Source organism: Haliotis rubra, unplaced genomic scaffold, assembly GCF_003918875.1.
Source record: "Haliotis rubra isolate DU_JTF1 unplaced genomic scaffold, ASM391887v1 Scf510, whole genome shotgun sequence".
In the NCBI taxonomy this organism is placed as follows: domain Eukaryota; kingdom Metazoa; phylum Mollusca; class Gastropoda; order Lepetellida; family Haliotidae; genus Haliotis; species Haliotis rubra.
The window spans coordinates 522,414-594,502 of record NW_025767203.1 but is presented as its reverse complement, the minus strand read 5'-3'; the positions used below and the strand labels follow the sequence as shown (position 1 = coordinate 594,502).

Genomic DNA, 72,089 nt, shown 5'->3' with positions numbered 1-72,089 from the left:
CTGGAGGTGAGAAACACATAACGAATGGCCTAATGCGGCCGTAACTGTTTTCGCGTGTCAGTGGATCTTACAGCAGGTGCAGTAATCGTTGCCCTAAGAGATGTCAGCACTGACTCCACGCTAAGTCAAGGACTGAGAGGTCGGACGACCAGGACTCTGAGCTGTCCATATCACATTCATGCACTGGCACACATTCATACAGTGATTAACGCAGCACCAAGTTCTATACTCACATACCGACATTTCCGGGGCGGTGGGGTAGCTTAGTGGTTAAAGCGTCCGCTCGTCCCGCCGAGCCCCCGGGTTCGATTCCTCACATGGGTACAATATGTGAGGCCGAGTCAGTGACGTCGAGTCGCCTCGGTGTTAAAGGTATCTTTTTAGATGGTTCGAGCCTGACCTGATCTCTATCACATGTCCTAATACATCGCTTTGATTCGTAGAAAAGAAAATCTGACCAAGCACTCATGCGTGTCGTAATCGGAAAAATATCTGACATCACTCATCGGTGAATTACTACTCTTCTTGGTACTTTTAACGTCAGCTTAATATATTCTGTCTCTCATGAGGAATGTGTTCTGCTCTTACCATCTAATTAAATGACCGCCTCCGTGGTGTAGTGGTTAGAGTGTCCGCCCGGAGAGCGGAAGGTCGCGGGTTCGATCCCCGACCGCGTCATACCAAAAGATGTTAAAACATATTGTACTTGTTGGTCCCTGCCTGGTGCTCGGCATTAATGGGTTCAACAAGGACTGGTCGGCTCGGAGTCAGTATAATGTGTCTGAGTGGGGTATTCATGCTTCACTGCGGCATGGTATCTCAGGGGCTAGCACTATAAAACTAGCTTAAGTCTGGGCTTGTACAAGCAGCCGCACATACACATACGCACGCATGCACGTCGTCATATGAGCGAAATATTCTCAAGCACGACGTTAAACCCAATTTCACCTCACCTTCACCTGTAATTAAATGGCAATGATCACGGGAAAAAATTGGCGAATGCTCTATTGATTTCTCGCGACATTATTTCCACGACATTGAAGCAATCATGAGAATAACCGCAAATCTAAACAATGAATGTGTTGTAATTTTCTAATGTTTATGGATGCATTTCTACCTTATAACAATAATTGTACGACTTCGTCAGACGTTTGCCCTTTAACGAGTATAAAGGTGGGTCTCACAAATCGATATTGTGGGCTTTTATGTTTTGTAGACCCATAGATGAACAAGCGTTGATGGATTGTGTGATTTTTTGAAGGACAAAGCATCGTAGTGTTCTTACATTGTTTTGTCCAAATGGCGGGGTCGACTGTTCAGGCTCGCTGAATATCGTGATGAATTGGGTTAGAATTGGTCTTCAGCAACCCAAGCTTGTCCTAACAAGTGCCTAACGGGATCAGGTGGTCAGACTCGCTGACTTGGTTGACAGATGTCATCGTATCCCAACTAGGCAGATTCACCCTGTGCTGTTGATCACTAGATTATCTGGTCCGGACAATATGTAAAAAAATGTCATATCAAGTGGCCTTTACTGCGACCATGTCTGCGTCCATATCTTTAGCAAACCGGAAGCAAGCTCAATACATTGAAGATGGCAGCTCATCAATTAGACAGCCACTTACCGCCTTCTATTTTGCCAATACACTCATATGGCATTGCGACCCGTGAAGATGCTGGTTAGTATTGGTCTTCAGTAACCCATGCTTGTCGTAAGACAACGGGTTCAGGTGGTCAGGCTCGCTGACTTAGTCGACATTGGGTGGAACTATGCTCATGATCTTGATCACTTGATTGTCTGGCCCAGACTCAAGTATTTACGGATCGCCGCCATATAGCTGGTATATTGCTCAGCGAGACGTTTATCAACAAACAAGGAAATCCTTCTCAGTTTGACAAACGTCAGCGGTTGGTTTGGAACAGCGTGAACAGTGTGGGTTATGCTCTCGTAACTGATTCCATAAAGTATTTGCCCTAAGCGGCCGTGTGCCAAGGATGCTGAATGCTTCGCAGGTGAACAAGACTGAATACGTTGTTGATGTGACGTTCACGTCTGGAACATTTTCAGTTCCTGGTGGTGCCGACCTCAGACTGACTGTATGAACTGCAAAACGATGAAGAAGAAGACTACAACAACGTTTTGTGCAGCTCAGGACTCAAGCCTTCTAACTGTGCACAACCTAGTGTTAGGAATTGATTCAAATCTCACAACTGATGATTGGTACTTTACCAACGAGCAATCATCGAAAATAATTGGTTAGCGTCATTTTTCAGAATTTTCTGTTCCCAGATTCCTCAAAAAATATTCAGTCATGACATTTCAGTAAGTGATGTGAGTTTTCTAAGAATTAAACACGTTTTCAAGCCCTGACAACATCTAAGATATGTTCCATTGTCAAGTGTTTCAAACACTAAAACTGTAGTTCCAAAATCGTTTGTGTTCGATATAGAGAAAGTGATCGATTGCTTGGCCGTTCGGTCATTGCGACCAATCCTCCACTATTTCAAGTAATCGGAACACCACTAGCACAACCACTCATTTTCAGAGAGGCGAAAGCAACAAACAAAATATAACCCCAACATATCTAATAACGCTCATCTCAGGATTAGTCTGTGTCAGCGTGGCATGACTACGCAGGCCGAACCTTTTCTTGAAGTTAAGGCATTATTTTGATTTGACACCACACTGAGGCAGCACGATGTGTGGGAGGCAACTCGGCCTGGAGTTATAGCATTTCATTTTGGAAATGCTTTAGACGCTATTTCCGTTTCGGTGAAGGACAACTTCAAATGTATTTTGAAGTTACTTCTCTCAGACCATCCACACCAGAGAGACATTTGTAGCAGGCTATTGTTGTTGTTGTTGATGATGATGCAACTTGACCTGAATACGTTCTTTACTGGTCTTGTGCATTGGTTACAGTTATATTAAGATCTGGGGCGGTGGGGTAGCCTAGTGGTTCAAGCGTTCGCTCGTCACGCCAAAGGCCGGGTTCGATTTCCCACATGGGTACAATGTGTGAAGCTCATTTCTAGTGTCCGCTGCCGTGATATTTCTGGAATATTGCTAAAAGCGGCGTAAACTAAACTCACTCACACACTAGATTAAGACCTGCTAAATGACATTGGCATTGAACGCTGATATGTATTTCATTGGAGTAAATGTCCATAACCAAGATGATTCATGGCAGAATAAATCGAAAATCTCAAACACACTAGTCTGTGTTAATAGTCATGAGAGCAGATAAAAAACATTGCATCCGTTTATTGACGTTCAGGGCTAGAATTGGTCTCCAGTAACCGGTACTTGTAAGATGCAAGCAACTAAATAGTGTAGCCAAGCCTTTTGTTGATGTACAACATCGTATCCCAATGCGGCAGATCGATGTTCACGATGTCAATTACTGGATTGTCTGGACCAAAATCAATTATTTTCTAGAATATATATTGGAATATGTTTTTATGTTTATGTAAAGATTTGTTTTTCTTTGTTTATCCAATTTGTCCCATTAAGAATCTGGATATTTACCCAACTCTTCTAGAACGTATAAGTAACTTGTTCGCGTCGATGTATGACAAAGACATTCCTATTACGATGGAAAACATCAATCAATTATGTACATCAGTTCCAAAGAAAGCATCTAATGTAAAGGAATGTATTGACCGCCATTGTTCCCAGACATTGTAATCGCTACTAGCAGTACACTATACATGTCAATACATTTGAATCGAATGCACTTCTTGATTAATGTGTTGTGCACATGTCTGTTATTTCCGCTCACTGATACTTCAACGTACATTAAGTCATCGCTCTCCTTGGAGAAAGACAATTAACGATTCAACACTTATTTTTGAACGAATATTTCAATAGATGTTTTTTGCTGGAAGTTACATTTTCAAGCGTCTTGCACTTATAGAAGCATTAATATTTGCTCAGAACACAAACATTAGTCCAGAATGTTTTACTGACATCTCATGAGAGACTTTCCCCGCTATTATTTGTTCAATGCTCACACAATAGGAAGGAATTCCGTCATGGGAAGATATTTTGTTTTAAACTTTAACTTGAATACTATTGGTTGGATTGTTTGGGGGACCACCTTCTTTGTCTACAGGAGAGTTGCAAATTTTGATTATGATATATATTTTTTCAAGGATAACAGCAATTTAAAAACTTGGCGAGTGTGTTCAACCAATGACTGAATAAGTAACTGAAAACCATCTCGTCGTACAACCTTGTAAAGGGTTATGTGTCAATATGTACAAATCCAAATATGACAAAGTTCATGCGGTTTTACCGCTCTCCTTTATTTTGGCTAAATCACTGAATTTAAATTTGGTGGATATTAAACGATATCTGATCACCGATATACCCGAAGCCTAAGTTAATTTTGTCTTATGCTCATGATGTTGATCACTTGATTGTCTGGTCCAGATTCCATTATTTACAGAACGCCACCATATAGCTGGAATATTGCCGAGTGCGTCCTCAAACAACAAACTACCAACCAAACAACAAAATTTCGTTCTGTTTACTTTACTTTAAAATTGAAAAAAGAAAGATGAAATTCTTCGCACTTTGACGGTACACGAAGGACCGAGTCAATTCAACCCAAATAGATAATTAACGAGTTTGATATTTATGCCCCGCCTCTCTGAAAATTATCGGTTGTGCGCAGTTAGAATGTTTGAGATCTGAGCTCTTGGTAGTCGTCTTGTTGTTCATCGTTATACGACCCGTGAAGATCCGGGGTAGAATAGGTCTTCAGCAACCCATGTGCTTGCCATAACAAGGCGACTATCTTGTCGTAAGAGGCGACTAACGGGATCGGGTGGTCAGTTTCGCTGACTTGGTTGACAAATGTCATCGGTTCCCAATTGCGCAGATCGATGCTCATGCTGTTGATCACTGGATTGTCTGGTCCAGACTCGATTATTTACAGACCGCCGCCATATAGCTGGAATATTGCTGAGTGCGGCGTAAAACTAAACTCACTCACTCACTCATCGTTATACAGTTCATACAGTTATTCTGAGGTTGGCACCACAAGGAACTGAAAATGTTCCAGACGTGCATGTCTGTATTCAGTTACGAGAGCATTACCCACACTGTTTACGCTGACTTCAAAACCAATCGCTGACGTTGGCCACACTTCGACATTCTTTCTTTGTTTGTTATTGAACACCGCTCTCAGCAATGTGGCGACGGTTGGACCAGACAATCCAGTGATCAGCAACTTGAGGATCGATCTACGCATCTGGGATTTATCATCCATTTGTCATTCAAGTCAGCGAGCCTGACCACATGATCCTGCAGTCGCCTCTTACGACATGCTTTGGTCCAGATTATGAACGACATCCCACAAATTTAAACCTTCCTGAACCATCTTGTGTACTCAGCGAGGAAAGGTTGTCAGACATGACCCTGCTGATGCTGGTCATACTTAATAATGACTGAACTGACAAAACAACTGATACCACCTAGGGATTTACAGAGGACACGTTTTGACATTATCATGATGAAATTCTCATTTCATTGAAATCATAAAATGGTTGTTTCATTTTGCTTGCAGATTTTGTTTTTCCCATGATAGTCTGTGATGCACGAAACCTTTTTTTCCCTAGTATATATCCGGCAAATGATGAAATGGTGCCTTGGAGTCTTTTAAAATGTGAACCTTTTACTTCTTTACGCCAGACTTGTTTATCTTGTTTACATATTCACATCGAGAAAAATTGGGCCATTGTTTGAGCGTCAGTTGGTGCCGTTAAACAGGAAGAGCTCTCTTAGCGTCCACTATTGCCACAAGTGTTATAACTGAATTGAAAAGAGAGTTGAATGCGTAGATTTAATCAATTCTCTTCACCGTAAGTGTTCCAAACATTACTAGACTTCTTCCCTATACTGATACCGTGGTTCTGATGGTCTACATCAATATTGTTTGTTTAGTTGTTTGCATCGTTTCTGGCAAGCCTCACGCTTGGAGTGCTCTTGTAGGGAAATATTGACTACCAGTCGCCGTGTGTTTGAGAAGTAATGCTGCTTACATTTATCAACAAGTCCAAATATTTATTTAAAAACGATGTTGTGAAGAATCATGTGTCTCTGTATGAAAAAGCCTTGTAAATATTCGATGTTAAGTAAGTCGGCGGTGTTGCCGTGACTGCAACATTGAAAAGCAATATCATTTAAGTGAGTGAGTGAGCTAGAATTTATAGTCACACTGGCAATATTTCAGCCATATCGTGACTTCAAAAGCTGTAAATTCATAATAAAAATTACAAAAACCTGTCAACGAAGGACAATAGAAAACTAGATTATCACAGACAGAGAATTAAAACTAGTATGTAACTGTAAAATTAAGCAAACTTTTATGGACAATACAACATAAAACAACGGGCTGGAGATCACTAGCAACTGATATCATTTAAGAGATGCATGTATACGTCATACTTCCATCAAGACGTAGATTAAGTATACTGAGAGAAACAAATAAAGTATCACAGGAAAATTTAAACGCCCCTTTAATATTTTCTAGTTTTTATCACCAGCTTTGAGTAGCGCTGTGGTGATGAAAACTGGAAAATAATAAAAGGAACGCTTGAATTTTCCTTTCATCCTTTATTTGTTTCTCTCAGATTATTAATCGAAACGGGAAAATCGTAGATACAAAGCTTTTGGTTTTGAGTTTCATATAATTTTGCCTCTTCTCCAGACAGACAGCTATAATCTGAAGTTACATGTACACTTACAATTACAATATGACACACCGAATATTGAACACAAATATAATACTGATGGAAAAGAATAAGGAAACAATCCAAGTTAACCTTTATCTATCGACCGCCTCCGTGGTGTAGTGGTGAGAGCGTCCGCCCGGAGAGCGGAAGGTCGCGGGTTCGATCCCCGACCGCGTCATACCAAAAGACGTTAAAATATGGTACTTGTTGGACCCTGCCTTGCGCTCGGCAATAATGGGTACAACAAGGACTGGTCGGCTCGGAGTATAATGTGTCTGAGTAGGGTATTCATGCTTCACTGCTGCATGGTATCTCAGTGGGCTAGCACTATAAAACCAGCTTCAGTCTAGGCTAGTACAACCAGCCGCACTTACACTTACACTTCAATACATACACACGCATGCACGTCGTCATATGAGCACGACGTTAAACCCAATTTCGACTCACCTCACCTTTATCTATCCCATATCTTCTCCACAGTGCAATATAAACGCATGCAAGGGAAGCCTGGAAAATATTATAGGAATACTCGTACTTTTATGTTTTCTCTAATTTATTTCCATCAGTATTTAAATCTGAAAGGTCACGTAATTTAACTAAATTAATACCTTCAGTACCAACATGTTTCATAGAGGCCATGGGGTAGGTTAAATGTTAAAACGTTCGCTCGTCACGCTGAAGACCAGGGTTCGATTCCCCCACATGGGTACAACGTGTGAAGCCCATTTCTGGTGTCGATAAGGTGGTCAGGCTCGCTGACTGTGTTGACACATTTCATCGTATCCCAATTGGTTAGATCGATGTTCATGCTGTTGATCACTGGACTGTCTGGTCCAGACTCGATTATTTACAGACCGCCGCCATATAGCTGGAATATTGCTGAGTGCGGCGTAAAACTAAACTCACTCACTCATTCCTGGTGTCCCCCGCCGTGGTATTTCTGGAATATTGCAAAACGCGGCATAAAACAATACTCACTCACTATTTGTTTCATATGACTGCCGTGTTAGAGTTAATTGTCACACATCTGCGAGCATTCGTTGTAGTTGACAACACCCGTAGTCAATTAAGATACGCTACAGTCCTGTCTTGTCACGTTGGATTAGGGCAGTAACTGTAACTTGCAACTGTAACTCTGTAACCTGCTTTTGGCATGTCCTACGGGTATTTAAACATTCGTCACGGAATATCAAGTAGTACTTTTTTATTCCCGTGATTGCATATTTTTCAATGCTCTTCACCCAATGTGATGATACATCTATGACAGTGCAAAAATCTTAAGCAATGTTTTATTTGAAGACGGATGAACAATATTTGACGTCTATACTTCACCAACAACTCTTTCCTTTGTAATACTCCGACCATCGTAAATGAACCGGACGTTTATGAAAGGTTGCCTCTCTGACGTATTTGTTGTTCTCCGCTTTCGTAATACATGTAGTTCAATATTTTGAAAAGCAAATGTTTTGATTTAATGAAGATGTTCCAGCTATAAATATTTAGAGCGACGAAGAATTTATTGTCAGCATATTGAATTTTTTAATTACATATTTTTTAAAAAGATTAGAACCAGTGTCGTAAAATTTTACGTCATGTTTGTATTCTACAAGCCACAAGTGAGTGAGTGAGTGAGTTTAGCACTCTGCAATACTCCAGCTATATGGCGGCGGTCTGTAGATAATCAATGGACCAGACAATCCAGTGATCAACAGCACGAGGACCGATCTACACAATTGGGATACGATGACATGTGTCAATCAAGTCAGCGAGCCTGATCACCCGAACCAGTTATTCGTGATATTGCTGGAATATTGCTAGAAGCGGCGTAAAACTAAACTCACTCATGAGAATAATACCTCCGGCACAATTTACCATATTTCAGGTACTTACGGTTGTGAAATAAAAAACAATTGAAAAACGTTGCTCAGAAAGCTGGTGGCTTCCAAGACTGGTTGATAATACTTACATTGATTATGAGACAATTATAGTACTTGAAAGTCACTTAGGGCTGAAGTCGATCAGAATCGACTCTTTTGAATGGCGACGTCAGACGGAAGTGCGTTGAATTGTTCAGCCTCGTCTTTTTCCCGTGTTGAGTGGTATACAACCCGGGTGGTATAAATGCGATACATCATGGTCTCCTTTGGCGGTGTTTAGTGATATCGCGAACAGTATAAGCGAGTTGAAATTTTACAAGCATGTCTGTACTGTTGACGTATTCACCATTTGAGGGACAATCGATCATGATTTTTCTTCGAATATTTCAAAGAGCCTCCTACGATTCATTCTCAAAAGTTATTCAATCAAGGTTAGAACAGTCAACCTTTCAGAATGTATTGAATGTGGAGGTGTTGGCGACGTTTCTGAATTTGACAAATATGATGCACGAGCAATTTCCTGTTATAACGTTTATCATATTTGGTCAGTGAGTGAGTGAGTTTAGTTATACGCCGCACTCAGCAACATTCCTCCTATGCATTGCAGACTTTCCGTCTTTGTTGTATTCCAGCTATATGCGGGTGGTCTGATTATATACGAGTCTGAGCCCCGATCCACAAAGCGTTCGTAACGTTACGACCTGTCGTAACTCTATGGGTTCGTAGAGCTACGAACGTTTTGTGGATCAGGGCCCTGGACCAGACAATGCAGTGATCAACAAACAATTAAATATCCACAACAATTAAATAAGCCCGCTAAGTAAATAGTAAATGAGTTATGATTTTAAGTCACATCGGCAATATTTCAGCCATATCGTGACTACAGACATGTTATAATTTTACAATAAATAATGGTACAGTATACAACCCTGTCAGCGAAGGACAGTAAAACACCTAGTTTATCACATATTTCAATTTAAAACTAGTAATTAACACTGAAACATTTTAACTATAGATGACAATACAATGTAAAAACAGGCTATATATTGCCACGCTAAGTAAATAAAAGTAACAACAAACCCCTATCCATGATCATGAGAAACTTGCATTTCTGGGTATAACGAATGTAGTTCCACTTCACACTTTGCATGGCTGACAGGATATCAGAGTGAGTGTGTGAGTTAATCTAACACCCTTACAGGCTGTTGCTTACAGCAATGATATATGGTTGGTTAAATGGTTGGTTGGTTGTTTAGCACCGCACTCAGCAATATTCCAGCTATATGGCGACGAACTGTAAATAATCGAGTCTGGACCAGACAATCCAGTGATCAACAGCATGAGCATCGATCAACACAATTGGGATACGATGACATGTGTCAACCAAGTCAGCGTGCCTGACCGCGCCATCCCGTCTCTTACGTCAATATTTGCTCAGTGTTTCAAGGGTCTTTTACAACAGTGTACTCTACGACACAAAAACTTTATTGCACGAACTGCGAGGACATTTTGCACAATTTTGCCCAATGACAAGGTCACTAGGGATAACGACTGCTAGGGATACAGATGTGTGCTAATCTTATTGCAAATTGCATTGTGGTAGATGACAAGATATCACTTAGCGTTTTAACACGGTAAATGATTAAGTGGTGCATGATTTTCTCCTTACGTATTTCATCTGTACAACCACACCGCTCACACTGAATACTGCATGTCCTGCTTGACTGTGTTGAATTCTCCATCATAAGGGATAAATATTTCAATATCAAAACAGTAAAGCACCTTTTTAATAATGTTATTTATCATTTAATCATTGATTTTTTTAAAAGAGATAGATTTGTTAAATGAATTTTGATATATATTTTGTGATAAAGTTTTATAATTGGTAGTTCAGATTATCCACTTAGATTGTTAATGGCTGTATCCTCAAAGGGGGTTGAAGTAGCGTAAAATTATTGTCCTCCTGAGAGGGTACGTAAGTCCCAAAAACTTTCAAAGTAAAATTTTCAGGTACCAAGTTTTTAAACGTAGTATTTTTGTTCTTTTAAATTTCGGCTAAATTTTCCTACAATCGCCAGCGGCTGAAGGGATGGTGTAAATCCAGCTAGGCTCCATGCAGGTAGCGAAAGTAATGTAAGTCCCCATGATTCCTAGTATGGTGATCTACCTTCAGTTGTTGGCGATCTATAGCCCGTGTTTTATATTGTATTGTCTTCTTTAATTGGAATGTTTTAGCTTTGCTCGCTAGTTTTATATTATATCTGTGATTATCTAGTATTTTTGCTGTCCATCGTCGACAGGTTTTAATCTTCAAAATGTTTTCACTTTCTATTGTATAAATTGTTCTCGTCACGATATGGCTGAGATATTGTCGATGTGACGTTAAATATTAACTCGCTCACTCACACTGAATACTACGTATAACACTTTTAAAGAAGTTGAGTGAGTGAGTGAGTGAGTTAAGATTTAACGTCACATCGGCAATATTTCAGCCATATCGTGACGAGAACATATTTGACATTAAAATGAAACATATGTATATCATATAAACCTGTCGTCAAAGGACAGTAAAACAACTAGAATATCACAAGTAGAATTACAACTAGCGAGGAAAGTTAAAACTAATATCACTATTTGGACAATACAAGATAAAAACAGGCTATAGATCGCCAACAACAGAAGGTAGATCACCATACTAGGGACCATAGTTTAAGGACGTTGAGATTGCAAGTGAGTGAGCGAGTTAATATTTAACGTCACATCGGCAATATCTCAGCCATATCGTGACGAAAACAATTTATATAATACAAAAATGAAAACAGTGTGAAGAGTTAAACCTGTCGACGATGGACAGTAAAAATACTAGAGTATCACAGATATGAACATAAAACTAGCATGTAAAACTAAAACAGTCTAATTAAAGAAGACAATACAATATAAAACACGGGCTATAGATCGCCAACAACTGAAGGTAGATCACCATACTAGGAACCATGGGGACTTACATTACTTTCGCTACCTGCATGGAGCCTAGCTGGATTTACACCATCACTTCAGCCGCTGGCGATTGTAGGAAAATTTAGCCGAAATTTAAAAGAACAAAAATACTACGTTTAAAAACTTGGTACCTGAAAATTTACTTTGAAAGTTTTGGGACTTACGTACCCTCTCAGGAGGACAATAATTTTACGCTACTTCAACCCCCTTAAGGAAACAGCCATTAACAATCTAAGTGGATAATCTGAACTACCAATTATAAAACTTTATCTATTTACAAAACATATATCAAAAATTCATTTAACAAATCTATCTCTTTTAAAAAAATCAATGATTAAATGATAAATAACATTATTAAAAAGGTCCTTTACTGTTTTGATATTTGCCAGTGAGTGAGAGAGTGAGTGAGTGAGTGAATGTTACAAATAGCCTCATCTGCAATCTTGCAGCTATTCGCGGCTGGAAAAACAAACATTTTCCTATTGAAGAGAATATGCGATAAAGTGATGACGGAGATCTATATTTAAAATCTACACCTTATGATATAATTTAATTTCTTTCAATTATGCTAAAATCATATCATTAAAAACGGTATTAATAATAATTTGAACAGTATGAAATCATTGGCAAAATGACTAGATTGCAAGTACAGTAGTGTGAACAGGAAAAATGATTTACGTTTTAGAGTATTGACTTTCACTTTGTTTGGGTGCAATGGAGGATGAAACAACACTAAGACTGCAAGAACGTCCCTACAATGTTTGGTCTTCACCGTTATTTTTCCCTTCAAACTTGCAGCGTTGATACATATGTCACACTAGAGTCACTCGGGAAAGAGAAAGAAGTAACGGGTGTTGAAACCAATATATAAATATGTGTTGTTGTTTTTTTAAATTTAACCAATTTAATTGTAACGGGTGGTATATATTTAGAAAAATCTAATTCTATATTTTTCCTTTTGTTATTCAACTGTCTTCGAACATTTGAACATATTTAAGTCAGTGTTAGTGATAAACAAGTGACCTATGTACTATGGGACGTTAAGTGTTTTGCTATCTGAGACTTGCCAAAGAAGTGAAGGGTGTAGAAGTCATTATATAAATCTGTTTTTTGTTTAATTTAACCAGTTTAAGAAATCTAATTCCATATTATTTTCTTTTTGTTATTCAACTGTCTTCGAACATTTGAACATATTTAAGTCAGTGTTAGTGATAAACAAGTGACCTATGTACTATGGGACGTTAAGTGTTTTGCTATCTGAGACTTGCCAAAGAAGTGAAGGGTGTAGAAGTCATTATATAAATCTGTTTTTTGTTTAATTTAACCAGTTTAAGAAATCTAATTCCATATTATTTTCTTTTTGTTATTCAACTGTCTTCGAACATTTGAACATATTTAAGTCAGTGTTAGTGATAAACAAGTGACCTATGTACTATGGGACGTTAAGTGTTTTGCTATCTGAGACTTGCCAAAGAAGTGAAGGGTGTAGAAGTCATTATATAAATCTGTTTTTTGTTTAATTTAACCAGTTTAAGAAATCTAATTCCATATTATTTTCTTTTTGTTATTCAACTGTCTTCGAACATTTGAACATATTTAAGTCAGTGTTAGTGATAAACAAGTGACCTATGTACTATGGGACGTTAAGTGTTTTGCTATCTGAGACTTGCCAAAGAAGTGAAGGGTGTAGAAGTCATTATATAAATCTGTTTTTTGTTTAATTTAACCAGTTTAAGAAATCTAATTCTATATTTTTTCCTTTTGTTATTCAACTGTCTTCAACATTTAAGTCAATATTAGTGATAAACACTTAAACCAGGTACTACGGAACGTTAAGTGGTCTTTTAGCTATCAGAGACTTGCCATATAAACAGTTGCACCGATTGGAACATAGTCTTTTTGTTGACACAGGAATATATATGAGACGGTTCTATGTACATGTTAACAGTTCTACGTTCTGACGTAACTTATGTAAATATTCAACAACATCCAGCATGTGTTGCATTGTGTTACAAGTAAATATTGACCAATTCAGCAAATATAATCCGTATTGTTTAATCCATTGATTTATATCTCTTGGGACCGCTCCCTTCTGTGTTGCAAATCGATTGTTCTTCTTTATTTGTAAAGACATGGTCTCTGCGGTTGTACACAGAAAAAGTATTTGAGAATTAACTTCTTTTTTTTAAGGAAAATCAGTAAATGTGCTGAGATGTAACAAAATGTGTTGATCATCACTTAATTGTCTCTCATGTTAGGTGACATTTAGTCAATTTAAGTGTGCCAGGTTTTTAATCGTAGTATTTTTGTGTTTTTAATGTATGGCTAAATCTCAGTATAAACGCCAATGGCTGAAGGGATGGTGTAAATCCAGCTAGGGTCCATGCAGTTAGCAAAGGCACTGTAAGTCCCAATGGTCCCTAGTATGGTGATATACCTTCAGTTGTTGGCGATTACTGGCCCATTTTTACATTGTATTGTCCAAAAATAGGTTTCTACTTTTAAAGTTATATGCTAGCTAGTTTTAACTCATTTTGTGATAATCTAGTGGTTTTACTGTCCTTCGTTGACAGGGTTTTATATATTATCTGTATGTATTATAAATTTAGAACTAGTTTTAGTCACGATATGGCTGAAATATTGCCGATGTGACTTTAAATTTTAACTCACTCACTCACTCATGTTAAGTGAGTGAGTGAGTTAGCTTTATGCCGCACTCAGCAATATTCCAGCTGTATGGCGGCGGTCTGTAAATAATCTGGACCAGACAATCCAGTGATTGACATCATGAGCATCCATCTACACAATTGGGATACGATGACATGTGCCATCCAAGTCAGAGTGCCTGACCACCCGATCTCTTTCGCCGCCTCTTACGACAAGCATGGGCTGCTGGTGACCAATTATAACTCGAATCTGCAAGGGTTACGTACAAGTTAACTGACACTGCCACATAGAGATTACTAAACGAGTGTCTGTCAGATACCATCTGTCTTACAACGGACGGCCTCCGGGGTGAAGTGGTTAGAGCGTCCGCCCGGAGAACGGAAGGTCGCGGGTTCGATCCCCGACCGCGTCATACCAAAAGACGTTAAAATATGGTACTTGTTGGTCCCTGCCTGGCGCTCGGCATTAATGGGTACAACAAGGACTGGTCGGCTCGGAGTCAGTATAATGTGTCTGAGTGGGGTATTCATGCTTCACTGCTGCATGGTATCTCAGTGGGCTAGCACTATAAAAACCAGCTTAAGTCTGGGCTAGTACAAGCCGCCGCACATACACATACACACGCATGCACGTCGTCATATGAGCGAAATATTCTCAAGCACGACGTTAAACCCAATTTCACCTCACCTCACCTCACCTCATTCGGACGTAAAGTAATAACGGTTTTCTTATCTCAACTTTCTCACCATATGGAAATTTATGACCAAATCAGGTAAACAAAAAATACTCTTACCGGTGCTCTAGTAAAAAACATGTAATTTTATGTAAAACTCTCCGAAAAAAGCTGCACGATCTACATTATAAATTAACTGTAAAACAATTACCAAGTGATCTACATTTTAAGAAGTTAATAAAAATAAGCTACACAAATAGTGAAGAACCTGTTTTCTATTTTAGATAGTCGTATCTCTGGTATGTAGAGGTTGCAGATGAGAAACACAAAGCATACGGATGGATGACGAGTGAGTGAGTGAGTTAAGATTTTAAGTCACATCGGCAATATTTCAGCCATATCGTGACTACATCAAATTATAATTGAATGTAAATTTTAAAAACCTCTCAACGAAGGACAGTAAAACAACTTGATTATCACAGATATAACTTTATAACTAGTAATTAAATCTAACATATTTAACTATAAATGACAATACAATGTGAAAACAGGCTATTAATGCCAACAGCTGAAGGTAGATCGGCATACTAGGGACCATGGGCACTTACAGTGCATTTGCTTCCTGCATGGACCCTAGCTGGGTTTACACCATCCCTTCAGATGTTAGCAATTTTAGGCACTCTAGCCATAATGTAAATAACATATATGCTGCAGTTAAGAAAGTAGTACGTTTAAATTTACTATAATTGTTTTGGGACTTACGTACCGGATGGATGACGAATGATGATTAGTGAGTTTAATTTTACATCAGAAATGGGCTTCATACATGGTACCCATGGGGAAATCTAATCCGGGTCTTCGGCGTGACGAGCGAACTCATTAAGATCTAGGCCACCCTACCGTTTCGACTGATGATAAGACAAATTAAAACCATCAGATCAATATGCTGCTCTAGACATAGATGAAGTTGATCCGGATTTTTTATTCGTGGCGTTCAACAAGGCATTTTGATCGATTTTATGTCCATTGTTATTACACAGTGGTCTAAGTTACCGACTTCGCGACTTCGCATTTGTTTCTCCATCCAATGGAGTCTGATTCACTGTAAATTGACACAGGATTTCTGGCGTTGAACTTACATATTTCCAGGGATATATATGAAATTCAAAATGATATTTCCTCTTCTGTTAATTCATTTCGTGAAGTCGGCCATTTCTGCAAATCTGTGTTATAACATAGCTTTAACGGTTTCGTCGACGGAACACAAGCCGACGTCATATTTGTCAATCAAGACAGTGATATCTGACCACCTGGCCGATTGTGCGGCTACTTGTGGCGTTACCTGGACCTGTGCGTCTTTCTTCTACCATCCACAAAACAGAACTTGTTGCCTGTACAGTGGGAGAATTGCAGTGTTGAACTTGAGAGGAGAATCAGGCTGGACTGGATATGACTTTCAAGGTGAGTTTGTTCTGTACGCCAGTGAGAGTTCCTGTTAGCATGTAACTTCTTTGAGTGGAAGTTTAGAGTGAGTGAGTTACTATTTAACGTCACATCGGCAATATCTCAGCCATATCGTGACAAAAACAATTTATACAATAAAAATGAAAACATTTTGAAGAGTAAAAATACACAGATATGAATATAAAACTAGCATGTAAAACTAAAACATGTTGATTAAAGAAGACGATACAATTTATAAAAGTTGCTATAGATCGCCAACAACTTTAGGTAGATCACCATACTAGGAACCATGGGGACTTACATTACTTTTGCTACCTGCATGGAGCCTAGCTGGATTTACACCATCCCTTTAGCCACTGGCAATTGTAGGAAAAATTAGATATAATTTAAAATAACAAATATACTACGATTAAAAAGCATGGTTGAGCTAAATTGACTTTGAAAGTTTTGGACTTACGTACCCTCTCAGGAGGACAATAATTTTAAGATACTTTTAGACCCTTTGAGCGCGTGAGTTAAAGTGTAACGTCACATCGGCAATATTGCAGCCATATCGTGACGAGGATTTGAATAATAAATAAAGTTGTAATAACTAAGGTCAAATTATAAAACCTGTCAAAGAAGGACAGTAAAATAGCTAGAGGATCACAGATATAGATATAAAACTAGTATGAAAAGCTAAAAACTTTTAACTATAGAATACAATACAATATAAAAACAGGATATGTATTGCCAACAACTGAAGGTAGATCACTATACTAGTGACCATGGGGACTTACAGTACATTTGCTTCCTGCATGGACCCTAGTTGGATTAAGCCCCTTTGAGGATACAGCCACTAACAATTGCAGTTGCAAATTTATACTACCATGTTTAAAATAACATTTATCAATTTACAAAACATATTGTTCAAAATTTATCTAACAATTCTATATCTTAAAAATCAATTATTAAATGATAATTTATATGATAAGAAAGATCCTTAACTGTTTTGACATTGTAATATTTATCCCTTGGGATGGAAAAATCAATACAGTCATTCTTCAACATGAAAATTGTTGGCTTCCTCCCAAAATAAACCAATAGTCCATTATATATTGCAGTTCTATTCAGATCAAAATTAATATATTTCTGAAATACCTTTCACTCCGGCGGTAAGCACAGTCATGCACAGATATTCAATTTGGTGAGTGAGTGAGTAATTGAGGTTCTTGAAAGGCATATTGAAGTTGTTGTGAGTAATTATAGTTCACGCCGCTTAAAGTGAGTGAGTGAGTGAGTTAATATTCAACGTCACATCGGCAATATCTCAGCCATATCGTGACGAAAACAATTTACGCAAGAAAAAGTGAAAACATTTTGAAGATAGAATCTGTCGACGATGGTCAGTAAAAATACTAGAGAATCACAGATAGAAACATAAAACTAGCGAACAAAGCTAAAACATTCCAATTAAAAAAGACAATACAATATAAAACACGGGCTATAGATCGCCAACAACTGAAGGTGGATCACCATACTAGGTCACGCCGCTTAAAGCGATAATCCAGCAGAATATCTCCAGGCATAAGAAGTGTGGGAAATCGGACCTTTGTTCCAACAAGCGAACGCTTTAACCACTGGGCTACCCCATCTCCCTATGCATATTGGATTTAAGTGATATAATTAGTCACCAAATACAACGTAAATAACTGTGACTGCTATAGCCACACTGCATCGGAGTGCTGGGTTCAGGCGGAGTCGGAGCGGCCTGGACGAGGGTTCGATTCCCCATATGGGAGGCCAGAAGAATATTTCCGGGTTGTGATATTGCCGAATAACTGCTAAAAATGGCAAACAATCACTCATTCACTCTGTTTCCAAATATATTTAACATTATTTCCTGTTTTTCTTGATTTGCTTTCGCTGTTTAGGTCCAAAAGCAGCGGGAAAAGATACAACTAAGTGTGGTGAGAAGCAATTGATGAAAAGAGGCACGCCTGGAAAACATTTAAGCACTCTAATTGAAATTTCACTATACTTGCCCTTGGAAACAAAAGGTCTGCACATGTATCACACTATGAATCAATATGGCAATAATATTTGACCAACTTATTGATGCCTTCGTTATGTTCTAGGTCGACCAGTTCCGGAAGGTAAGATTCGTTTGTTTGTTGTTGGTGGTTTTGTTTGTTTTTTGATTTGTTCTTTTTGTTGTTGTTGTTGTTGTTTAACGCCCCACTCAGCAATATTCCAGCTGTATGGAGGCGGTCTCTAAATAATCGAGTCTGGACCAGACAATCCAGTGATCAACGACATCATTATCAGAGGCCGTGATCACACAATTCTACACAAAAATCAATTTAGTCTTTCCCAATTGAGCCGTGAAGATCCGGGTTAAAACTAATCTTCAGTTGAGACATGTCATTGGTTCCCAATTGTGTAGATCGATGCTCATGCTGTTGACCACCCGATAGTCTGGTCCAGATTTGATTATTTGCAGACCGCCGCCATTCAGCTGGAATAATGCTGAGTGCGGCGTAAAACTAAACTCACTCACTCACTTTCCCAACTGACACTCAGCGTAGACGAAGTGCGGTGTTTCTAGTTCTTGAGCGTTGATGTGTTTTCTGTTCTAAAAGTTGAATATTGATTCCACCTCAAATGCTAACAAACCGCAAATCCTGCAAGCCACGAATCCTTACTGAGCTGGTTGCACTGCATGCTCTTACGACAAGCATGGGTTGCTGGAGACCAATTCTAACCCGGATCCTCACGAGTTCCGAGGTGAGATCAAGGATCCAGATTTCTGGGACAAAAGTTTGATCTTGAAAAAGAAAAGAACTTTCTCGACACCACGGTTTCAAGTACACCCACAACTTGACCTACATTGTCGGCAACACGACGGCATCATACAGTTTGCAAATCGGGTTTTTCTTCATACCTGAATAAACCGAAAGAAGTCAATCCCACAAATACACCGTCGGGTTTGTTTTATACAGCGGTTCGATATAACTCCTTAAGAACTCCAAGGCCCTTGTAGTGAAACCAGCTGTTTGCTTTATCCTTATTTTCTCCTGAAAACTTCGATCGAACTCACACATTGTCACAGAATAGGATTAGCAAGTCTTTGTTCTAAGGGGCGGTGGGGTAGCCTAGTGCTTAAACCGTTGGCTCGTCACGCCGAAGACCCGGGTTAGAATCCCCACATGGGTACAATGTGTGAAGCCCATTTCTGGTGTCCCCCGCCGTGATGTTGCTGGAATATTGCTAAAAGCGGCGTAAAACCAAACTCAGTCAGTCAGTCTTTGTACTAAAACGTATTATTGGTTTTCCCTTCATTTCCTCCACTGAATCATATTATATTGTGTCCAATAATGTGCAGCCTTCAACGACAAACTACGATGTAGTTATACATTAGTATGAACCAAACACCTATCAGTGCTGGACAGACATGTATGTACAGCTTGTTGCGACTAAGACCGTAAACTATAATACCAGGCTACAGACCAACAGCCAAATCACCACACTAGGGACAATTGGGACGGTATATATCTTTCTCTTCTGTCTACATCTATGATGTTTGTATTGATTGATGTTTGTATCTACTGATGTTTGTATCTACTGATGTTCGTTTCTTCCGATGTTTGCAATCTGTTGATGTTTGTATGTACTGATGTTTGCAATCTGTTTGAGTGAGTGAGTGAGTGAGTTAAAATTTAAAGTCACATCGGCAGTATTTCAGCCGTATCGTGAAAGTTACGTATCAATAATAATTATAGGTAAATTATATAAAGCCTGTCAATGAAATACAGTAAAACAACTAGAATATCACAGATATAAATGTGAAACTAGTAATTAAATCTAAAACATTTAAACTATAGAGGACAACACAATATAAACATTGCCTATAGATCGCTAACAACTGTAGGGAGATCACTATACTAGGAACAATGGGGACTTAGATTACTTTTGCTACCTGCATGGAGCTTAGCTGGTTTACACAATCCCTTCAGATGTCAGCAAGTTTTGACAATCTAGCCATAACATATTAAAATAACACATATACTGCAGTTAAAAAACCATAGTAAGTTTAAATTAAATTGAATTGTTTTGGACTTACGTACGGAAGCGCTGAAGGGACCTGATGAAATAAAATTTATCTTGAGCGCACAAGTTAGTATATTGAGCGCACAAGTTAGTATCTTGGGCACACAAGTTAACATCTTGAGCGCACAAGTTAATATCTTGAGCGCACAAGTTAATTATCTTGAGCGCACACGTTAGTATGTTGAGCTCTCAACTTAGTATCTTGAGATACACTGCGCCATAAGCAGTTCATGTGGAAGCAAGGAGGAGCGGAATCGCGAGCTGATTCATGCATATTTCAGTCTTGGGTTCCAATACAAACACATAACACATCTTCTTGTCAAAAATCATGGTATAGTATAGTACGCCACTTGAAGCGTATTCTGAGGTGTATGTCCCTCTTTCTCACCAGATACCAGAATTGCTGATGTTACAGTGAGTGAGTTAGTACGGTTTACACCGCTTTTAGCAATATTCCAGCAATATCACAGCGGGGGACACCAGAAATAGGCTGCATACATTGTACCCATGTGGGGAATCAAACCCAGGTGTGACGAGCGGACGCTTTAACCACGAGGCTACCCCACCGCCACGATGATGTTACAGACTTTATTGCAGACAACTTCGACGATCTGGACAAAGACATGGTTATCGTTGGATGCATAAAAATGTATCCAATGTGGTTTAATCGTGAAACAGGATACTGTACGGTCGTTGCTTAGAGTGGTGGCCCCGGATGGTGTTGAATTTCGCTCAAGACACCGTCTTCATCGACGTGTTTATTCTTCATTTTCCTGTGTTGTTAAAACATGTTAAATAACTACATACGTATACTTAAGGGATTGAAACGGAGGAAGTAAAACGGGGAACGTGGTATTTTAGTAAGAAATAAAGTCGGTATATGTGCTATACGTGCACATACTAATGGATCAAATAAATCAGGCGGGTTTTATATGATATTGTACAGAGTTAAACTGCCATTGTACCCACGTTAGGAAACATTACTGATACATGCAAACCAAAACTACAGACTATAGTTCCATGAAAGAAGTCGACTTTACTTCCAATACATCAGACATCAGTTTTATAATTAAGATAATTAAGTATAACACTCAATGTTTACATTTTTCATGGTCATGTAATACTATATATATCCCTGCAATAAACTCCTACTCATGTTTATGTGTTAATTCTTATTATGACATTACACATACCTTGGCCTGCTTTATGTAATAAAACAAAAAGTGGTAAAATCAGATACAAAGAATAGTATTGACAAGCATAAAGACGATGAACGTTTACATGATAAACATTAACAATGATCATGATAAATTTGCATACTTTTACATAGTCTCATCATAACCACCTATTTAACTCCGACTTTGCATCGTTTGAAATCTTCCAAAAAGGATATAAGTTTGTACATTTTAGCCAGCAGTCAAGCAAATGTGCGCTCCATTAATGCCATTAGATGCTAAACACGAAGTTGGGCGCTCAAGATATTAACTTGTGCGCACAAGATACTAACTTGTTCGCTCCAGATATTAACTTGTGCGCTCAAGATGTTAACATGTGCGCTCAGCATACTAACTTGTGCGCTCAAGATATTAACTTGTGCACTCAAGATGTTAACTTGTGCGCTCAAGATAACTAACTTGAGCACTCAATATATTAAATTGTGCGTTCAAGAAAACTAAGTTGAGCGTTCAATATATACTGAGTCAAAAAAGAAACTTCACATTCTTTCTTCAGGGCACTATAAAAGAACAAGAGATGGTAAGATGGTTAAATTGTTATTATTTCATTCCTGAGATCTGTGTGATGTACTCGATACACTGACAGTGCCATAATCAGTTCCATTAGGCTACACCGCCGTTCCAAAACATGGGTATACACAATGTCAAGTCACAAGAATAAAAATGGGAAATTTCTCAGTTCAATATCGTGTATGGCCGCCCCGCGCATTCACCACTGCCAAACACCGTCTCCTCATCGACTGCCTGATGCTTGTGAACACGTGGTTGGGGATTCTGCGCCATTGCTCTTGCAAGGCAGCGCCAAGTTCCTGCAAATTCTGAGATTGGTTCCTAAGACCACGAAGCCTTCTCCCAAGTGCATCCCAAACGTGCTCTATTGGATTACGGTCAGGGGACCTCGATGGCCAGTCCATGACGTTCATTCCAGCGTTTTGAAGGAAATTTCGTGCCAACATCGCGGTATTCGGCCGAGCATTATCATGCTGGAACTGTAGACCTGGGCCATGAGCTGCCATGAAAGGAACGAGTTCAGGGGTGAGTACCTGGTCGCGGTAAGCAGCAGCTGTGAGGTTTCCACGGATGACCAGAAGTCGGGAACGGTTGTTCCCACAGAAAGCACCCCACACCGTGCAACTTCCGCCCCCGAATCTGTCGACTTCCTGTACACAACATTGGGCATACCGTTCACGACGTCGTCTCCAGACTCTATGCCTGCCGTCCGCGAATCTGAGGGTAAACCTGGATTCATCGCTAAAGACGACTCGATTCCAGTCTCTCTGGGTCCATCGGAGGTGACGTTGGGCCCACAGCAGACGTTGACGTTGATGAAACGGCGTCAATATTGGCCCACGATATGGACGTCGAGAATAGAGATTGGCAGCCCGCAACCGATTTCGAATGGTCTGTGAGGACAGTCGACCTCTAAACATCTCAGTCCTGGTTCGTGTAGCCGGCAGAAATCTGTCACGTAGGTGACGTAGGACGATTTGACGGTCTTCTGCTCGTGACGTCACACGTGGACGACCCGACCTTGGGCGATCAGAAGTGGTGCCAGTTTGTTGAAGACGACCTCGCAAGTCATACACAGTACGACGGCTGCATCCCATTGCTCTTGCGACGTCAATAACTGATCTTCCCGCTTGCAACATGCCAACGGCACGTTCACGTTGCACATTTGACAATCGTGGCATTTCAAGTACCCTTACAACTGTGGTTTAAAAGTGTTTTTAATTCTTGAGGCCAATGCAAACACGTGCATACGAAGAAAACTTCGATACGAAGATCACGTGATCGACTGCACGTGCAAAACCTGATTTGGCACTAACGTCATTTGCACGACGAATGGATGGGTTTGAGTGGGTTTTGCTAACGTTTTTCTAGAGTCGACAGATAGGGATCCCATTTCGGATACATAGATGTATCATCAGAGAAAAATTATTCATTATTTTTCAAATTACATTTTGTGAAGTTTCTTTTTTGACTCAGTATATTAACTTGTGCACTCAACATACTAACTCGTGCGCTCAAGATGTTAACTTGTTCGCTCAAGAACTAACTTGTACGCTTAATATATTAACTTGTGCACTCAACAAACTAACTCGTGCGCTCAAGATAAATTTTTATTTCATCAGTTCCCTTCAGCGCTTCCGTACTTACGTACCCTCGCAGGAGGACAATAATTTTACAGTACTTTAACCCCTGTTCAGGATACTACCATTAACGATATCAACTGTGTATTTAAACTACCTAGCATAAAGATGTATCTTATTACACAACTTGAATCAAAATGTATCTAAAATTCTATTTCTTTTAACAAATCGATAATAAAATGATAATTAACATTATTAAAAATATCCTTGACAGTTTTAACATCGAAATATCTATCCCTTGTGATGGTGCAATCTGTTGATGTTTGCATCTACTGATGTTTGTATCTACTGATGTTTGTGTCTATAGATTTTGTATCTATTGATGTTCGTTTCTTCCGATGTTTGGATCTATTGAGTTTTGTATCTTCTGATGTTTGCAATCTGTTGATGTTTGTATCTACTGATGTTTGCAATCTGTTGATGTTGCATCTACTGAATATTGTATCTACTGATGTTTGCGTCTACCGATGTTTGTATCTACTGGTGTTTGTGTCTTCTAATGTTTGTATCTCCTGATGTTTGCGTCTACTGATGTTTGCATCTACTAATGTTTGCATCTACTGATGATTGTATCTACTGATGTTTGTGTCTATAGATGTTTGCATCTACTGATTATTGTATCTACTGATGTTTGTATCTACTGATGTTTGCATCTACTGATGATTGTATCTACTGATGATTGTATCTACTGGTCTTTGTGTCTATAGATGTTTGCATCTACTGATGATTGTATCTTTGATGTTTGTGTCTATAGATGTTTGTATCTACTGATGTTTGCATTTACTGGTGTTTATATCTACTGATGTTTACATCTATTTATGTTTGAGTTTACTGATGTTTGTAGCTATTCCTCTGTATCTATGCCAGCATATGCCTCCTGTACCAACAACCCGGGATACGAGATTAACCAGGAGGCCCACCTCTGCTACAAGGTTCACACAGAACGGCAGAGAGGATGGGAAGCTGAACAAGCGTGCCAGGATGAAGGAGGCATACTGATCATGCTCAACACTGAGGCACGAAAAACGGTTGTTGAGGGCATCGTTGAAGCAGGTTAGCATTGTTTACAACAGCCAAAAATTTCAAATCAGTATTTTCAGTATTCATAAACATTTTATTCATGTCAGTGAATGAATGAAAGGTTTAAGTCACATAGGCAACATTTCATAGGTAGTGGGATAGAGTAATATATAATTATATTTCAGCATTTTATACAAAAGCACTTATATCTTCACTGTTTTCAGTATCTTTACACACGTGTTATTCGTGTGAGAGATGGGTGAGTCCGTCGGCAGTATTTTCATCCATACTGTGACTATAGGCAGAGTGGTCAATTTCCGAATGAAGCTTTTCGGTTCATATATTTAAATTTATGTTACCAAAGTGGTCATTATTCTTGTGTACGTTTGTTGTACATTTGTTAACTGTCTCACTTACTTACAGATACAGGTAATGATGAGTATTTCCTAGGCGCGGAAGAGACTGCTGATGGAGAGTGGAGATGGATGGCAGATAATTCGATAATTCCATGGGTTACCCTCACTGGCGATGGAGGGAATTGTTTAGAACTGGAGCCTGGCCGGGTATATGATGACACATCCTGTGACGATCAGGAGCAGAAGTTCGTCTGTGAAATATTTGTGTAAAAACGAGGTTAATTTGAGTGAGTGAGTATGGTTTAACGCCGCTTTTAGCAATATCACGGCGGGGAACACCAGAAATGGGCTTCACACATTGACCAATGTGGGGAATCGAACCCGAGTCTTCGGCGTGACAAGCGAATGCTTTAACCACTGTGCTAACCCACCGTCCCGAGGTTAATTTGAAGGTGATGCTGTTCGAGACAACAGTTGGACACATCAACGGCGTTGATACTGATTACTGTGATTTTGTCCTCACGATCGAATGTACAGAGATGTTTTCGAGTTTTTTTCCTTAAAACATAGGTACGCCTTCCAAACTGTAGCAGACAAATTGTCTGGAATGGTTCTCTGTCAGAAACACTTGGTGGAATTTGGACGGTGTTTATAGTTATGTATATGGTTGCGATGGACGCTATATGGGAACAATATGTGAAGCCAATTGTTCGCTTGCTACCGCTGTAACATTGCAGTCAAAACCACACTCACTCACAGGGTGACACAGATGAAGGCTATCAGGCAGGAACTGGATGTTTGAAGATTTCTGGATATGATCTTGTTTAAGAGAAAATGCAGCATGGCCTGAACCCTTGACTCAAATTGATCAAGAAATTTTCTAATCTCCCGTAAGTTGCTGATGAAATTCACGACCAAGTGATTGAGATGGGTTTTATGCCGCATTTTGTAATAATTGTATCCATTGAGGTGAAACAAGTTTAAAGTTTATTATTCTCTTAAAGCCACCAGTGTCACGCGAGAACGAATAATGGACATACATCTCTATATTATTCAATAAAAATATCATACATCTCTTTAAGACGATTATAGGTGTGGCAAACTTCTTTATTGTATAATAGGGGCGGTGGGGTAGCCTAGTGGTTAAAGCGTTGGCTCGTCACGCCGGAGACCCGGGTTCGAATCCCCACATGGGTACAATGTGTGAAGCCCATTTCTGGTGTCACCCGCTTTGATGTTGCTGGAATATTGCAAAAAGCGGCGTAAAAACCAAACTCAGTCAGTCAGTATTGTATAACATGACGTTTCCGGGCTACTTCTTGCCCCTTCTTTAGGTGACATCTAAATGCCTTCTTGCCCCTCAAGAATCTCCTCATACATCTCTATATTATTCAATAAAACTATCATACATGTGAGTTTGTCATGCATGAACAAAATATTATAACATATAGATATCAATATGGCGGGATGGTAGTCTCATGTGGCAGGATATAAATACATCGTGACTGCGTGAGTTAAAATTTATCGTCACATCGGCACTATTTCAGCCATTTCGTGACGAGAACAATTTATTTTATGCATAGTAATTAATGGTAAATTGTAAAACCTGTCAACGAAGGACAGTAAAATAACTAGATGATCACAGATTCGAATTTAAAACTAGTAATTAGATCTCAAACAGTTTAACTATAGATGACAACACAAGGTAACAACAGACTATATATTTGCCAACAACTGAAGATAGATCACCACACTAGGGACCATGGGGACTTACAGTACATTTGCTTCCTGCATAGACCTTAGGTGGATTTATACCATCCCTTCAGCCGTTAGCAATTTAGCAAATCTAGCCATACATTGAAAGAACACGTATTCTACGATTAAAAAAGTGGAACGGTTTAATTTACTTCGATTGTTTTGGGACTTACGTACCCTCTCAGGATGACAATCATTTTACAGTACTTTCACCCCCTTTGAGGATACAGCCACTAACATCAAATACATCGTGACAGTGCTTTCATGCTTATGGCGTTAAGGAGATTGACTTTCACTCTGATTTCATTGGTGTACGAACATTCATAGAGTAAATGTAAATATATATACAACATCTTTGGTTTGTTGTGTTTCGTTTTCATCATGCTACTAAGAGCTCTTTCAAAGTGTCATGCCTCCGTGATTAGTCCAACACTGTTGGTAATTAAGCTGATTGGATTAAGTGAGTGATTGAGTTTAGTTTTACGCCACACTCAACAATATTCCAGCTTTATGGCGGCGGTCTGTAAATAATCGAATCTGGACCAGACAATCCAGTGATGAACAACAGGAGTATCGATCTGCGCAATCATGTGTCAACCAAGTCAGCGAGTCTGACCACCCGATCCCGTTATTTTGCCTCTTACGGCAAGCATGGGTTACTGAAGTTCAATATTCTAACCCAGACCTTTACGGCCAGGATATTCTTGAGAGGGCATCCAATCAAACTATCTGGCTTATCCAAATTATGCTAAAACTTCCAAGTCCAAATGATCGGAAACAATGCTTCTGTATCTGTTCATGCAAGGGAATTTCCAAGGATCTCCCAACGAAGCAGCCCGTCTGTGTTCACATCATTTCAAGAGTCCATTCTCATAAAAAACATACACCCATGAACGTCAGATTCGCAGTCATGTTACCGGCCTCTGGTCATTAAACTGGCCGTATGTCGTGTATACGTCACATTACACAATTGTAAGAAATTGCGAATAATATAATTGTCGGGTATGTATTGTTTTCTCAAGGACGTAAAATGTTCATAATGAAAAAGATAGTTAACTTCGTCGTCTTTTGCCGGAGAGTTACATCACTGACAAGTTCTTCCGTGTTTTGCCAACTGGCAATTTGTGGGTACACGTCCTAAATTAAAGCAGAAATTACCAAATGGTTTGTTTAGTAAAGATATGCGCTTCTAAATGGCCATTCCTGAAGAGATTGGTCCCCTAAGATGACATCAACATGACAGACCAGAGAAGATCCGGGTTACATCTTGTTTTCAACAACCAATGCTTGCCGCAAGAGGTTACAAACGGTATCGAGAGGTCAGACTCGCAGACTTTGCTGACACATGTCATCGTAGATGGGTGCTTCACTGGTCTGCCCTATAGCTGGAATACCGTCAGAATGTGCACGGTTTCAGCATTCTTTACATCCGCTCAAAAGGTGAGGTCAGGTGAGGCGAAATTGGGTTTAACGTCGTGTTGAGAATATTTCGTTCATATGACGATGTGCATGCGTGTGTATGTGTATGTGCGGCTGCTTGTACTAGCCCAGACTGAAGCTGGTTTTATAGTGCTAACCCACTGAAATACCATGTCGCAGTGAAGAAATGAATACCCCACTCAGACACATTATAATGACTCCGAGCCGACCAGTCCTTGTTGTACCCATTAATGCCGAGCGCCAGACAGGGGCCAACAAGTACCATATTTTAACGTCTTCTGGTATGACGCGGTCGGGGATCGAACCCGCTACCTTCCGCTCTCCGGGCGGACGCTCTAACCACTATACCACGGACGCGGTTGCTCAAAAAGGTCGATACTGAGATTGATCTCAAAGTAGCTAAATCACTGAATTCATAAAATACGATTAGCATCTCAGAAAGGGAGATTATTATGGAGCAGAATCCATGAGGCGTGAAAACTGTAAAACGATCTACCAGAAAATTCCATGTCAGTAAATACTAGTGTATACCTTTCTCATTTGCTCGTTTCCAAATTCCGAAATAATTCCAAGCTGGCTATTTTAACATTGAAGGTGATGCATATTCACCAAATGCATTTCACTGCTTCAACTGTTAAGGGTTTCAAGATGATGGCAAGTCCTGTCATCACCGCCAGTAATGGCACCAATGGTTCGCTGCAGTAAAGCCATTGATGGCACCAATGGTTCGTTGCAGTAAAACCATTGATGGCACCAATGGTTCGTTGCAGTAAAAACCATTGATGGCATAAATGAATTGTTGCAGAAAAAGCCATCGGTGGCACCAATGGATCCTTGCAGTAGAAGCCAATGATGGCACATATGGTCCGATGCAATATAAAACATTGATGGTATCAATGTCTCGTTTTAGTAAAGACCACCGATGGCACCAATGGTATCAGGCGTGCCATCTGCAACGGTCAGCACTCCTCCCCTTTCAAGCAATTTCCCATCGTAAGACCTCAGGGTCCCTTGTAAAATGATCTATGTGTATTAGCCTGAATAGTATATTGTGTAAAAGGCTTATAGTCATACATCTCTAGTGTTCTCCATTATGTTTTTAATAAAATTATGTGACACGATGCTAATTGTTTTACTGCAGTATTATCTTGGTAGTTGTTTATCTCATATAAAAGTAATGATGAGGCTGAGATACTACCTATGTTACTATAAATATATGACTCATAATATGATACAAATTTAACACGTGTTCTCCTTTACATATTGGCAGTAACTTTACCGTAGATCGAAGCACAGGATTCGGTGTCAAAGCAAACCAAACTAAACTTCTGATGTCATTCAGTTGTTGCTGACACAACACACTGTTGTACATGTGTTAAATGTTGTCATGGCAACCATTGTCCGAAAAAATGATTGAAAGGTTAAGCTGCAATTATCCTGTAACCGTGTCTTCCATTTTGTATGTCTAGAACCATGGTATCGATCGGAGGACGATTAATTAAATTAATTGCCAGTGTATACACCAAGATACCTGTTGGCAAAAACCCTAGCTGCATTGTGATGTACATTCTAAAAAAATTTGCAAATAAACTTTTTAAATGTTTTAGGATTTCTGTCGAGAAAAGCGATTGATTAAAGACTTGTTTGGTTTAGAGATACTTAGTCACTGATCTTATCATTAAATGAATCTTTATTTGTTTATGGTACATTTGTATTATAAATAGAACAAAATGTATTAACTTTGCGATGGAAGTAATTCTTAACTGACTGACTGAGTTTTGGTTTGGCTCCGCTTTTAGCAATATTCCAGCAACATCACGGCGGGGGACACCAGAAATGGGCTTCATACTCTGTACCCATGTGGGGATTAGAACCCGGTCCTCGGCGTATTTCTTAACTGACAGTTGAAGAAAACTGCAATGTAAGTGACAACACAATTGCTTTTGGGCTGTTTATAAAGAGATGTTTACTCGTTCGGAATGACTTAAGTAGAATATATTGGTTGTCCGTTGCTTTATTGCATTGTTTTGGGTTGAGTTTGTGTTTATACCCTAATTTGTCTGCGTTAGAATATTACTTTCCCCGCGTTGAAACATGGGGAATCAGCCTTGAAGATATGGATTGCATAATATCTATGGTAACCTCATTCATGGACAAATACCCCATGAGATAATATTACCTATCCCACCGGGTACCCACTCACTGCTGGATGAACAGTGGCGGTTTTTAACAAACTCCCTTGCCTAAGACGACACCACAAAGTGCCACGTGTGCTTCGTTGTGGTCCGCTCTGAAGTCTCAGAAACTCTCAGGGGTTAAGCTGCCAAACACGGTCATCCATCCACGGACTGTCCTTAAAGGGACTGTGATCCAGCGCAATTCCCCATCACTTGCTGCCTTTGTTATTGTTTTTCTTCCGTATGTAACCGGATGATATCCGAGAATTCTTGCGCCACACGTGAACGCACGTATAATACGTCGTATCTTGTAATAGAGCAGCGCCACCTAGCGTGGGTAACACCCGGTTTAAAAACAAAGCCTGAAGCCCGCGCGCTAAATCTCCAAATTATCGGAAAAGCACGGGAATATTTCATTTGAAACCTCCGGCTGACGCCGTCGGTTCCAAATGAATTCCCGTGCTTCAAATACTCAATAACACCCGGAAATTGGCCAACACATGATGTTTTTTTTATCTCCTAAATGATACAGGTGATCATGAAGTGACTTGGTCAATATCACTTCCTTTTAGTATTTCAGTTTGTGGTCAGGTTGACACTCCCAGTACATAATTATCGATTTTATACGTTAACGTTGCTATAGTTTATTTATGTGTCTATTGTTATTTACCCGTGAAGATCCGGGTTAGAATTGATCTTCAGTAACCCATGCTTGTCGTTAGAGGCAACTAACGGGATCGGGTCAGGCTTGCTGACTTGGTTGACATATGTCATCGTATCCCAATTGCGTAAACCTATGGTCATGTTGTTGATCACTGGATTGTCTGGTCCAAACTCGATTATTTACTGACCGCCGCCATAAAGCTGGAATATTGCTGAGTACGGCAGAAAACTTAACTCACTCACTGTTGCTTTTTGTGTTAGGATGAAAGTGCCACATGCAACTACATGTATTTGGTATTTTGGTTACACAAAAGTTACCAACTGGGTATGTTTCTACAAATACGATTGATAGATACGCCTCCAAGCTTCCTAGTTATCAGGTTAAAGGGAATGATGTGGTACGTTGTCTTGAAATATCTGCTAAGCATATGACTATGATAGGTGAGTGAGTTCACTCAGAAATAATAATTATTGTTTCCAGTGTTGATCGATTTCATAAAATATGTTCACTCCGATAAGTATACACCGATAGGTGAGTACATTCACTCATACGTTTTAAGATCGGTGATTGTACTATATAATTCTATCAAAATGAGGTCAGTGCATCACTTTCGTTATGGCAAACGTACAGTTAGATTACAAATTTCATCCGACATCTCGAGGTGGTAGATACTTCTGCGTGAATGCTGTGCAAGAGAAGACGTAATACAACCTTGTGCAGTATGAGGCCAACCAGTGTCTTCCTCTTAAGAAGGCGAAATACTCCAACCTACAAGAAAGATACGAGGATACCAGGAACAGATTGAACCGAGAGGACATCAGCGCCATTGTGTTTGCCGACACCGTGTCTTATTTATCAAAATTGTAAAAACATTTGTTTCGTTTCCTTATATTTTCACAATTTAGTATTGCCCGAAGTCTTGTAATAACGAACTTTGTCTTTGTCTGGCGTTAATTAGCTCGGTAACCCATTCGCGCGAAGTGGACTCTTTATTCTTGACCCGTTGCACTGTCAGCAAACTGTCAAAGTGAATCGCCTTCCAGTGTTATTATATACTTACTGACGGTGTTTTCAGAAGTAACTGCCTTTTCGTGGTTTCAAAAAAATTTTGGTCTAACTTGAAAGGCAATGATGGCACTATTTTGAAAAGCAGATAATTTCATCATTGTCGACGAATCTGTCTGTTGTTATCTCTTATTCTATGTTGAATAGTTATTGTTAACATTGTTGCTTTTCTTAACTGCGTGGACTTCTTCCACGCCTTTCTAAGGGCATCAACTATGATTTATCGCATAATGGCAGTATGGGCGAAACGCCCGGGTCAAAGAAAGAGTGGACATAAAGGAGCGAAGACGATATCAGTAGAAACAACGGGGAACGAAGAGCAACATTTTACCGTAGTGGCCGTTGCCTGTCCGACAGACGGAACAAAACTCAAAACAAACATATGATTATTGTCAAGCGGAAGACAATGCCGAAAGACAAATTTCCAACAGGCGTGGCAGGAGCATCCTAAAGGGTGGATGTTCATTCATTTCTGAAATGTGGTATTTCCAATGCCATGGACAGTTGTCAAGACGGTGCTTTATAAGAGGACTTCTTTTCAACTGAATCGAGAAAGGAAGAAGAGTGAGTGAGTGAAGGAGGGAGGGAGCGAGTGAGTTAAAATTTCAAGTCACTTTGGCAATATTTCAGCCAATATCGTGACTAAAGCAAGTTATGGATTGATAATAAATTAAATTAAAGGTAAATTGTAAAAACCTGTCAACGAAGGACAGTAAAACAACTAGATCATCACAGATATGAATGTAAAACTAGTAATGAAATCTAAAACATCTTAACTATAGAGGACAACACAATATAAAAATAGGCTATAGACCGCCAACAACCGAAGGTAGATCACCATACTAGTGACCATGGGGACTTACAGTACCTTTGCTACCTGCATGGACCCCAGCAGGATTTACACCATCCCTTCAGTCGCTGACGATTGTAGGCAAATTTAGCCTAAATTTAAAATAACACAAATACTACGAATAAAAAGCATGGCTGAGCTAAATTGACATTGAAAGTTTTGGGACTTACGTACTCCCTCAGGAGAACAATAATTTTATAATACTTTAACCCCTTTGAGGGTACAGCCACTAACAATCGCAGTTGCTAATTTATACTACCATTTTAAAATACCATTTATCTATTTACAAAATATATTATTCAAAATGTATCTAATAATTCTATTTCCTTTAAAATTGAATTATTAAATGAGTGAGTGAGTGAGTTATTGTTTAACGTCACATCGGCAATATTGCAGCCATATCGTGACGAGAACATATTTGACATTGAAATGGAATATATGTATATCATAAAAACCTGTCGACGAAGGACAGTAAAACAACTAGAATATCACAATTAGAATTAAACCTAGCGTGGAACGTTAAAACTAATATCACTATTTGGACAATACAATATGAAAACAGGCTATAGATCACCAGCAACTGAAGGTAGATCACCATACTAGGGACCATGGGGACTTACAGTACCTTTGCTACCTGCATGGACGAATTATTAAATGACATTTAAAATTATAAAAAAAAATCCTTAACTGTTTTGACATTGAAATATTTATCCCTTGTAATGGAAAAATCAACACAGTCAAGCAGGACATGCGAAAAGAAGAAGATGCCCAAGGATGTGTAGATCTGAAGACTATTACGACCAAGGGACCCATCAAGGAGCCGGTGAAGACAGTGACACCGAGTTAGAAGGGTTCACTTGCAAGGACTTGTAAATAACATCGTCCAACTGTAATCAAAGTGTACTGTACTCATGTATATATACATGTTATTATTTATTGTTTACACCGAAAAAAGAATGTTTCGAATAAAAAAAATAATCTACAGTTTCTATTTACCGTGGGTACATTTTCTCATGGGTTCATATTTCTATATTCACCGATTTCACAAAATGACGTCTTGTTGTTGATACCAACAGTGATCGTATGATAAACAAGAAAACAAACACACCTTCCAACATTAGGTGTCAGTAAAATCTTTATTAGATACTATTCTCACCAAGCATACTTACGTTTTACATCCAAGATGGTAACTGCCAGGTGTCTTGTGGTCTGAGTTGGCTGCCATTAGGACCCCATCGTGGGGTCGGCTTATGTACGAAATATACCATTTTGATAATGATTTTAAGGGTCAAGTTAGGTTGAGTCCCATTTTGTCTACAGAAAACATGTAGGCGAATAGAGAATAGTGAGTGAGTGAGTGAGCTGCAATATTGCAGCCATATCGTGACGAGAACAATTTATTTTATATCAACATTAAAATCAATAAATTTAGAACGTAAAAACCTGTCATCGCAGGACAGTAAAAATACTAGACTATTACAGCTCTTAATTAAAAAAAACTAGTACGCTATCATAAAAAATAAATCAATAAAGACAACAATATAAAAACGGGCTATAGATCACCAACAACTGAAGGTTGATCACCATACTAGGGACCATGGGGACTGACAGTGCCTTTGGGAAATAGAAAATGCACCCCTATTGAGAGAATGGACTTGACTTAGTGGAATCAAGGAAGGTCAGTTTCACAATGTATGAGTAAAAAGATAAGTATATTATTGTCTTTCTTTAGGGAGTCAACCATTGGAGATCACATCTCACCCCTTACATCCCACTCTCATCCGCCAGTAGAGAATGGCAAGATCAGGCAAGATTCATCAGCCGCCTCCGACAACGAGTACGAGAGCAGATAGACCAAGTCCAGCATATCTACAATGATGAGATACAGTCTATCGAAGAAGGAGCTGCAGCAACTACATCAGTGTCAACAGTGTCAAGTCCGGACTTTACCGTCAGCGCTCCAAGGTTCTTCCTTCCATCCCGAGGACACTTGCTGAGGTTGGCCTGGCGGACAAATGGACAGACAGCAGATGGCAGGCAGTTCCTGATGGTGGATGACAGCATAGATGACAGACTTCTCCTGTTCACCACTACTGAGATGTTGGACATTATTGCTGAAGCTGAGACTTTGTATATGGATGGAACTTTCTCTGCTTGTCCCAGTCTATGGCACCAGGTTATGTCATCCACAGTATGGTAGAAGGCAAGATGTACCCCATGGCGATCTCCCTTCTGCCAAACACGACCAGAGTAACTTACACCAGGCTGTTCACACACCTGAAGGACTAAGTTGCTACTACAGTTGGAGTGAACTTGTCACCTAAGGTTATCCAGACTGACCTTGAAGTTGCTGCTATTGTTGCTGTTGAGACAGTGTTTTCCGATGCAGATGTCCGTGGATGTTTTTTCCGCTTCAAACAAGCTCTTTGGCGTCATGTATCTGAGAGGGGTCTAGCTCCTTCCTACAACACAATTCCATCAGTCCAGTCACATGTCCGTACAGCAGTAGCCCTTCCCTTCCTCCCCCTCGACCAAGTGCAAGATGTCTGGGTAGATGTACTGAACCAAAGTCCAGAAGCAGTTGGCAACACCCAGATCAACGACTACGTCACCAGCACCTTTGTTGACTTTGATGCAAGATTTCCACCACGTCTCTGGAATGAAACACAACAACACTGGTCCCAGAACAAACAATCACCTGGAAGGCTTCCATAATGGCCTGGAAAAGCACCATTCGAACATTCATGAATTCATAACAGCTACCAAGAAGACTGAATCCACCAACAAGATCACTCGCCTTCAGATTGACCATGGTGCAACATCTCGGCTACGCTCACGAGCTTACAGAGATCTTGACCAGCGTCTCAACCGACTGAGACAGCAGCTTGGAAGTGGAAGAAGATCGGCTTTTCAGTTCCTGGACGCAGCAGGTCACTTACTGAAGCTTCAATAAACTCAGAAATCCATGAACTAGTGCAGTGTACTAGTTAACCATTTTGATTATTGTATTATCATTTGCTATGAATAAAAATATGAAAGAAAAACTTTTTCTTATTTTAAGCCATTTCGTCTACATATGCTTCTAATCAAATTAAAGGAAACTTAGGGGAGTTTCCATTCGGGGATCGAACCCACGATCTTCCGCTCTCCGGGTGGACGCTCTAACCACTACACCACGGAGGCGGTCTCATGGATAAAGAGTGAGTGAGTGAGTTTAGTTTTACGCCGCACTCAGCAATATTCCAGCTATATGGCGGCGGTCGTAAATAATCGAGTCTGGACCAGACAATCCAGTGATCAACATTATGAACATCGATCTGCGTAATTGGGAACCGATCAAGGATAAAGAAATAAATCAACAACTAAAGAGAAATTCATCATATCAATATTTCAATTTCAGTTCTGTAAGGTCTTCAGGCCCACATAACACACAACACAAATGTACGAATACGAGAAATTTGCTTAAAGAAGACCAAGACGAGACTGATTGCAATTGAAATCTGATCATGCGCCACAATCTATGAGTCCACGTGCAGCCAGCAGGCGCACGCTATTTTTGAGGATCGTTGCGTTTGGGCGATGCTGTCCAGTACCGGGAACAACCATACAATACATAAAAACACACACCAACATACATACAACATATACAAAACATACAAAAAACAAAATTGACTAATTTACATTGCTTTGTAGCCTGTGTTGTTTCCTCTGGGATCTGTGAACTTCCTCCTTATGGCCATAACCACAAATGAAGGAACAGTACATCTGTTTCCTTGACCCAAACGTCCAAATCTTTGCAACGTAAATTGTATGTATGCTTGGTGGTTATATGCCGCATTACATTTTTTTATCATGGATGAAAAAGTCATTATAATGTGCACTTAAAAGAACCCACGAATCCGTTGGTAAATGACCAGATGGTGGCCACATGAATACGTGCAAATACCAAGTTGCAGGTACAGCAACGTGCAGTAAACTTGGACAAAGTACTGTGACTATGTGTCCCAGTCCACCCAGCTGTGAATGGGTACCCCGTATGGATGGAAACGGCCTCAGCACAGGGGTGATGTGTTCCTGACATTTTGTCCTGGATATGATGAAGCAACATATGCCTTGACATGGAGATATAGTACACAAGTCCATTCAACAGCAAACAACACTTATATGCAGGAAGTATCTTATGTATGTAATGCTCTGCTAGTAATAAGGTACCTTGACAGTCTGATGGTTGGTTGGTAGGTTTGTTGTTTAACGCCGCACTCAACAATATTCAGCTATATAGCGGCGCTCTGTAAATACTCGAGTCTGGACCGGACAATCCAGTGATCAACAGCATGAGTATCGATCTACGCAAATGGGATACGATGGCATGTGTCAACCAAGTCGGTGAGCATGAACACCCGATCCTGTTAGTCGTCTCTTACGACAAGCATGGGTTACTGAAGACCAATTCTAACCGGGACCTTCACGGTTATTGATGGTGTGTATAGATGGTATGTTGATGGATCTTTAGGTGAACTTGGACAGCAGGAGCTTGTGTTTCTTGTTGGTGTTGGTGAAGATACCGGCTCTTTATCGGTTCTGTCATTCTGTGAATATATGTGAAATAGAATTCCGTATCTATCCTCATTTGTGCAATACAAGGGGCGCTACATCACCATTGTTCACATGTTTTGGTTGAGATAAAAACTGTCCATAGTTAAACAGTAAATATTACTAATTAGCAAAGATGAATAAAATGAACATTCATTCCAAAATCATTACATTCGTCCGAACTTGGTCATTCATAAGCCTTCCATGCACCCGAGTACCACATATATGCACCCTTTCTCTTTCTGTTCCTCTTCTGTGTGCGGACATATGTCGTCCATGTTTGTGGTGTGGGTGGAGAAGGATGACATTTACAGACCGCCGCCATATAGTTGGAATATTGCTGAGTGCGGCGTAAAACTAAACTCAGTCACTCACTCCTTAAACATAACCTTATCTAAAAACGAAATAAAAATCCTATCAAAACAACAACAAAAACTTCCTACAGTGGCAAAGTAAATACCAAAATTCCAATTCTAAACTAAAACTAAAAAAAAATGCCATAAATCCAAAAATATTGACAGGACGATAATGAAATTACAAACAGGTCACATAAAATTTAAGTCAATCCCATAAAATATAAAAACACCAAACAAATGCACACACGTACTGCAAAGAAACAGAAACGCCCGAACACGTCAGGCTACTACATTACATGGTGCTCCAGAGTTCACTGAATACTAACGCAACCTAACAAAGCCAAACCTTCAAAGCCTTAGGGAAATTTCTTATCAAAACTGGCCTTTTCGGTCGCTTATAATCCCACATAACAAACTAGTGAAACATAAAAAAATAATACAAAACAAAACATAAAAACCAAGAAAACAAATACCAACCAAACCATCTCATATAGTTTTCTCTCACGCACGCACGCACACACATACACACCTCGATTACTTACAGACCGCCACCATATAGCTATAACATTGCTGAGTGTGGCGTTCAACTCAAACCAAGCAACCAATATTGCACAACCCGGTTTCTGACCGTCCACGGAATGATTGACGAATCTTCCCGAGATCTGGCGAGTGTTCAGCAAGGGAGTTAACTCTAAGGTCAAAGGTACTTGGAGACTTCTAAACAACATGGCGGCGATCATAACACCGCAAGTAGAATTGGATCAGAAATGCATTGAAAGGCTTGGAGAGTAATTTGTTATTTTACTTTCTGAAACGATGAGTAGATAAATTCAAATCCCTGTTCTGATACTCTTGCTAAACGTTTCACAAACTTAAGTTTGAAAACTTCAAAAGAGACAAATTATGTGTGAAAACTAGGAATCGGAATGACCAAAGTTGCGAGTGTTGAGCCCGAAAATCTATGTATATCCTCACACTGATGTGTATATTGTTCAGAGGAAACCAATCCGACTTTTATAGATGAGTTCAGTTATTTGTAATCGTTTTACCCAGACAATTTTCTTGTAAAATATTGTCACTTTGAAGAAATAATTTTGTAAACAAAAATTTTTAACCCAACAGTAAAAGAATTGCCAACAATTTAACATGACATGTTATGCATAATACAGTGCCCACATCAATGTTTTCATCAATAAGAGTAAATCTTGTACATGGACCATTGATTCTCTATTCATTAATGACTCTCACAAAACTGTCTGCTATGGTAATATCAGGTACAGAAATTTAATAATCAGTATTCATGCATAGTTATATCATATTAAACCAAAGATGACCGTGGTAATAGATTTCTCAAGAAATTTCCACATTCCACATTTCTAGTCCTGTTTCACTTTTTAACTGGCAGTAGTTCAACGACATGGCGGTATAGTATTGTATCGAGATATGGTGCTCACAGTACAGTACATGGATATACAGCTACTGTATCCAAAGCATACAGTACATTACTTTGTATTGATATATTATATAATATAATAACATGTGAATGAAAACAGAAACTGTTCAAGAACCAGTTTATGCAGATTTCATAAAGTTGACTGTCATAAACCGTGAAAACAGTCAGTGATGAAAGCTTTTGAGACTTCTAGCTCAAACTTTGCTCTAAGTCTTCAGAGGGCGGTGGGGTAGCCTAGTGGTTAAAGCGTTGGCTCGTCACGCCGAAGACCCGGGTTCGATTCCCCACATGGGCACAATGTGTTAAGCCCATTTCTGGTGTCCCCCGCCGTGATATTGCTGGAATATTGCTAAAAGCGGGGTAAAACTAAACTCAGTCAATCAGCAATCAGTCTAAGTCTTCAGCAGACTTTTGTTTTATTGTAAGTACTATTATAAACTTCACTTACTGGACAAAGCGGGACAACGGGGTAGCCTAGTGGTTAAAGCGTTCAGTCAGCACTCCAATAACCCAAGTTCAATTCCCCATATAGGCACAATGTGATATTGCTGGAATATTGCTAAAAAGCTTACTTACTACTGGACTAAACAAACTTTTACTTGCCTCAGGCTTCAGACAAGTAGTTAAAGTCACAAATTGTAATGAATGAGTTGTTTTGATCCAACAGATAACACACATTCACTATTAAACATGTCAGGAGACTGCTCTATGTTTATCTATTCTGTGATTGCAGATGATACAGAAGCTGATATCTGAAGATGTCACGGAGTGTTCCTTGGCGTCGGGCATTGTCCGATGCCTGTTGCTGGCACCAGGCCGAAGCCCAAAATGCAACTATTTACATCCTGCGAGAGACAGGACCAACAGGATTTCTTTTGAAAGAAGAAGGAGAAAGCAAGAACTTCAAGGTATTTTGGGTGCAAATGAGGAAATTTGCACAAAGTGCAGCCTAATGTTGATTTCTTATGTCTGTTTTTAGGGGTGGGGATTGCAGAGAATTTTCATATTGCAATATATTGCGATGCGAAAGCATATATTGCCATATGTATTATAATATATTGCAAGAACCAATGCTTATAATCGAGTTAATACTTGATTTATAAAGCAAAAACACAACAAATCACTATGCTTGATTAAGTTTTAATAAAAACTTTTAATCATGACAAAATTGAAATGTAAATAATATTTGGCACAAATAAAACAAGGAAAAGAACAATTTAACATCAACATAGTGGTTCAACCGAAAATGCTGCCATACTGAAGCCTTTGCCCTAGTATTTGGCACCACAATAAATTGTTCATTGTTGGGGGGTCGCCACTGTACAATAAACGCATTATGACTTCCATTGTCAAAAATGGAATTATCCCTTGATTTCTGAATGTTACAAAGTTTAACGAATACATGTCAAAATACCAGTTTTCAATTAGCGTATCGCAATACGTATCGATTTTATGCCTGAACTGGTAAATACCGGTAAACTGGTTACATTGCACAGCCCTATTAGCTTTGCCGAAAATTCACAGACATTTTGTGAGATATGTGAGACATGTCTTACATGTGACATGGGCAAGATGGGATACAAACAGTTTTGATTGTGTTGTAATCAGTTGTATGACCTGACCAAATCTTTCCATCATGTCCGTGGAGCTTGTGTAAATATTTGGACTGTTGTTAGGAATTCTGACGATTTACTGTACTCGGTTGGTTGGTTTCTGGTTTGTTGTTTAATACCACACTCCATTTTGCCAATCCATTTTGATCAGAATGCGTAAACATATTACATGTATAATGGTACCGTGTGTTATAAGTAGAGTGTGATCTCCTTTGATAAGAGTATTTAAACCTATCATAATAATATTAATGAGAATATTTATAACGCGCCTTTTCCAGGCTAGATATCCTGCGCAAAGTGCACAATCTGATCATTATTACCCCCGATAACCCAAGCTGCCTGTTAGGCGCTAGAAGGTTAATAGTCTCCCGACTTATTTCACCGGGTATCCATTTCCTGCTGGTGAACAGAGGCAGTTGTGAACAAACTCACTTGCCTAAGGTGTGACCACATGTATCACATGTGCTTCGTTGTGGGGCAGGACTGAAGTCCTAGAAACTCTCAGGAGTCAAGCTGCCAAACACGGTCACCCATCCAAGGGCTGTCCGAGCCCAACGTTGCTTAACTTCAACTGATTTGTGACCTGAGCGCTATGCACAGGACCACATGCCACAATTGTATTGTTGATCCCACTGTGTCCTACAGGTGTTCCTGGGAGACCCTCACAGCTGTACTTGTCCTGTGTTCAAGAAGGAGAAGGATCTGTGTAAACACATATCATGGCTGCTTCTCAAGAAGTTCCGGGTCCCGAAAGAGAATCCAGGTACTTGCTTATTACAAGGGATAGTTTTGACACAGTGACTGCAATTTGCTGTGCAGAGTTGTGTCCCTTAGGTGTCTAGATCCTGGTTTTAAAGCTGATTTTTCATTGCTTTCCAGGCACCCGTGAAGAGCCACCTCCTCATGGTGGGTGCTGGGTAACGTTTAGGGCTGGGACGATACACTATGTCCTGATGCGATACGTATCGCGATATTTTACCTGCATTACGATACGTATCACGATACAAACACCTTGAAAGAGTGATACAGCACTAAGATTTAAAATGAACGTCCGGTAGTGGCCGAATATTACTGAACAGACAACTTGTAGAGTTGTAGACTTTTAAAACTTGCGTATTTTTCTCTAAATAAGTACCTTAATGTGCATAAGATAACACTGGTTTGAAAAAAATTTGTGTATCGTTTTGTATCGATACACCAATCGACGATACGATAGCTATATCAAACTATAAAGTATCGCGATGCATCGGTGCATAGGTGAATCGTCCCAACCCTAGTAACGCCAAGAGCTCTTCAACCCCCTGTGTGGACCCGGGGGTATATTTGGTCCACCAACCTGTTTGCCGTGGGTTGCGCCCCTGTGTCGGTGGAGGACGGGAGTCTGGTGGTTGAGGGCACTGGGTTCCAGGAACAGTGTTCCTTGCCCAACACACCACTTTGCCCCTTACTTCACCTAGACGGGTGGTTGAATGGGCACGGTTCAATCAATCGGCTGGTCATGCCGAGCCTTGTGCTACAACTTCTGAATTGTTTGAATTGATAACATGATTTATTTAAGTCTTGGCGGAATTATTTGGCAGAATTTCAATTTCATATTTTCATGTATGTTATTGCCTACAGTCGTATGCCCAGAAGGCGGTGGCTCATGGGTCAATTTGGTTGAATTAATAACCTTTTAATTTTCCTGCTGGAGTATTTCATTCGGCTATCCTTGGTTCTGCAAGTTGGAAATCCACGTGTTTTTAGCATTGTCCTTGTGATACTCCGTGGTGGGTGGGGAGCTCGGATGATGAAATCTAAATAACTAAACATGGCTTACGAAACCCCCACTAAAAAGAGCAAACGTCCTCTTGAAAATGATCCTGCTGACGACCTCAGATTGTCCAAACAAATTGATTACTGGCCACGTTTTGTTGTAATTGAGACCAAAGACAACACACCCTTGAAGTTGAACCCATTTGCTGTGTCGAAGGGTATCCAAGGCATTGCCGGCAATGTAAAGAACATTAAAAGATTACGTTCTGGTACAGTCTTGTGAGACCACCCATACAGAACCCCTGAGGGGCCCCCTACCGGCAAGAGCAGGTAACTCTAGCCGACAACATCGCCTCTCACTTTTCATGCTGAACGTAATCAGACAGAATGAGGGGAGGCGGGTGGCCGTACCCCAAGGAGGACTTTCTTCAAAGAATTCATAACCTCTCCAGTTTTTTATAGAAAAATTTCAGAAGAAGTCCTCCTTGGGGTACATATAAACATTAAACAGACTCCCAAAGACAATAAAACAGGGAGTGGTATTCTGTCTGACACATTGATCCAATCGAAGTAACGATCTACAACCTTACGGAAATAGAGAATTACACTTACCTAGTCACGTGACCGCCGTTGTCAATCAAGGCGGGGCCGTGGCTAGGGTGAGGACCCGGGATGTCAAAGCTTATATGCCTATTGGCCTATCGGTGACACACCCACCGTGATAAACTCCACCTCCTAACCTGATAGGTGAAAGTGAGTGAATACAGGGAACTCGCCAAAACAAACTACTGTCCATAGTACACTGCTTGCCAAGCATGGTAACCGATATACCAGAGTAGAACAGGGATAAAAACCACCACCATATACCATCACCAATAAAATGGGAGAGGAATAGAACCCCGACACCAAGTGTAAAACAGAGTACATCATCGACAAGGCTCACTCGGCTTGAGAGGTGCTACTCTGCCCACTGTGGAGAACCGTTTGGCCAAACCGAGCACGTGATAGTGGTGGATGAACGTACTCGGTCGGCTCCAAATAGCCGCGGAGCAGATCTCCTCAATGGGCAGAGCAGCGGCATACAGCTTAGACATGGCTACAGCTCTAACCAAATGAGCTTTTAACCCCTCGGGGGGAATACGCCTTTGTGTATGTAGCTCATACAAATCGCAGACACAATCCATCTAGATAAGGTTTGTGTAGTAGCCAGATGACCGGCCTTGCCACCGCCATAGCAACAGAATAACTGTTTCTCCTTACGGAGAGACGCTGTTCTTTTGATATACGCTTTAAGAGTCTTGCGTACGTCTAACACATGCGCTCGGCATTTGTGTTACCAGACGAAGCAGGCAGCGTAAAGGCGGGAAGATCAATAAGTGCCGTTATCTGAAACGCACTAGTGATCTTAGGGCGGTAGGAATCGGGTATTCGAATGCTTACCCTATCCTTACGAAAAATGGTAAGCTCCGGGTCCGATGACATAGCATGAATGTCACCAACCCGTCTACCTGATGTGACTGCCACCTAAAAAGCTGTTTTCCAACTCAATAGTTGGAGAGACAAATCTGACATATCTGACGATGGGGGACTTATCCGTCGGACAGCTAGACGCACTCTGTCCACAGCTGCTACTAAACGTTGGACCAGAGGGTGTTGTCCCAAAAGAGCACCCTCAGCAGGAATGTGAAAGGCTGAAATAGTCATGGAGTAGCCTCGGATAGTAGACGCGGCTAGGCCGGCCTCTAACCGAGACTGTAAAAACTCCAACACCTTAACTACAGTCGAAGAAAAGGGATCAAGTATCCCTCTGTTTCCACACCAGCGGGCATAACAAGCACATCTATCCTCATACTGTACGTTAGTCAAATCCCTCCACAAAGCCAGAATTATGTCTGCAACTGGTGCAGGAATTCCGCCCGCTTGGAGGCGGCGACTCGGACAGTGGCCAAGAGGTGCAAGCAAGTAGTCGCGCTGGCTGGGTGTGGCTAGCTCGCGATAGGACCCTGGAGATCAGGGGTATCGGTCGGACAGTCCACAGAACCCTGTCTGTCCAATCGAGCTGGAAGGCATCGGAGGCGATCGCTGGTTTGTCACCCCAGAGGCAAACAGATCCACCTGGAACGACCCGAACAACTGGGAGATAATCCCAAATATCTCCCGGTCGAGTAACCACTTGTGAGGGGCCAGGATACGACGTGAGAGCGCATCTGCACGTACGTTGTCCTAACCCGTATGTTGAACTGATCGCACCACAGTAGAAAATGCCACGCCTTCTGAAGGAGTGATGGAGACACCGTACAGTCCTACTTCAGGATGTAGGACATCGCCATTTGATTGTCCACTTCTAGATGAACCAAACTGCTCCGAACCTGCTCCACAAAGCGTTTGAACACCAACCGGACCACTCTCAATTCTAGCACATTGATGTGCAGGGTGGCCTCGTTCTCAGACCAAAGGCCGGAAGCTGTGAGGTCCTCTCTCTCTCTCTCTCTCTCTCCCCCCACCCCCAACCCCCCCGTGAGGGAGGCGACCATCTGGATTGTGAGCGTGGGCACCGGGGTCTCCAGCGGAATACCTCTGGATAGATTCCCGGTGTCAGTCCACCACCGCAAGTGAGGAATAAGTCACTCCAGAGTTAGGAGAATCGTCTCCGAGTGGGACCACAGCTGCGGTAACGCTTCCTTAACTGGTCGCATCCTCAGACGCGCACGCCAAACTATGTCCACTGTCGCCCCCATATTGCCTAACAGCTGAAGCCATGTGCCAGCTGAGGCCCTGGGGGACTGAAGGAATTGTAAAACAATCCTTTGGACTTTGGAAATGCGGTCCTGAGACAGAGAGACTAAACCCTGCTGTGTCTCGAATCTCGCCCTCAAGAAAACCAGACCCTGTGTTGGAACCAGCTCTGATTTCTTGAGGTTGATAATCCAACCCAACTTGGTGAGAATATCCATCACTGCCTGTGTGGAATCCCGACTCAAGTGGGTGGCGAGTGCCCTTAGGAGCCAGTCGTCCAGGTAGGGGTAACAAAAGTTGCCCTGTGCCCTGGCGACTTGAGCCGGCACTAACATGAGTTTTGTGAACACCCTTGGCGCCGTGGAGATGCCGAAGGGGAGTACACGAAACTGATAACACCTCCCGTCGAAGGAAAACCGGAGGTATTTCCTGAACTCAGGATGCATCGGTACGTGGAGGTAAGCATCCTTGAGGTCGATTGACGTGAACCAATCCCCTGCCTCCACAGATGAGATCACTGAGCGCAGTGTCTCCATCTTAAAGGATGGTACCTCTATCAAATTGTTCAGGCCCTTTAGATTGAGAATGGGCCTGAATCCTCCATCCTTTTTGGTAACCAGGAAATATGTGGAGTAAAACCCCTGACTTTCCTGGCCCGTAGGTACCACCTCGATGGCTGCCTTGTCAAGCAACGACTGTATATCCGCCTTCACCTGAGAAGTCAGCACTGGAGTACAACGAATCCCAGAGAAAGGAGGAGGGCCTCGCTTCCACTGCAGCATATGGCCATCCCTGAGTGTGGACAGGACCCTGGGATTTGACGTGACTTTCTCCCACTCCCGAAGGAACAGAGGTAGTCGGACGCCGACAGCGACGTCGGGTAACAGGCAATGAATCCCGGCGGTCGGCAGTGTAACAACTGCTTGTGCCGGGACCACTAAGGGCTCCGGAGGATAGCTTAATGGGAAGCCGGGGCCGACTTCCCCTTCCTCTGAAAGGCTGCTGAGAGGAAGCAGCCTTGCCCTTACCCTTACCTTTACCCTTGCCCTTGCCCTTACGTGCCTGTAGTGGAGCAGTCCACTTAGGCGCCTGCTTCCCTGATGAAGAAGGGTAAGCACTGGCAAGGACGGAAGGCCGAGCGCGAGAGGTGAGGGGTTGCTCGAGTAAGGGCTTTGAGTCCTTAAACTGGCTAACCGCCTCCACGGCCTCCCTGACTACTGTCAAAGCCCCCGGGAAAAGGGTCGCATCCATTCTGAAGGGCAGAGAGAGTAGTGCCTGCTGTCTAGCCGGAGAGTACCTGGCGACCGACAGCCATAGCCTACAGAGGCCCATGACTGCACTAATCATCTGGCTTGTGCACGACCGTATGGCGTCGCGTGCCAGATGTGAGTGCACCTCCGTAAGCTGCCTCGCTAAAGTAGACGATGACGCAGATCGTCCATGTCCTCAGTGTCCACCAGCTTCCTCTGCACGGCCGAGAAGTAAGCCGAGTGAACGGTAACCCTAAGCTGCTGCACGGCATTGCGGTATTGTTCTTCAAAAGAGCGATATACTGACTTCAATACCTGGTTGTTGGAGGTAAATGGAGGCAAGCGCCGACCCTGACGAGCCGATGCTTGACTGTGGCCAGATGACCCCCTAGGGCGACCGAGGCATAGATGCACTTGTCAACCACCGGCAGGTCGAACAGAGCAGCTTCTCCCATCAAGTAGCGACGGCTAAGCTTCTGGAGATCGAAGCGTGACCTGCTACCTGACAAGAGAGGATTAATAACCTCACTTATGAGTGAAGGTAATATACGCAAGTTGGTCTCTGCGACCCGACACAGAGCAACTCCCCAGTGAGGCGAAACTCCGCGGGGTCGGGGCCGTCCGAAGGAACGACCACCTGCGGCAACACAGTAGCAATGTGATCCCGCACTTGCCGCAGGGACGGGCTGAGCGAGAAGTTACCTTCCCCCGACATCTCCTGCCCCCCGCCCTCATCCATGGCTTCCTCCTCCAGCTCCTCCAGGAGTGAACTCTCAGTATCAAGAGTCACCTCCGAAGTCACGGAAGTCGGTTCCACAGACAAGGCCAACGGAGCAAAAAGAGCCGAGGTGCCTGGCTCGACCGACCCTAGGCTCGAGGCGCCTGGCTCGACCGACCCTAGGCTCGAGGCCGAACCTAGTCGCCGAGCACCGAGGGAAGTGCCTGCCGAAGCAAGATTCCCCAGGGCCCTGGAGGGCACCGAGGCGATCGGCAACACCAACGCTCGAGTACCCCCAGCTTGGGTGCTGGTTCCCAACGGTACAGGACCCGAAGGACCAGCGCCGGTGAGTTGGACTGTACCGGAGCCGAGGCTCGGGTCAGACACAACTGCACCGACAGAGAGGCCAATACCATCTAGCACCCGTGCGAAAGAAAAGGAACCATACATGCAGAAGGTGACTCTTTTCCACTCATTTCCGTAGGAAGAAGTACAAAAACTTCGATGTACAAACCATGCACGTCTATCTCAAGGAACGACAGCATGAAAAGTGAGGTGCAAAAGGTTGTCGGCTAGAGTTACCTGCTTTTGCCGGTAGGGGGCCCCTCGGGGGTCCTGTAGGGGTGGTCTCTCAAGTCAAAAACGAGTATTTTGTTTTGTTACAAATGTTGTAGGTTTATAAAATGGACATTTTAGTGCTTATATGTACCCCAAGGAGGACTTCTTCTGAAAAGAACTATTAATTTTAATACATTATCAACTCCTGAAGCACTTACCAGAATCATGTCTAGAAACTCTTTTAAATATGTTTGATGATATTTGGACATCAGGTAAATTTCCTCCCTCATGGCGTGACGCTATAGTAGTACCAATACCTAAACCTGGACGTGATCATACGGATCCATTAAATTACCGACCTATTTCACTAACTAGCTGTGTTTGCAAAACCTTGGAACGAATGATAAATAATCGACTTGTTTGGTACTTGGAAACAAATAATAACCTTTCAACAAATATACAATGTGGTTTCCGTAAAAACAGAAGTACTGTCGATCACTTAGTGCGTTTAGAATCATTTGTTAAAAACGCTCTAATTAATAAACAACACGCTGTGTCTATCTTTTTTTATCTTGAAAAGGCATATGACACTACGTGGAAATATGGCATTTTAAGATATTTACATGGCTTTGGATTGCGAGGCCGTTTCCCTCAATTTATTGCCAACTATTTAAATGACAGACAGTTTCAAGTCCGCATGGGTTCAACCCTGTCTGATCATTACAGTCAGGATCAGGGTGTCCCACAGGGCAGTATTTTGTCTGTCACACTATTTAGTATAAAGATAAATAGTTTATCAAAAGTTTTAAACGATTCAATAGATGGATCGTTATTTGTGGATGATTTTAACATTTCTTGTCGTGGTAAAAATATGCATACTATTGAACGGCAACTGCAGTTGTGTTTAAACAAGATAGACAAATGGTGTCTTGAAAATGGCTATAAATTTTCTAAATCGAAAACTAATTGCATACATTTCTGCCGTAAATACAAACCACATAAAGACCCTGAACTATCTCTTGATGGCACTCCCATCACAGTTGACAAGGAGGCCAAGTTCTTGGGTCTAATTTCTTACTCACACTTTACGTTTGCCACATAATAAATCCCTTAAAACTAAATGCCTGAAGGCACTTGACTTGTTGAAAGTGGTTTCAAATTTTAAATGGGGAGGGATCAAGCTACCCTCCTTAATCTCTATCGATCACTGGTCCATTCCAAACTTGATTATGGCTCCATCGTATATGGTGGAGCCTGCAAAAGCAACCTAAAACTACTTGATTCTGTCCACCACCAAGGTCTAAGACTTTGTCTTGGCTCTTTTAGAACTTCTCCTGTTGACAGCCTCTATGTCAAGGCAGATGAGCCATCTCTTGCACAACAACTGTATCAAATTATCATTACAATATATTACTAAACTGTACTCCAACAAATCTAACCCTGCATATAACTGTGTCTTTCATCCCCTCTATGAGGATTTATACAACAACAAAAAATCTTCTCTTGTTCCACCTTTTGGGCTAAGAATTAAACCATTCATTTCTGCTGCCAGCTTTTAGCTGGAAAATATAGCTCCTTCCTGTCTTCTTTCTTCTCCTCCTTGGCAACTTGTGAGGCCTGAAGTTGACCTAACTCTGACAAAGTTTAAGAAATCTGAAACTAATGAATTACAATATAACCAAGAATATAATCAATTAAAGACTAAATATAATACATACAAATGCTTATTTACAGATGGGTCCAAGGATGGTGGCGCGGTGGCATGTGCCGCTGTTATTGGATCCAGAACAATATCTTCTCGACTACCAAATAACAGCTCTATTTTCACAGCAGAAGCTAACGCCATATTAACAGCTCTTAAATATATTAATAAACACCGTAAATATAAACAATACATCATCTTTTCCGATTCTCTTTCGTGTCTTCAGGCTATTAAAAATCTTTCTTGTAAACATCCACTTTTATTAGAAATTATTGAATTGTATAATGAGCTTGCTACTGGCCAATGCGACATCGTCTTTTGTTGGTTACCCAGCCACGTTGGCATTTCTAGGAACACAATGGCCGATCTTGCTGCTAAGGCAGCACTCAAGAAATTTGTGACACCACTTCTTATTCCATACTCTGATTACAAAGCTAGCATTAGAACTTACATCCGGGGGATCTCATGCAGAAGAAGTGGGACACCCAAGTAGGTATTAACAAATTATATGTAATAAAACCCTACATTGGTTACACCTATTTGGGTTGTCCGATCAGATTTGAAGAGGTCATCATGCGACAATGTCGCATTGGCCATACAAGATATACTCATGAATATTTGTTAAAAGACGAAGATCCTCCATTTTGCATCCCTTGTGATGAAAGAATCACGGTCAAGCATATCTTGCTTGACTGTGTTGAATATTCCACAAGGGATAACTATTTCAAATCACGATCTATGAAGGATCTTTTTAATAATGTAAGTTCTCATTTAATTATTACATTTTTAAAGGCATTAGATTTGTTAACTGATTTGTAAATAGATAAATATTTTATGATTGAAAGTTTAAATTAATAACTCAGATTGTTGGTGGCTGTACCCTCAAGGGGGGTTAAAGTACTGTAAAGTTATTGTCCTCCTGAGAGGGTATGTAAGTCCCAAAACTTTCAAAGTACAATTATACTTACCAACTTTTTATCCCACCGGCATGTAATGCGGTTGGAAAAAGTCGTCGTCTCGTCCGTCCGTAATCATTTTGTTTCCGGAGCATAAAATGAGCATAACTCAAAGACCGTTCGATATTTTTCAACAAAAATTGGTAGATATGTCAACCATAACCTAAGGTGGTGCCTTTTGCTATTTACAGATTATTGTCATTTTTATTTTTCTCGGTTTCCATGGAAACGTTTTGGACTTAGTCTTAAAGAAGGGTGGGCTTCGTTTCCGGAGTATAACTCAAGAACCGTTCAATATATTTCAACAAAACTTGGTAGATATATCAAACAGAACCTTAAGTGGTGCCTTTTGCTATTTGCAGATTTTTGGCATTTGTATTTTTCTCGGTTTCCATGCAAACGATTCGGACTTAGTCCCAAAAATGTGAGGGGTGGGTTTCAATTCCGGAGCACAACTCGAAATCTTCTCAATATCTTTCAGCAAAACTTAGCAGATATGTGAGTCAGATCTTGAAGTGGTGTCTTTTGCTATTTGCAGATTTTTGTCATTTATTTTTTTCAGGATTTCCATGGAAACGATTTGCGATTAGTCTAAAATCACGCTGGACTTTAAGTAACTCTCAGATGATTTGTTCTTTAAAAAATGTGGGGGCCGGGGGGATATGTCATCTTGTGATGACTCTTGTTTAAAAACGTTGTATTTTTGTGATTTTAATTTTGGCTAAGTTTTCCTACAATTGCCAGCGGCTGAAGGGATGATGTAAATCCAGCTAGGGTCCATGCAGGTAGCAAAGGTACTGTAAGTCCCCATGGTCCCTAGTATGGTGATCAGCCTTCAGTTGCTGGTGATCTATAGCCCTGTTTGATATTGTTTTGTTGTCTATAGTGATATATTTTTATGATAATATACTAGTTTTAATGTAAGAGCTGTTATATTCTAGTAGTTTTACTGTCCTGGATGACAGGTTTTTATTTTCTCAATTTATTTTTTATTGATATGAATTACATTGTTCTGGTCACGATATGGCTGAGATAATGCCGATGTGACGTTAAATCTTAACTCACTCACTCACTCATTGCTTTCCAAAATTCCATGGGGTGGTAGGGTAGCCTAGTGGTTAAACCTTTGGCTTGTCACATTGATTCCCCAAATAAGAAGTGACTATTGGGATCGGGTGGATTTGGCTGACACATGTCATTGTATCCCAACTTGTGTTCAAGATTCTAGCGCCTCTTGTTTTACCCAGTCTTGTGTTATAATGTCCCCAGTCACCTGGCAACTTGGACTTGTGGAGAGAGAGATCAACGAGATACTGCGAGGGCACATGTCACCACGGAGAAACCAGACCAAGAAGCCAACATCCAGAAACACAACGGCAGATGCAGATGGGAGGACGGCAGTGCAGCAGAGAGACATCGACAAGGAGGATGTTTGTCCAATATGCCAGGAGGAACTACTTGATAAACGCCTCCCAGTCACTTATTGCAAGTAAGTGTTAACAGGAGGAACTACCCAATAAATTTCTTCCAATCACCTACTAGTTCATTTTTCACAGGCTTTTTGATGAGTACCTACATGTTGAACCTTCATACGCAAACCTTTATTCATTCATTCATTCGTGTAGATTGATGCTCATGCTGTTGATCACTGGATTATCTGATCCAGACACGATTATTTACAGACCATGTCCATATTTGGAATACTGCTGAATGCGGCGTTAAACAAAATCCAACCAACCATCAGTCAGTCAGTCAGTCACTTTTTCCAAATTTGTTTGTCTGGATACATCTAGACGCGCATCTACCAGAAATTGTTGTTAATAGCTTAAAAGCCATGAAGATCCGGGTTAGAATTGGTCTTCAGCAACCCATGCTTATCATAAAAGGCAACTAACAGGATCAGGTGGTCAGGCTCGCTGACTTGGTTGACAGGCTAGAATGCATTATACTGGATACCTAGCAGGGTCAGGGGTTAGGGTTAGGTTAGGGGTTAGGGTAATTTTCATCTCAGTTTTATATGTTTTCACCTTTCCGTGCTCGCATCACATGACCTAATTAAATATGGCAGGCAGGTATCCGGTATAATGCATGTGTACCGGTTGACACCTGTCATTGTATCCCAATTACGTAGATTGATGCTCATGCTGTTGATCGCTCAATTGTCTGGTTATCGATTATTGATTGTCGATTATTTGCAGACCGCTGCTGTATAGCTGGAATGTTGCTGAGTGCAGCGTTAAACAACAAACCAAATGAAACCTAGCAGCTTAAAATGCCAACTGTAGCTCTCCAGCCATTCTTCATCAGCTTTTTTCTGCTGTGGTGGTGGAGTAGCAACTTGGTTTAAGCAGAGGCCCAGATAAGCTGCGTATCCGGGTAAAATACGCATAGAATGACGTATAAAAAAATAACTGTTGCGTACCAATTACGCATTTACAATGTTAGATAGGCAAAAAGTTTAAAACAAATGCGTACGAAATATATTTATAAAAATTGCTTACGTAATGAAAAAGACATCGATTGCTATCAAGTTGTACTGTTAGTATAGGACAAGTGTTGTAATGTCAGTATAGGATAAGTGATTTTTTATGAAATAATTTCCATTATATTTAAGTTGGTTTTGATTAGGTATGACATAAGGCAGAACATACCTGCTTAGTAAACTTACTCAATGACGTAATACTTAGGTGAGTAAAGTGACTGAAATAAGCACATATTTGAAAGCAGTGGGTAGCGGAAAATGAAATACCCACTCAACATTCATAATACCCACTCCAAAAAAATACAGTGTGTACAGTACCCACATGAGCTAAATCTTATCTGGAGCTCTTTTTAAGTATCTGCTACTGCTAGGCAGTCCAAAGGCCTAAGTTTTGAATCACCAGTTGAGCACAGAGTGTGAAGCCCATTTCTGTTGTCACCTACCCTGATACTACTGGGTATGTCACTTAAAGATGCAAAATGTCCAAACTCACTCGTTACTCTGCAGGTTCGGATGCGGGAACAGTGTCCACATCAAGTGTATGAAGATCTGGGCCGAGCATCAGCAGGGTGTCGGGGAGAAGAACATTAAGTGTCCCATGTGTCGGGAAGACTTCGGACCCTTCAATCTTCTCAAACTGGAGATGCGGAATGCTGCAGACAAGCAGGATGCAGCAGGGAGGATGAACAGACATGTTGGAACCTGCTGCAGGAGCTGCCATATTGCTCCCATCGAGGGCAAGTGCTACAGGTGAGTTGTGGATGGTGAGAGCATCCCCTCTTGTACCTGCAAGGAGGACCTAGTGCATGTTACTGCATCCAGTATATAACTGTATCATGATACAGGAACTACGGTTATAATAAAACCACTAATGAAGTATACGACATTATGGATAACAACTTCTTGTTTATTGCATAGAGCGACATTTGGAGTAGATTCTTATCCATAACATTGTATGCTTCATTATTTTCTCACAATCATTAATGGATAACAGCTTCTTGTTTATTGCATAGAGCGACATTTGGAGTAGATTCTTATCCATAACATTGTATGCTTCATTGTTTTCTCACAATCATTAATGGATAACAGCTTCTTGTTTATTGCATAGAGCGACATTTGGAGTAGATTCTTATCCATAACATTGTATGCTTCATTGTTAACTCACAATCATTAATGGATAACAGCTTCTTGTTTATTGCATAGAGCGACATTTGGAGTAGATTCTTATCCATAACATTGTATGCTTCATTGTTTTCTCACAATCATTAATGGATAACAGCTTCTTGTTTATTGCATAGAGCGACATTTGGAGTAGATTCTTATCCATAACATTGTATGCTTCATTGTTAACTCACAATCATTAATGGATAACAGCTTCTTGTTTATTGCATAGAGCGACATTTGGAGTAGATTCTTATCCATAACATTGTATGCTTCATTATTATCCCACAATCATTAAAGGATAACAGCTTCTTGTTTATTGCATAGAGCGACATTTGGAGTAGATTCTTATCCATAACATTGTATGCTTCATTATTATCTCACAATCATTAATGGATAACAGCTTCTTGTTTATTGCATAGAGCGACATTTGGAGTAGATTCTTATCCATAACATTGTATGCTTCATTATTATCTCACAATCATTAAAGGAAAACAACTTCTTGTTTATTGCATAGAGCGACATTTGGAGTAGATTCTTATCCATAACATTGTATGCTTCATTATTATCTCACAATCATTAAAGGAAAACAACTTCTTGTTTATTGCATAGAGCGACATTTGGAGTAGAATCTTATCCATAACATTGTATGCTTCATTATTATCCCACAATCATTAATGGATAACAGCTTCTTGTTTATTGCATAGAGCGACATTTGGAGTAGATTCTTATCCATAACATTGTATGCTTCATTATTTTCTCACAATCATTAATGGATAACAGCTTCTTGTTTATTGCATAGAGCGACATTTGGAGTAGATTCTTATCCATAACATTGTATGCTTCATTATTTTCTCACAATCATTAATGGATAACAGCTTCTTGTTTATTGCATAGAGCGACATTTGGAGTAGATTCTTATCCATAACACTGTATGCTTCATTATTTTCTCACAATCATTAATGGATAACATCTTCTTGTTTATTGCATAGAGAGTGACGTTTGGAGTAGATTCTTATCCATAACATTGTATGGTTCATTATTATCTCACAGTCAAACAATTAACTCTAATCAATTTTGGATTTAGTTTGTTATGACTGTAGTTTGTTATATGCAGCTCAGGTGGAATATACAGCAAGTGGCCATGACCTAAGATGAAGTTGGTTACAACCATCATTTCATTACAATACAAGTGTGTTCTTAAAGGCACAACATCACATTCCTCTAAAAATATATAATGCTTTTCTCTCAATAATACTAACTCTCAGACCTGAGGGAAACTATCATATAATTTATTCCAAACACGAAAACATATTTACATTAGTATATTAAATTTAAAAGTTTAAATGAATTAATGCATTATTGCGTTAAATCAACTCTTGCACCCTCTACCGGCCGAACATTATTTGTGAATCCCAGAGAGTTATGTCCCTTGGAACGCTCTTTACTAATATCCTACACACAACTTGTGATTGAAACTGGTTCGGCAAACACCGACAGCACTGCATGCAACAGTTTTCGATGTACAGAGCAATTGTTTACATTCCATATATGGCAAGTGTTCTCTGTTTTGAAGCTATTCGCCTCAAAGTTTCAATTGTCGACTTCAGGCAAGTCGTAAGGGATAATAAGTGTGACATTGTGCCTTTAAAACATTGTTTACTGTCTTGTGTGAACATTTTGTCAATTGTTTAGGGACTGTTCATAATTCGGGGGGTATTATGATGCTCTTAGGGAGGGTCGACCATTTTGTTCTAGGGAGGTGGAGGGTGTCAGCAGTTTTGTACACATGTACCGGGGTCAGCAATTTTGTACATAAAAATATCCAAAAGTATGCTTAAAAATTATGGGAAGGGGTGGGGGTCATTGATTTTGTACATGACATGCAGGGGGTCACTTACTTTGTACATAATCTTAGAGGGGGCATTTACATTGTATATGATTCTCCATAAAAGCATCATCACCACCCCCACCCCCACCCCACCCACCCCTAGCCATAAATTCTGAACGGTCCCTATGGCTATTGCAGGGTGGAAATAACTTTAAAATTGCTATTGTACTCGGTACAGTGGCACATGTAAAATCACTTGCCCTGATCATTTTTCCACTATACCGCCATTTCTTGTTGATTTTTAAATAAACAACATAATTAAAAAATTACATTTTCATCAAGCTTTTGATAATATGATATTCTGTTAATAAGCTGATTGTGGCATCAGCTGAACAAACAAGAGAAAAGTACTTTGTCTGTGAAAATTGTGAATTTCATTATTACTCCTTACTTTGTAATTGGGACTACCTGTGCAGAGATCCTTTCCTTCCTGATGGATTTGATGGGTATAGAATACATTGGTATTGAATCTTCCTATATTTCCTCAACAGGTGCACACACTGTACTGAGTATTATCTGTGTCAGTCCTGCTTCAACACACCAACACACACACAGCATTCCTTCGAATATAGACATGTGAGTATACTTGTATATGAACTCTTTTAGCCATCTGTGTAACCATGGTAACATGATTAGTTCATTTTCTAGAACACTGATTTATTGCCACCCAAAGAGAACTTGATTAATATTGACCAGTCTGTGCCCCAACTATAAGCATAACAATCCACTTGACATCATCTTCAATGTTAATGCATGGTTGGTTGTTGTTTAACGCTGCACCCAGCAATATTCCAGCTACATGGCAGCGATCTGTAAATAATCCACTCTGGACCAGACAATCCAGTGATCAACCAAGTCAGCGAGCCTGACCACCCAATCCTGTTAATCGCCTCTTGTGACAAGCATGGGTTAAGACCATTTCCCGCCATTGATGTTGCTGGAATATTGCTTAAAGCGGTGTAAAACCAAACTCAGTCAGTAAGATCTTTTCTAACCCGGATCTTCATGGGTTGTATGGAGTTTTGAAAAAAAAAAACATATCTTAAATGTAGACTTTTCTTTTGGTAAATTACAAATATTGTTCAACTTAGTTTGTGTCTCACTTGTTTGCAGAAAAGAAACCAGAGATGGCGTCCAGCTGAGCGTATGTTTGGTGCTTCAGTTCCACGGGCCGTGGCCACAGACATGATGAACAGAGAGCTGTCCGCCACCGACTATGACATGCTGCTACAGCTGGACAAGTCAGTATATATATGATAATAATAACCTAGTCGTCTTTCTTATTGATCCTCTGGACCAGTAACCCATGAAGATCCGGGTTAGAATTGATCTTCAGTAATCCCATGCTTGTCGTAAGAGGCGACTAACGGGATCGGGTGGTCTTGCTCACTGACTTGGTTGACACATGTAATCGGTTCCCAATTGCGCAGATTGATGCTCATGCTGTTGATCACTGGATCGTCTGGTCCAGACTCAATTATTTTCAGACTGCTGCCATATAGCTGGAATATTGCTGAGTGCGGCGTAAAACTAATCTCACTCATTCACTCTGGACCAGTAATTGTCTGAGCATCTCAACTTGCTGATAGACTTGCTTCCTCTTGTTCTTTACGGGCGGTGGGGTAGCCTAGTGGTTAAGGCGTTGGCTCGTTTCGCCGAAGACCCGGGTTCGAATCCCCACATAGGTACAATGTGTGAAGCCCATTTCTGGTGTCCCCTTTGCCTGCATATGGGGCATTGGGGTAGCCTAGTGGTTTAAGCATTTGCTCGCCAAAGGCCCGGATTAACAAGACAAAGGCCACATGGGTACAATGTGTGAAGCCCATTTCTGGTGTCCCCCGCCGTGATGTTGCTGGAATATTGCTAAAAGCGGCATAAAACAAACTCAGTCAGTCAGTCAGTCAGTCTTGTTCTTTACAGTCATACCAATTTGCCATTCCACAATCTGCTGGTCATGCTTTCGAATAGTAGATTTGTCTCAGGAGTTCATGTGACCATTTGTACTTTTTGCCAACTCTTATGCCAATCAACCAATCAGTGATTAGGAAAGCCATCATGCAGCCAATCAAATCATCCCAAAACAGGTAATATATGCACGTATCCTGTGCACCCAGTATTGGACTATAATGGGGAAAAGGGGCACAGTTTACCCAGGCTGCTTTGGTGGCGCATTTCATTGTATCCCGAGGACATGCTAGAATCCTTTAACAACACTCTTCTACCCAGAGTTCCATGCGGCCAGCCAGCATAGTACCTCTGCCACAGGCCAGAAAGATGTGACGATTTGTCACATCTTGCACAGTCCATTCAGTATAATGTGCATATTTCTTATGTCTTTTATTTTTGACGAGTCTACACATCTAAGTAAACATCTTTGATAGAATGGTTTAGTTTCACTGAGAAAATATCCTAAAACATGTAACACTATTTCGATTTGCGTAGCGATTCTTTGTTTACATAAGTTGTACGGCTCCACGTGCTGTCATCGAAGCCGACAGAGAGCAAACGATGCAGCCAGTTTGATATCTAAATATGTACCGTCATAGACCTTACTGTCGCAGTTGTGGAAGAATATATATGTAACAATGTAAAATATTGAAGAGCACGCCGAAAAGCTTGCGTAAGGCCAATCTCTTATAATTATGAATATGCGTGTTTGTTTACAAACAAGAGAAAAGTCATGTGATATGCAAATTAGCCTGTGGTAGTGATGTTATGCTAAGTCATCACTGCGCCGGAGTGTGCTTTAACAAGTGTCTTAATTATGGTTCTTTTAGATTATGTTTCTATGTTGCATTTCCCCTTGTTTCGAAAAGTGGCAATCATCTGACATTTGAGTCATTTTTGTCTTTCCTCCGACATCAAGCTGAATCGAAAAGTGACTGTCTATAACAGATTTGCGGTTTCCAGCTGGTAAATTTTACAAACCAACTGGCTAAATCAACACAAAATTGACTCAATTATCCACACGAAGCGTTGATCTTCCGCTGACCGTGTGGAGTGAAGCGTGAGAGTCCCATGTGTCTTGACGCAAGACAAAGTCTACTAATCTGGATTAATGACCGGTTAGCAGAGTATTGGTCTTGTAGGCCTTTCTGACACTGAGTGAATCATTGCGTTCTAACTGTTAAGTTCTTTGTACAGTCAGAGCAATAATAGTGCAGTATGTTGACATTCAAGTCAGTGAGGCAAGGGTATTCCTTCAAATTAGTGTTGGTTGTCCTTCAAAATTGGTCATCAATGGCCTGTCAACCTACTAAATGTAAGCATTATGCAGTGACAGGCAAGGAAAAGAAAGAGATATGTCTTTACAAAGAACAAAATCCCAATGTAAGCTTAGATAGCATTAGTAAACATTTTGGACAGGTTTGGTGATCATGAACAATTTGGATTTTTCTTGAGGTGTACAGAAACATAAAATCCAAATATCCAGACATTCAGTTATCCGGACGATTTACTCAAACACGAATGTGTCTGGGTATCCGGGGTCTCACTGTATTTATTCTAGTTGTACACATATCATTCCAGTACTCAGCACGCCAGCATGACAAGCGACATGCCAGAAGAAGTGGTCAACACTCTTCCCCTGGAACGTGTCAGAGAACGCAGCAACCTCCTTGCCCCTGGATCACAGTGTCGCGTGTGTCTCCGCTGCTTTGAGCCAGGGCAATATGTGCGCAAACTACCCTGTAAACATAAGGTGAGCTAATTCATAAAGAAACATATACTTGCCTCGCAACGTAATACATGAGACCACAAGTTCCTCATGTAATGGAGGTGAGGTGAGGTGAAACTGGGTTTTACGTAGGCTTGAGAATATTTCACTAAAAATATGACGACGTGCATGCGTGTGTATGTGTATGTGCGGCTGCTTGTACTAGCCCAGACTTAAGCTGGTTTTATAGTGCTAGCCCACTGAGATACAATACTGCAGTGAAGCATGAATACCCCACTCAGACACGTTATACTGACTCCGAGCCGACCAGTCCTTGTTGTACCCATTAATGCCGAGCGCCAAGCAGAGACCAACAAGTACCATATTTTAACGTGTTTTGGTATGACGCAGTCAGGGATCGAACCCGCGACCTTCCGCTCTCGGCGGGCACTCTCTAACCACTACACCACGGAGGCAGTCCTCATGTAATGGAGGGATGGTGGAGTAGCTTAATGGTTAGAGCGTTCCCTCATCACGCTGAAGACCCGGGTTCGATTCCCCTTATGGGTACAATGTGTGAAGCCCATTTCTGGTGTCCCCTGCCATGATATTGCTGGAATATTGCTAAGGGACCGTTCATAATTTATGGCTAGGTGGGGTGATGATGATTTTAAGGGGATGTCACCCATTTTGTTCTTGGGAGGTAGGGGGGGTCAGCAATTTTGTACACATGTTTCTTGGGGGGTCAGCAATTTTGTACATAAAAATACTTTAAAATTATGCTTTAAAAATATGGAAAGGGGAGGGGGGTGATTGACTTTGTACATGACATGCAGGGGGTCACTTACTTTGTACATAAATTTTAGGGGGGTCATTCACATTGTACGTGCTTCTCCATAAAAATCATCATCACCCTACCCTAGCCTTAAATTATGAACGGTCCCTAAAAGCGGTATAAAACCATACTCACTCACTCACACTCACTCACGCATGTAATGGACTTGTGAAGGTCCGAGTTTGGAACTGGTATTCAACAACCCATGCTTCTTGTAAGAGGTGAGGGGGTGGGGTTGCCTAATGGTTAAAGCATTCGCTTGTCATGCTGAAGACCCTGGTTTTAGATTCCCCACATGGGTCTAATGTGTGAAGACCATTTCTGGTGATATTGCTGGAATATTGCTAAAAGCAAACCATACCCACTCACTGACTGTAAGAGGTCACTAACTATATCAGTGGTCAGACTTGCTGATGTGATGTATGTTATCATGTTCCAGTTGTGTAGGTTGATGCTCATGCTGTTGATCACTGGATTGTCTGGTCCAGACTTGATTATTTACAGACTGCCGCCATATAGCTGGAATATTGCTGAGTGCGGCGTTAAACAACAACCAAACCAAACCATGCTTTAACACGGAGACTTACTGAAGATGATGTCAAGTGAATTGTTATGCTTGTAAATTTTGTAACAGACTGGTCAATATTCCCTTCGTTCTAGTTTCACAAAGACTGCATTGACAACTGGCTGCTCCACTCACGGCCGACATGTCCAGCTGATGGGCTGACTGTCTGGAGCCCTGCCACAGGTCTGGCGGATCAGATCGGAGCACCACGAACATTGCAGTGAGTTACACTCTGTATGGGAGACAGTTGGTGTTGTAGAAAATAGAATGCCCCACTCACTCACTCACTCACTCACTCACTCACTCACTCACGCACTCAATTTTGAATGATACTACAAACACAGCTTTTACAGATTCTTTTCCTCAGATACCCCTTTGCCTGCATATGGGGCATTGGGGTAGCCTAGTGGTTTAAGCATTTGCTCGTCACGCCAAAGGCCCGGATTAACAAGACAAAGGCCACATGGGTACAATGTGTGAAGCCAATTCCTAGAGTCCTCCACCGTGATATTGCTGGAATATTGCTAAAAGCGACATAAAACCCCTCACACTCACTCACGCTCTCACTCACTCACTCCCTCACCTCACCTCACCTCACCTCACCTCACCTCACCTCACCTCACCTCACCTGGCCTCGCCTGTGTAAACATCACTGCATTAAAAGACACTGTTTCTGATTCAAGGGCATTACCCATGAAAACTTGGATTAGAATAAATGGTTCACAGAAGTATCAGTCTAGTCTCTCCATGGACAACAGAGATCGTTTAAAGACATTTACCAACATTACCACACAAATATTATTAACAGCTACAGCAAATAGCAACAAATTCAAAGGAAATATACTTCCCATCAAAAGTTTAGACTCACTTAAAACACTCATAACATGTTATGTATATATATATGGTTACATCGAAGATTGATTTCTCCACTAAATTGGGGGAATCAACAGCAAACCTTATGCAGATGAACTGCACGAGGATCATGCATCAAACTGCTGAAAGGCATGTGCAAATATCATGCATGTGAACAGCTGCGTTTTGACGCAAAGTTTTGTTAAGAATTCGCCAATTGTCACTGATTTTTATCAGTTATTGAGCTCATGACAATAATCTTTTCAATGTTATGAATTTGTTTTACAATACATCAGTTCATGTGTAAACAGTATATTTAAACAGTATGGAAAATTTTGCAACATTTAGTTCAGAACAGTTGCCTGAAGTAAGTGGCTATATTTACACTAGTGAGTCCAGACTTTTGATGGGAAGTATATATTCATAGGATCTTCAGATTTCATTTTCATATTGATACACTGTACAAAGCGTACTTCTGCTGTACCCAACCATTAGACAAGTCAGCATTAAACCTATTCTTACTCACTCACTCGAATTTTTGAATACAGGTCCAGACGTCCATCTGATGCCTCGCTACCAAGCGAGTCCGCTTCTTCAAGGGGGATAACTCTGGAGATCCCAGGAGTAGGTCTAGCATCTCTTGGCCAGGGTTCAGTCGGGAGGCAGGACCCTGGTGGGCTGGTGCGTCGGCCTGTGCGTAACACAGCTGTACCCCACCGCCCCCCATCCAGCATGGAACTAGCAGGGGTCGCATTGGGTGCGGAGGGGGAGAGGTGAGAGTCACTCTCATTATTGTTGATGTTACTCGTGAAGGTCCGGGTTAGCATGAACCTTCAGTAACCCATCCTTGTCGTAAGAGGCGACTTACGGGATTGGGTGGTCAGGCTTGCTGGCTTGGTTGACACATGTAATCGGTTCCCAATTGCGCAGATCGATGCTCATGCTATTGATCACTGGATTGTCTGGTCCAGATTTGATTATTTACAGGCCGCCGCCATATAGCTGGAATATTGCTGAGTGGGTCGTAAAACTAAACTCACTCACTATTGTTGATGTTGTCATTGCCATAGATGTTGCCATTTTCATTCTTGTTGTTGGTGGGGCGGTGGGGTACCCAGTGGTAAAAGCTTTCATTCATCACGCCAACTACCCAGGTTCGATTCCCCACATGGGTACAATGTGTGAAGCCCATTTGTGGTGTCCCCTGCCATGATATTGCTGGAATATTGCTAAAAGCGGTGTAAATCCAAACTCACTCCCTCCCTCATGTTGTTGGTGATGCTGTCCTTGTTACCAGCCAATGTGTGTTATGAAAATGGTACCAAAATACACTCATTACATGATCGTCATCTTATTGGCATACTTTGTTTATGTTCATTATATTTACTGAAATTATTCATGTTTGGTGACAAGCTGTCAATCAGATTACTGGTGACAATAAGTCATAATCACTTAGATAGATGGTTGGTGGCCATGTTGACTGCATGTAATCAAACACCTACAACCTGATTTTTACACATTCTGTCAACTTTATTTTTGCCCTGTCCAGACTTTGTTCCAGGCCACTGTAGCACCCACCCACTCACCCAATAACTCACTGCTTATGAGACCCATGAAGATCCGGGTTAGAATTGATCTTCAACAACCCATGCTTGTCATAAGAGGCGACAAACAGAATTGGGTGGTCTGGCTCGCTGATTTGGTTGACACATGTCATCGGTTTTTCACCTGGAATATTGATGTCTGCAGTGTTAAAAATGCTCGCATCCTTCTCCAGATTAGACTCCCATCACCTAGAGATGGAGAACACATTACCAGGCTCACGACTCCTCCAACGAGCCATGCAGCATCGGAACGACCTCGTACACCAGCTGGCTCACATGCAGGCCGGGGAGTCAGGGGCGTCGCAGCCACTACCCACAGCACAGATTGACCTGGGAGATGTACTGAGGGCAGCGGGGAGTAACAGTGCCCCACCAGTAGTGGAACGGAAACCACCCACAGGGTCACAGACACAAGCCAGGGGAGCTGGAGGTAGGGTTACATCAAAGGGTCACAGATTAAAAGCTAGGGAAATAATGTGATGGTGCATTGTATGCCTTTGTTAAGTTTGTATTTTGTAAAACTTCTCTTAAACTACAAGCCCTATTGAGGCTGAAGGGGTCGTTGTCGGCATGGGTACTACAGATATGTACCCCAGGTACGTTTCTGTATACAGAAACGTACCCAGGCCATAATAAGAATACAGAAACGTACCCTAGGACGATTCCATTCCCATTGTGTCGTATTCCTGACTGGAACTGTCATACTGTTGTATTAGATACATTTGATTGCGTTATGTAAGTAATGAGAATACACAGTAACGGATATTTCACGATGCACATGAATACCACTCGGAATCAGTTGAACGGGAACAACTACATACGGTTTCGATTTTGGATTGCGGAATATGGACTCGTCCGCCGTTAAGGGTACCGGACACGTTTCTGTATTTTGACTTTGTTTAGGTTACATATCTGTATACAGAAACGTACCTGGGGTACGTATCTGTAGTACCTGTGCCGACAACGACTCCTTCAGCCCTATTGAGCTTCCAGATTAAGAGACTCTAAATTTGTTCTTGTAAAATTTCAATCTGAAGGTCACTGTGACAGCCATAATTCAGCCATTTCTGCATGTGATGTTACGAAATTTGATACACAAGTGACATGACCCTTTGACTAGTGGTAGTCCGATGATCGAAAGAAAAAAAAATCGATCGAAAGAAGGATTAAAAATGATTATCGATTGTAAAAAATATATTTTGATTAATTGGAATTTTGTTGTTTTTGTACAACACCCTTGAATTAAGTATACTTACCATTTAATTTGATGATTATTCACAAACAAACATGCGCTCAACAGCATAAAGTTATGCGCATTGTAAAATTTAACCACTTTTATTGTTTAATTACAATTCCAGTGTCTTACTTGCATGCGTGCATTTCATTGCATGACAGTATTACTGGGGGAAAACCCTTAAAATTGGTGATTACATTAAAAATGTATATATTTCGATTATAATCGATAATCGTTCACCACAAGTCCTCCGATAATAGATAGTGGATTTGGTTTCCGATTCCCAACACTACCTTTGACGCCTAGTAACCTTGATATTGACCTCTACAGTTGAAAAGATTTTACATTTTGACCATTCTTTTGGATATGCTCTCTGATACTACTGGACAGATGAAGCTGATTTTGGGCATTCCAGTTCATCTGATGAAGATATTGTTTTCTATTATATCAATGTGAGGTTGCATTAACAGGTGTTTTTCGTTTTAATTATTTGAAACCAAAGTTTTAAAGTTTTTAATCTCTTAATATTGAGAACCTCTGGCCACTGGGCTTAAGCTTGGTATGAATGTAATGACTATAAGTAGGGGGTGGGTTGGGCTGGTGGTGGAGTTTAAAATATACAGTCAACACATCGTCCGTCTGTCAGTTATCATTTTGTTTTCGGAGCATAACTGAAAAAACGTTCAATATTTTTCAACAAAAGTTGGTAGATGTATCAAACAAAACCTAAACTGGAGCCTTTTGCTATTTACAGATGTTTGGCATTTTATTTTACTTCATTTTCATGGAAACATTTTGGACTTAGTCTCAAAAGGGAGGTGTGGGCTTCATTTCCGGAGCACAAATCGAAAGCCATTCAATATCTTTCAACAAAACTTGGTAGATAGATCAATCAGAACCTAAAGTGGTGCCTTTTGCTATTTACAGATTTTTGTCATTTCTATGTTTCTTGGTTTCCATGAAACATTTTGGACTTGGTATCAAAAGGGAGGGGTGGGCTTCGTTTCCAGAGCACAACACGGAAGGTTTTAAATATATATCTACAATACCAGACAGATATATCAAACTGATCTTGAAGTGGTGCCTTTTGCTTTTTGCAGACTTTTGTCATTTATGTTTTTCATGATTTCCGTGGAAATTATTTGGACTCATCTAAAAAAATCAAGTCGGACTTTAAGTAACTGTCAGATGATTTGTTCTTTCAAATTTGTGCGGGCCGAGGGGATTTGTCACCTTCTGATGACTCTTATTTTTCAATGTCACAGAATTCTTTGTATCCAGTTCTTTTTTTTTTAAAGTCACTATTGTTTTTTGTACAGTTATTTTGTTGAAGTGTCATGAAACTATTTTGTTCATGGGACAGGTAACCCACGGAGCTTTCACAAAAATGTTATTTATTGATACTAGTTAATGATTAGTAAGTTTTATGAACTGAATGTCTGCTATTGTAGTGGATGCTGCAGAGAGGCGTGGCCGTGGTAGACATCGCACTAACCAAATAGATGGTGCTTCCTTTCGACACAGATCATCAAGTCGAGAGCGGAATAGTTCACAAGACCGACAGAACCTGTTACGAAGCATACAGGTATTGATTTTGATCTGATTAAAGGACATATTACTAGAGTGAGTTGGGTATTATGCTGCTTTTAGCAATATTCCAGCAATATCACGGCGAGGGACACCAGAAATGGACTTCACACATTTTACCCATGTGGGGAATCAAACCCGTGTATTCAGGTGACCTGCAAACACTTTAACCACTGGGCTACCCTACCTGCTCCCATATTGCAAGAATATTGCTGAACCCAGCTTTAACTAACAGTCATTTCTTTTTCAGTAAACTGGGTTAAAAAAGAAGACAATCAGAATGAACTGACAGATATAATAACTGGACCAGGCATACTGTGCAATTTAGTTGACATTACGAAGTTATAATGAACTCATAGTTTATTGTCCTTTGTCAATGTAGACGAATGTCCTGATTTTCATTCTTTAAGGGGGAGGTGGAATAGCCTAGTAGTTAAGGCAATCTTTCAGAAGCCCCGATAATCTGTGCATCCGGGTAAACTATGCATAGAACATTTCCAATTACACATTGAAAAATAATTGTTGCGTACCAATTACACATTGAAAATGTTAGATATGCAAAAGTTTTAAAACAAATGCGTCCGGAATATATTCATACAAATCGCTTGCGTAATGAAAAAGACATCGATTGTTATCAAGTTGTACTGTTAGTATAGGACAAGTGTTGTAATGTCAGTATAGGATGGGGGATTTTTTATGAAATCATTTCCATTATATTTAAGTTGGTTTTGATTAGGTATGACATAAGGCAGAACATACCTGCTTAGTAAACTAACGGAAAATGAAATACCCACTCAACATTAATAATACCCACTCCAAAAAAATACAGTGGGTACAGAAACCAAATGAGCTAAATCTTATCTGGAGCTCTGTACGTTCATCACACTGAAAACCCGGGTTCGATTCCCCACATGGGTGTAATGTGTGAAGCCCATTTCTGGAATATTGCTAACAGCAGCGTAAACCTAATCTCAGTCAGTCAGTCAGGCTAAAAAACGGAGTAAAACTAAATTCACTCACTCAGTTCCTGAAAATGAATCATATCAGTATTGCGGGGGATATAGAAACGAGTTCTGTCTGTCCGTGCGTCACAATTTGTCCAAAGCATATCTCCTAAACTATTTGTGATAGCTTAACCAAACTTGGTACACATGTCTACCATAATCCCTAGATGTGCCTTTTGGGGGTAAGACCCAGATACGAATTTTATTGTTTGCGGTTTCCGTGGAAACTTGACTTAATCCGTGACTATGAGGATGTCATCTTGTCCGGAGCAGATCTTCCAAACTATACGTGCTAGCTTCATCAAACTTGTTACACATATCAAGCATGATCCCTAGATGTGCCTTTTGGGGGTTAGACCCAGATATGAATTTTATTTTTTGCTGTTTCCATGGACTGACTGAGTTTAGTTTTACGCCGCTTTTAGCAATATTCCAGCAATATCACAGCGGGGGACACCAGAAATGGGCTTAACACATTGTGCCCATGTGGGGAATTGAACCCGGGTATTCGGCGTGACGAGCCAACGCTTTAACCACTAGGCTACCCCACCGCCCCTGTTTCCATGGAAATATGACTTAGGCTGTGGCTATGAGGATGTCATCTTGTCTGGAGCAAATCTTCCAAACTATACATGTTAGCTTCATCAAACTTGTTACACATATCAAGCATGATCCCTAGATGTGCCTTTTGGGGGTTAGACCCAGATATGAATTTTATTTTTTGCTGTTTCCATGGAAACATGACTTAGGCTGTGGCTATGAGGATGTCATCTTGTCTGGAGCAGATCTCCTAAATTATACATGCTAGCTTCATCAAGCGTGGTACACATATCAAGCATGATCTTTAGATGTGCCTTTTGGGGATTAGACCCAGATATGAATTTTATTTTTTGTGGTTTCCATGGAAACATGACTTAGGCTGTGACTTTGAGGATGTGATCTTGTTGCATTTCCATGGCAACAAGTTTAACTGGCTGGTAGTGGTAAGCTGATCTTAAAACCTTTCAATACTCTCCTTCCACTTTTCTGTATACACTCCAAAACATTTGACATAATCATAACTAGTAGACATATTCATAAAGAGTATTTTGCCGTTGCGGGGGATATTGATGACTTTGTCTTCTTGTTATATTTGAGTTAGATAAAATGATTAAAATGTTGGTACATCTCTTGTTAAAGGCATTTCAAGGTTTGTACCTTGGGAATAACCCTCGTATCAACCCACCACAAGGGGAGACAACTGGAAACTCTCAGCGCCAACCAGCAAACCCATACAGAAGAAACACATCCTTGTCCTCTAGGTCAAAGAGGAACCCACAGCTGTCGGAACAGGCACAGAGAACTGTTGATATTGTAATGGAAGGGAGCCATATAGACAGCCTCACTCTCAGGGACATCCTTCGCTGATGCCAGTCTTGTGGAAGATGGCAGCACATTTTCAGGAAGTCTAACAGTAATGTGATTTACCGATTTTAGTTTAATTGAGATATGTTTGTAGTTGGAGACGTATTGGTGTAACATATGAGATTATTTCTTTGCTTTGTATTTACTTTTTAATTATATTATTTTTCCTTATCCTCACTCATGCTTTTTGCTTATCTCCGTTTTCATTCGACGGTCAGTGGAAATTTTGAATCCTATTCAATTCCCTGAAGCGATCATACAATCACTCACCCTGAGTTGCCTCCCTTGTCCCCGAATAAATTGTCCCATGTGCCCTGAGCCAAGCTGTTATCACTCTCTCCGTAATTAAAGCCTGCATTGTGACTTACAGGGAAGCCCTTAATGCTGAGAAAGTTTATCTCATGAGGAGGGTGTGGGTTCGAATCCCGGATGGGACTCAACCCAGCAAAAGTACAAGAATCTGTACTTTACGAAGAAAGTGTAATCCCAGATATAACATGTGTTACCACATGAGTACTATGGAAGTATTCCTTATGGAGTGGGTTTCAAGAGAATATTATCCCACTCAGAAACAAGAGAGCAGTCTGTTTTATTTGTAGCAGGGTATGAGGGAGTTTTTCTCCTGCTCAGAAATTATTTAATTCCCAGGGAAAATTTGTAAACCATACATTATATTTTATTAAGATCATGTGAGCCAGTCAGATCGAGATTCTAACATGGAGGTAAGATAATGTCCGTTTGTCTCATTATATTCACTACAGATTAGGGCTGGGACGGATCGAAATTTTCTACCCGTGTACCCCACCTTCTGTTACCCTACCCTTCCCTGATACCCGTTATGTTAATTCCTGACATCAAATTTGTAAGAAATGACAATATGTTCTTCGGCTCGGAGGCTAAAATTTCAAGTTTTTCAATATTGTAACCATGTATTATGTTCAAAAGAAGTGACTGTAATTATGTCTAAATCTTCAAAGACAATACAACCCTTTAATGATGAAAGAATAACATATTACATTGTTTTATCTATTAGTCACATGAACAGGTCCGGGTATTGAGACCGGTACCCGGGTCCAACTCCTCACCCACCCGTCCCGCGTATCCGGGTAACCCCTCCCAGCCCAACTACACATAATAATAATAATAATAATAATAGCGCTAACAATCAAGGCACAGCACATGTCCCTGACAAGCATTAGTGAGGTGGGATTCATTTTCGTTCTGGTTCGATTGTAGTTCAGTCGATATTCCAGTCTTGATTTTTAGTAACAGAAAGGTCAGTTATGTTTGAGAGCAGATGTAATTATTCACATATTTAAGGACTGAGCTGTATATAATAGGGTGAGGAAGTGTTTTTTGACACCCTATGTACATGGCACCTGGCTAACTCTCAGACAGTATTATGGTATCACACCGCCACACCAATCTACTGTGTAAGATGGACAGAATATATTTGTTTAATAGTTTTTACACTGTCAGACGTGTTAGAGAAACATGTTTCGTTTTAAAACAGCTTAAAGTAATATGTTATTGAGTGAAGCAAGTACATTCAAAATATTTTTGTAAACTGCTGATATTGTGAATCCTATTTTTACCATGTTCACTTTCAATGGAGAATATTTTCTATTGTTTATGTTATGTTACTATGGTTACCTGGTCCTGTGAGTGTTTAATACCTGTGATAAGTGAGTGAGTGATTGTTGTTTTATGCTGTAGTCACCAGTATCACAGCATCCTGTACATTTTGAGTCTGAGCCAGAATAGCATGAGCAACAGATCACGGTGACATCATCAGCCTGGTCTGACATTGTTTCCAACTAATCCCCATAGATTGTCAGCTCTGACAACCAATATGGAGGGTTGGAGTGAGTGAGTGAGTATGGTTTTACACCGCTTTTAACAATATTCCAGCAATATCATGGCAGGGGACACTCGAAATGGGCTTCACACATTGTACCCATGTGGACGCACTAACCATTAGGCTACCCCATCACCCATGGAATTTTGACAGGGTTATGACCGCAATACTTTATATGAATGTGTTTATGCAACATATATGAGGCCAAATATGTATGTTTTGTCAAACTTGGCTGCCAAATCTGCTGACTCGAAGAACAGAAATGTGAAAAAAAGGTGAAAAGCATTTGTTTTTTATTCTGCCTATCAGAATTTTTTTTATATTTGAAGGAGAAAAAAAATAATTGTCACTTTCAATATAAGAGAATTCTTTAAAATGCCTATATTAAATATTAATGAATATTAATGAATTAAATATTAAATGAATTTTGTTTAAAAACACGAAAATGCCATTTGTTTTCACCTCTCTTCAAAAAAGTTTGATGTAAAAAAGTATATGAAACAGGAATTTTTTTCCAATCTCATATTTGGCCCAAAAGATTCCATTAAAGATGCAAGGCAATGCCGATAGGACTTTGTCCAAGGTCGGATTATTGCAAAAGTTTATAAATGTTACCTTTTGCAAACCATAAATTATAAATCAAGATATGAATTAGTACGTGGCATGGGTATTGTGTATTGAACCGTTGTGCATCCATGAATTGTGACACCACTTGTTGTTGTTGACTTTTTTCCTCTTGCAATGGATTGACAGATGATGAGAAAATAATGCTTCATAGACTTCCAACAAAACTCAAATTTGTCATGACAAACATGCACTTGTTCCTTATCACTAACAAAACATATTTAATAGTCAGTGTGACAGTGAATAGATAAGTATCCTATTTATTTATGTACCAATTAACTGTTAAATGATAGTTGAGATAGCAATGCAAATGTTTATGCTATGATTAGTTTGTATATATATTCATCTAGTCACGAAGATGCATCCTCCATAATCTCCGGGGTATACGTTCTGATAAATCTCCACTAGTACCCTGGATGCATC

The 72,089-nt window shown here is 40.6% G+C and overlaps 2 protein-coding genes across 2 annotated transcripts; both read left to right on the top strand.

The window, feature by feature from the left end:
- The first annotated feature begins 16,072 nt into the window (after nt 1–16,072).
- Nucleotides 16,073–25,604, top strand: LOC124292279. The gene is made up of 4 exons (XM_046729340.1): nt 16,073–16,416; nt 18,537–18,554; nt 24,761–24,946; nt 25,337–25,604. The coding sequence occupies exons 1-4, from the start codon at nt 16,113–16,115 to the stop codon at nt 25,537–25,539; spliced, it is 711 nt and encodes a 236-aa protein (XP_046585296.1). The 5' UTR covers nt 16,073–16,112; the 3' UTR covers nt 25,540–25,604.
- Nucleotides 25,605–38,883: 13,279 nt separating this feature from the next.
- Nucleotides 38,884–70,060, top strand: LOC124292278 (E3 ubiquitin-protein ligase ZSWIM2-like). The gene is made up of 13 exons (XM_046729339.1): nt 38,884–38,957; nt 40,356–40,530; nt 41,881–41,998; nt 52,180–52,399; nt 53,900–54,142; nt 56,936–57,020; nt 57,558–57,685; nt 59,973–60,144; nt 61,595–61,719; nt 62,900–63,124; nt 64,129–64,385; nt 66,641–66,774; nt 68,960–70,060. Exons 2-13 carry the CDS (start codon nt 40,381–40,383, stop codon nt 69,185–69,187), a joined length of 2,085 nt encoding a protein of 694 aa, XP_046585295.1. The 5' UTR covers nt 38,884–38,957; nt 40,356–40,380; the 3' UTR covers nt 69,188–70,060.
- Nucleotides 70,061–72,089: the final 2,029 nt, after the last annotated feature.

Coding starts and splice junctions, on each gene's coding strand:
- LOC124292279 (XM_046729340.1), top strand. CDS start 16,113: ATGAAATTCAAAATGATATTTCCTCTTCTGTTAATTCATTTCGTGAAG. Junction 24,947..25,336: donor TGAGGGCATCGTTGAAGCAG/GTTAGCATTGTT, acceptor ACTTACTTACAG/ATACAGGTAATGATGAGTAT.
- LOC124292278 (XM_046729339.1), top strand. CDS start 40,381: ATGTCACGGAGTGTTCCTTGGCGTCGGGCATTGTCCGATGCCTGTTGC. Junction 41,999..52,179: donor GGTCCCGAAAGAGAATCCAG/GTACTTGCTTAT, acceptor TAATGTCCCCAG/TCACCTGGCAACTTGGACTT. Junction 57,686..59,972: donor ATGCTGCTACAGCTGGACAA/GTCAGTATATAT, acceptor ATATCATTCCAG/TACTCAGCACGCCAGCATGA.